At 34.2% G+C, this 72,089-nt stretch overlaps 3 protein-coding genes and 3 pseudogenes across 3 annotated transcripts; 2 read left to right on the top strand and 4 right to left on the bottom strand.

Moving 5' to 3' along the window:
- Positions 1-25,989: 25,989 nt before the first annotated feature.
- On the bottom strand, positions 25,990-27,678 carry LOC120182030 (cytochrome P450 94A1-like). Its single transcript, XM_039187056.1, has one exon. It carries the CDS (start codon positions 27,676-27,678, stop codon positions 26,161-26,163), a length of 1,518 nt encoding a protein of 505 aa, XP_039042987.1. The 3' UTR covers positions 25,990-26,160.
- Positions 27,679-42,419: 14,741 nt separating this feature from the next.
- Positions 42,420-44,419, top strand: LOC120181976 (annotated as a pseudogene).
- A 480-nt stretch (positions 44,420-44,899) lies between these two features.
- LOC120182017 (histone H1.2-like) lies at positions 44,900-46,134 on the bottom strand. Its single transcript, XM_039187040.1, has 2 exons — positions 45,852-46,134; positions 44,900-45,742 (listed from the first exon to the last, which is right to left on the bottom strand). The coding sequence occupies exons 1-2, from the start codon at positions 46,029-46,031 to the stop codon at positions 45,074-45,076; spliced, it is 849 nt and encodes a 282-aa protein (XP_039042971.1). The 5' UTR covers positions 46,032-46,134; the 3' UTR covers positions 44,900-45,073.
- A 1,548-nt stretch (positions 46,135-47,682) lies between these two features.
- On the top strand, positions 47,683-49,020 carry LOC120182086 (annotated as a pseudogene).
- A 2,094-nt stretch (positions 49,021-51,114) lies between these two features.
- Positions 51,115-53,184, bottom strand: LOC120182080 (probable WRKY transcription factor 21). The gene is made up of 3 exons (XM_039187103.1): positions 52,204-53,184; positions 51,968-52,093; positions 51,115-51,594 (listed from the first exon to the last, which is right to left on the bottom strand). The coding sequence occupies exons 1-3, from the start codon at positions 52,974-52,976 to the stop codon at positions 51,453-51,455; spliced, it is 1,041 nt and encodes a 346-aa protein (XP_039043034.1). The 5' UTR covers positions 52,977-53,184; the 3' UTR covers positions 51,115-51,452.
- Positions 53,185-58,279: 5,095 nt separating this feature from the next.
- LOC120182072 lies at positions 58,280-63,109 on the bottom strand (annotated as a pseudogene).
- Between the last annotated feature and the right edge of the window lie 8,980 nt (positions 63,110-72,089).

The following is a 72,089-nucleotide window of genomic DNA, read 5'->3' as shown; positions in this document are numbered from 1 at the left end:
AATAGAATTTATTATCAATAAAAATTAAAATACATACATTTAAATTATATTAGACTTTAAAATTTTTAAGTGAAAATCGATCGGAAGTCTCCTCCGCCCACGAAAATGGTCCCCCAAGTCCTTAGTCCAATCCACATGCCAGATTGACACTAGGGTTTGATTCAGGAAGCAGAGCGGTCAAACAATATATTTCTAATTTTATAACGTCACGAGGCCACCCACAATCCCACATTGGGTCAGTCAAGTTGTCAAAAACACATATAAATTCGCGCAGCCGGCAGTCTAATTATCTTCAGATTCAGAACTACACCAATCTTACATTAAAAATGGGGAACCTGCACCATTTTCTTGTCACTGCAGCTGTGATTTTTCTTGTAAGCAACCACCCATACGTGGCTTGGGGCCGGATTCTAAACAAGGATGGTCTTGTGCTGCAGTCTGTGCAGAAGGGAATACCTACTCCTCCATCTGAACACAGTGGCTGCACCCACATTCCTGGCCGCACCGGACCGCCTTGCATCGGCCAGAGGGCTTTTGCCAGCCATGTTATGTCTCCTCCAGTGCTACAACCGGACCGAATGGTTCCATTTCATGCGTCAGCCTAATTTCAAACGAACCAATCCTTTTTCTTGAAGCTAGCTGTTGATAATATGATTATGAAATTAAATAACGGGAATATCCTCAAATCCTGATTGATGTTTTTTATTATTTTTAATGGTATTATTGTTACTCTTTGTCGTTGTTGTATGTTGACATAAATAAAACATTTGCTAATTAATAAAAGGTGAATAGTTAAGTTTTTTATAATCATCGGTAACCGATTTATTAATCGATTAATCCAGATTATATATTTGTAGAGGCGAGTGTGAATCTCCTAACTCAATTTGTTTCATTTGCAAATATCAAAAGTCGAACTTTAATCTTACTTAAGGGATCTAATATCTCATCCTACTAGACCAAGAAATAAATAGTTAATAATAAAAAAAACATAGTTTGTACTTATTTTTTAGATTAATATTTTGTCATCCATGGTTTCAACCAATAATATTCTTCCATCTTATTTTTTTTCCAAAGTAAGTCTTCACCTCTTTCTTACCTGTAAATAAGGAGTTAACAGTTATTTGAAAGTTATTTTAGAATTAATGGATGCAATTCACTGGGATCATGAATTATGTGGTGAGTTGGGTCCATGAATAATTTCTTCGTATGATAGGGAGAGGTGAGAGTAGATAAGTTTCTCTATATATCTGAAATTCTTCGAGACGTAGACAGTAAAAAAGATAATCAATTGTATATGCTACAACAAATTTATCAATTTATGATATAATTTCTATATGACGTTACGTAAACGTTACAAAATATACTATAAAAGTGACATTTTTTTTGTTTTCGTCACATTTAGTAATTAATGGTATATCTTGTATGACTATTTTAAAAATATTCATCGATTTTCGTCACTATATGTTTGACGCTAAAATTTTCCTCCAAAAAAATTGGTGGGAAACCTTTTAATGACGTTTAGATAAAATTGTGACGTTGTAAAGTCGTCTCCAATGAAACGAAAGTATTAGTGACAATTTATTATAATGACGATTCGATTTGAATTAGTGAAATTTCAAATTTGTCACCAACAAAGTTTATTTGTGACAATTTGATTCGTCATAGTTTATATGAAATAAAAGAAATATGACGTTTTATTCTTGTCACAAAATAAGCTTAACATTACAAAAGCAATTATTTGATCCTCATTGTTATATCTCTTGTTTTTTGACGATATGGAAATACATCTTATGGTTGTGTCAATTAATGTTTAGTGCCAATAATTAACATAAAAAATAGCACAAATTCTTTTAGAAACATATTGGATTTGTCAACTAATTCAAAATTTTATTGGTGAAAAAATTTAAAATGATCTTAGATTTTAGATTTATAATTTCAATAGTTCCTATTAATTCTTTCAAAGTTGTGTGCTCTATAAATATTATATATATATATATATAAGAATTTTTTTATTTATATATATTTGAAGGGTTAAAAAACCCTAACCATGTAAAATAAAATTATTTCAAAACTTAATTTTTTTTCACCCAATTAAGCCTTTGCATTAAGAAATTAAATCAATTAAGCCATCAAACTATAAAATTACATTAATTAAGATCTTTGATCAATCTTTAAGTCTTAACCTTTTTTAGGTATTTGTCATGTGGCAGCGTCAAAGGGAATTACATGTCAAATTTTAGGGAATATTTTCTAGATTTTTTAATAATTTAATTTAATTTTTTTTAAAATAAAAAATTATGGAAATATTTTAAATAATATTTTTAAAATGTAAAAAATATAAAATTATTTATTTTTATATAAATTTCAAAAAATTTTAAAAAAATAAAATACTAAATATTATTGAAATTATAATAATTTCAAAAACTAAAATTATAAAAAATATTTAATAATTATATTAAATATTAATTTATTTTTTTAAAACCTTGAAATTTATTCAAAAATAAAAATACTTTTAAAATAATAAAAAAGATTTTCTTTTTAAATATAAATTATTACATAATTACTTTAAAAATATATAAAATCTTACAATATTATTCTAAAATATTAAAAAAATATAAAAATTAAAATATATAGAAAATATAAATTTTTAAAAATTATTCAAAAACATAAGAAAAAACTCTAAAATTTCTCATACAAATGATAAAGTGACATTATACATAAATGTCACTATATGTTTAACAATATGTGACGATAAAAATATACAACATTACGCTAGACATTTAGTGACACGCATAGGGTGACGATTGTCGTGACATCGAATTTCATGTCACGGAATACAAATAGTGACATAAATATAAGTTTTAATGATAATATTTTTAATGTAAAAAATAAACAAATTTATTGTAGTGATATAATGGTGAACATTCAGGAGAAAGAAGAAAAAATAACTTCTAATTCATTTTTTTTACAAAAAAGAAAGTATTACAATCTGAACTTAAAATCTCTCTATCCAAGCTATATATGTAACCTAATTTCACACACATTTAGCATTTGTCCCTAAACTTAATTAGGGGAAAAGAGTACAACACAACTAGGTAAAGCTACAACACAACTGAAGCTCTAGGTTTCTTTCTCTTTGTTGGGTAGAGAAGCTCGTATTGAAATTAATGGGGTGGACAGTTGCCTGGTGTGGGGATGAACCCTCTCTGGTTGCAGCCAATGACTGGCGCCGATGAATGATCTTGAGGAATCATCCGAGACGCTGCAAACTGACTAGCAAAAACAAAGAGCAAAGCAATAATGAACACTTTGATACAGCTGTGGGTTATTATGTTTTTGGAAAGGTACGCCATTTTTGTTGATACAGGTTCAGGGATGAGGATGTTTAAGAATCGTTTTGCTTTCTCAAGGTTTGAATGAAAATGGGGTACGTTTAAATAGAACAACCATCCGTGCATGACTGACGGCCATGGTTATTCGCGCGAAATCACCATGCAACTTGCTGAAATAAAGGTAGCACTGTTTTATTTGTCGACTTGTTTATTTTGCTTGGACGTCAAGTTTCCATTTTTATATTTTTGTTCAGATCGGAATATTCCCCAAACTAAAACCGAGCGTAAACCGTGGCTCTAGGGCCTCATACGAGTCGACCATCGTATGCATTATAACTTTTTCTTTTATTCTTTACACATGCATTAGACATTGATGTATAAAAAAGCTTAATATATTAAAAATAAGTGTATAAATTATTTTTCTACTAATCCAGGTATTGAACATTATAAACATCACCATTTTAATTTTTAAGTGTATCGACTGTAAAAATGTTAAAAACATCGTTACGTGACATGTGTTACGTTCTGGTAATCTATAAATTTTAATGGCAATATTTTAAATGTTAAAAATAAATAAATTTGTTGTAGTGATATAATGGTGAACATTAAGGAGAGAGAATAAAAAATAACTTCTAATTCATTTTTTTTACAAAAGGAAAGTATTACAATCTGAACTTAAAATCTCTCTATCCAAGCTATATTTGTAACCTAATTTCACACACATTTTTGTTGATACAGGTTCAGGGATGAGGATGTTTAAGAATCGTTTTGCTTTCTCGGGGTTTGAATGAAAATGGGGTACGTTTAAATAGAGCAACCATCCGTGCATGACTGACGGCCATGGTTATTCGCGCGAAATCACCATGCAACTTGCTGAAATAAAGGAAGCACAGTTTTATTTGCCGACTTGTTTAGCTTGTAAGTAAAGTATGGGGTTGTTTCAGGAAAGGCGGACTAATATACGGTTCATATACGACGTTACCGGATACATTAAAAGATATTTGATAAATTCGGTTTAGCACTACCGGAAATATCGAGTAATAATAATGTAATAGGTGGAAATCATAAAGAAATATTAAAAAAATTTTGCAACCGAAAAACTTAGCTTGTCGGTTTGTGTCGATGCTTTATAAAAATATATTAATCCATAACAATATAACAGGTAAAAAAATAACAAAATCGGTCTATAAATGGCAAAACAAGTAAAGCGCTACCGGATATATTGAAAGTGTCGATACTTTATAAAAATGTATCGATCCATAACAATATAACAGGTAAAAAATGATAAATGACAAAACAGATAAAGGGCTACCTGATATATTGAAAGTGTCGATACTTTATAAAAATGTATCGATCTATAACAATATAACAGGTAAACAAATGACAAAACCGGTCTATAAATGACAAAACAGGTAAAGCGCTACCGGATATATTGAAAGTGTCGATACTTTATAACAATGTATCGATCCATAACAATATAACAGGTAAACAAATGACAAAACAGGTAAAGCGCTACCAGATATGTTGATTGTCTCGATACTTTATTATAAGTATCGACATTTTTGGAATTTAAAAGAGAAGAAGTTATAGCGCTAATAAAGTGTCGATACTTTATAAAAATGTATCGATCCATAACAATATAACAAGTAAAAATATGACAAAACCGGTCTCGAAATGACAAAATCGGTAAAGAGCTACCGGATATGTTGAAAGTGTCGATACTTTATTATAAGTATCGACACTTTTGGAATTTAAAAGAAAAGAAGTTATAGCGCCAATAAAGTGTCGATACTTTATAAAAATGTATCGATCCATAACAATATAACAGGTAAAAATATGACAAAATCGGTCTCGAAATGACAAAACCAGTAGTAAAAAAGTGTGCTTGTGTGGTCATTTTTATTTCAGAATTTTCATTTTTTTAATACAAAAAGTTGGATATTTTAAGCAAAACCTAGTAAGAAAAGAACAAAAACTTTGCAGTAACAAATGAATAACATTGAGAAACCCACCATGTTATCAGTTTTTCAAAGAACAAAAAACTGGTGCACACATAAGTATCGATGCATTTATGAAAAGTATCGATCCAAAAAACATCGAAATCAATAATTATTATGTAACATGTAAATTTACAATGTAACCGGTAAAAATATACTAGTTTATTAGCAAATAGGTTTACATTATATATCGACACTCTTTAAATATGTGTCGATATTTTTTTCCCAAAATGAAAGCACAACGAGGTGCACACATAAAATGTCGATACATTTAAAATTGTATCAATCCCAAAAACATCAAAACCGATAATTATAATGTAATAGGTAATTTTGCAATGTTACCGTTTTAAATATACCTGTTTAGTTAGAAAATAGGTCAATATAAGCGCTACTTATTACATTATATAATCGTTACTTATTACATTATATAAGCGCTACCTATTACATTATATAAGCGCTACCTAATATATTATTGTACTTGATAATATTTCTGGTTAAATGATATAACATAACCGGTTACACCATTTTTTAGACGTCGCACAGCATAAGTTCCCGTAAAGTATCCATTTTTATATTTTTTGTTGAGATCGGAATATTCCCCAAACTAAAACCGAGAGTAAACCGTGGCTCTGAGGCCTCATACGAGTCGGCCATCGTATGCCTTATAACTTTATTCTTTACACATGCATTAGACATTGATGTATAAAAAAGGCTTAATATATTAAAATAAATATCTAAATTATTTTTCAACATTATAAACATCACCATTTTAATTTTTAAGTGTCTCGATCGTAACAATGTTAAAAAAATCGTTACGTGACATGTGTCACGTTCTGGTAATTTATAAAATTTTATTTAAAATAAAATCTTTAAAAATATATTCTTTAAAAACACCCAAAATTGTCAGAAACAAAAAACACTAAAATTTGAAAACTTTTATTATAATTCCTATACACAAGCTAGTCACCATCGTTGTTGCCGTTGTCGACCAAACCTCCACTCGACCGAACCTCCACCAACGACACAACCACCATCACTCGCTAACCTTTGAAATCATTTAGTCACCGTTACCAAATACTAGTATTAGCGAAATGTAAATCGAATGAAGAAATCCATTGTTGATTAATCTTAAGTAAAATTATGAGTTTTATACCTTAACCCTTATTTATAGAAGGAAGAACTTCTATTTTCTAGGAAGGACTAAACCTCTGTAAGTAGAGGGAGATGGAGAGGGAGAGGAGTTTAAAAAAATATTTTTTCAAATATAGATTTTATTTTATAATTTTTAAATAATTTTTTTAAAATCATTAGAATACTACACATGTTATCTACCAGAATTTTTTAACAATCACTATGGTTGAGACACTTGAAATAATAACATTTATAATATTAAACAACTGAATTGATCGAAAAATAATTTAGACATCTAAATAAAAAAATGAATAATTTTGACACTTATTCTTACATTAATCTTTTAAAGAATAGTGATGTATAATACATTTTACGCAATAGTTAAAGTCACGTAGGAGTTGACGCTGAAAGCAGAGTCGAGTTTTTTCAGAGTGGACTTTCTTTCTCTGAATTTTCCGTTTTCTGTGATTGTTGTTTTTGTATTTTTTTAATATATATATTAAGCGACGACTTCGGGCATCATATTCCAGTTTAAGATTTTGACATTTTATTTATTTATTGTCAACTTAGACCTACCTTGCTTCCAAAGTAAGCATCCAATTCTTGTAACTTTCTCCCTGTCGATTCTCGCATTTTCACAAGCACCAAAGATGAACGTACATCAAAGGCATGCAGCTACGGGGAAAATCATTTTTATCATTTATATATATAATAATAATAATAATACATATTATAAAGCGTTGCTTTCATTACAATCAAGTTTATCTTATTGGCCGAACTAATTTATATCGGTGAATAAAGGAATCGTTGTTGTTCCTATAAGTCATGAGTTCGAGTATCAGCGGCTGCAGCAGGGATATTGAACATTCATTATCAAATGGTTGAGAGTATTTAGAACGTACACTGCTCTGTAATCACAAACAAGTTTTATCATAGTGATGTTTAAGTTATAAATTCATTAAATATAATTAACTATTGTCAGTTGATGGTTGCATGTACTTTCATGTATGGAATGGTGCTAGATTCCGTTTAGTTTTATTTTTTAAAAGTTAAAAGCATTTCTGAAGTCATAAATAATGTTTATAACTTGAAATAAAAATATATTTAAAAAATCAAACTAAACGGAAAAGATTAAAATTTCCATTTAAAAAATATTTTTGGAACCCAAGAAATTAAGGGGAAATTAGGCTGGCCTGCCATGCCTTCGCAAATTGTTACAACCAATGGTTTTGCTGATGAACTATGGATCCATGTGCAAGACCTATCGTATTGTGCCCATATCATATCAGCAAGCTTCTCGGGCCAAGCCTAATTACAGGAATGGATCAACATCGTCATATATGTGCTATCAGTTCTTTATATATTAATAAAAAATAAATAATTTTTTTGTTTGATTATAAATATAGAATATATCGTAATTTTTAAAATTGAAATAAAATGTATTTAAACAGTTGAGTGACCTTATTTAGAGAAATTTCAAAAATATTGGTCAAAATAAAAAGGGACAACAGTTAGGTGATCATTGGTATAGTTTACCCTTTATTTTTAATAATTTATCTTTAATTTTTTAACTAATTTATAATTATACGTTGAATTTTTTAAAATTTAAATTTTATAAATCAAATTAACGATACTTGTCCTTAGTAATATTCATCGTTACTCGCCGAAACCGTAGAATTTTTCTATTTTAAATAAATAAAGTCCAAATCTTAAGCTTCATGAAATATATCCTACACGTTGATCTGGTCGCATACGGACAATCACCTTTTACATGTAAAATATTATTTTAATATATTCATTTTTAATTTCCTGCCGACAAAATGTGAATATGCCAAGTGAGAGATTATAAAATAGGAATATTATAACTCGTTTTTATAAACATTACTATAGTTTTGTTAAGCTTTTATCATTGTCACTCGTAATTTTTTTATTCACTCATTCATACATACATCTAAAACTAATGGAACACACGTACATAAAAGAATTAAACCGTCTCGTCTGCTACAAATTCATTGTCTTGTTTAACTTTAATTCTTCAATCCTGATAAGAATTGCATAGGCTTGCTGCCAAACTCAACTTTAGGTGATGTCAGCTCAATTGCATCTTGCCTTTCCAACTATGCTACGACATTCCTTTTAAGCACATACTTATTGCAGCTTCAAGAAATTTTCAGCTTTTCCTTAGCAAGTGTTTTGCCAACACATAGAATTACAATCATGTTTGACTTCTAACGTTAATTAATCTAAGGGTGTGTTTGGTTGGGGAATGTGAGATTTCTATGAGAATGGGAATGACCCATTCTCCCGTTTGGTTGGCCGGGAATGTCATTCCCGGTAATCTTTCATTACCAATAGTGAATTTTTTGGGGTGTATTATCGGGAATGTCATTACCTCCCTTTCCTTAGGTATTGTTGGATTACCGACGTTTCGGACTAAAATGACCTTAAATTGTTTTTCAAAAATATTCTTATTTTGTCATTGAATAATAAAAATTCTACGAAGGTTAAATTACAAATTTATCTTTAAACTATTTTAGATTTACAAAAAAAAATCTATAATTAAAATTTTATATGAAGTTCAGGGGTTAAAATAAAATTTTACCCTTTCATTAAATCTTTTTATATTTTTAATTTTGTAAAAAAAAATTATATAAATTTTATGAATTCAATTTTTTAAAGAAAATATATAAATATTTTTCAACTTGTTAAAAAATAAATATATAATAAGGACAATTTGGTCAAATATGCATTCTAATAATCTTTTATTTTTTTAATCAAACACGGTAATCTTACATTCCTGCTAAATCAATCAAACACAAAATACAACATTCTCAGTAATCTTATTCCCTGGTAATTTTTTATTCCCACTGGTAATCTTACATTCCGTGAACCAAACGACCCTAATGGTTAAGGATACTAACGTGTTACCATCTTTTATTGGTTCGAATCTTGATACGTCTCAAGAATGTAAACGAGTCTCTATTTAATAAAAAATGATGACATGCCAAAATAATAATTTTATCACATTTTAAACGTGACCTGTCTAGAGTGATTACAGGCATATATTAAATTTATTAAATAATTATTAACTGGAGAGACAACATCAAATCTAATCTTAAAAATGTGATATATTAATGAAAAATCATCAACTATTTTCATATAAAAAAGAGTGAAATTAATTAAACAAAAATAAAAAAATAACTCAAAGAGAAAATTAAAGAAAGAAATAAAAAATAAAAATTTGACGATTGACTGTTAATCTAAAATTAATGTCATTGCTAATGGTAAAGAGAATATAATGTAAGCGAATGAAAATATTATATATTGAAAATATATTAATAAATCATTTTAAATATATATATATATATATATATATATTTAAGAACATATTTGAAAATTAAAAAAAGATAATATTTAAAATTCGAATAAACTTTAAAGATGTATTTTTTTTATATAATAAAAAGTTTATATCATAAGTGACTCTCCCAACTTAGGATCAGAATATATCTAAAACTCAATTGAAATTGTATAAGAATTTACAGATTATTTACAAAAAGTGATAATATGACTCGAACTTGATCTTATAAATTTAAATTTTTAAATCCAAACCACTTTACCACACTCATCAACAACTTTATGGATGGAATAACCTCCTTGTAGCTTAACCTATAACTTGCATATTAGGTAAGTGTCGTAACCGGTTTTCGTCCGGGTACGAAATTTTTATTTTGGCGGGAAAAGTGATGTGAATAAATGGTTTTTTTAAAATAATTTGAGAGTCGCCATCGACCTTTTGGGTCAGGTAGGTCGAATACCTAAAAATCATCCTTTAAAAGAGTTTTTAAGAAAACATCAGTTAAAAGATAAACTAATATGCGTTTAACCAAAAATTCGTTCTTTTTAATAATAAAAATGGATTCGTGGTCGGTTACGTTTAGGGAAGGATTAGCACCCCTACAACGCCCAAAATTGGTACTTTATTAATTATAAATTGTCTCTATTAAAAATTCAAATATATTTAATTTATAATTCTATTATTTCAAAGTTATAATTATATAAAAAATATATTTATATATAAAATATAAATAAAATATTTATTTATTTAGAAATATCAGAAAAGGACTTCTAGGTGCCTTAAGACAGCTCTTTTCTTCGATATTAATAAATAAACAATTAATAATTTTAAAACAATATGATATTTATTTATTTAAAAATATCAGAAAATGGATATCCAGTTATTTTAATACTGCCATTTCTTAATAATAAATAAATATATATTAAAACATAATTATTAAAAGTAATTTATGAAATATAGGATTTTAAATAAAAATAAATATATAATTTATTATTATATATATATATATATATATATATATTTATAAATAATAATAATAATGAAATAATAATTAAAACAATAAAAAAATAATAATAATAAAATAAATAATGATTAAAATAAAAGGAAATAAAAATATAGTATTAAAATTTAAAATATTAAAAATCATAGTAAAAAAATAAAAACTAATGAAATTAATGATTAAAATGTAAGATTATAAAACTAAAGTTCTAATTCGAAATATTATAAAACTTGAGTGCTAACAGTGTGATTTAACCATAATTCATAATACGGGATTAAAATAAAAATTACTAAACTATGAGGGACTAAATTTGATATTTACCTTAAATATATATGCTGATAAGGACTAAATTAAAATAAAATTAAATTAAAAGACTAAATTAAAATAATCAGAAATTAATTTCAGTGACTAAATTGTAATGATCACAAACTATAATGACTGCGAACAGGGTTTACCCCTAATAGAAATTACACGCACACCCCTCCCCTTAAACGACGTCGTATGGGGAAGGGGTTATAAACCCTAAACGGCTGGCCCTACGGGCCAGCATCTTCATTCGCTTCTTTCATCTTCTCTCTCTATCTGAGAGAGAAGAAAAACTCTCTCGCCTCTCTCTTCCTTCTTCCCGCCGGAGGCTGGCCGACCAGCGACCGGCAGCCTTACTCTACCATCGACCACCACTACCGGCCACCGTGAACGGTGGCCGGAGTTAGGAAAATTAGCCCAAACCGTATATCTCTACATCCTAAGGTCGAATACGGCCTCTATTTGTCCTAAAAATCCTTAGAAATTCCTAGATCTAGGATTTTACCTTCGAAATCCGAAGGTTTCCGGTGATGTTTCGAGTGCCTCCGATGACAAAGTAAGTTCTCTCTTCTCTTCTCTTCTATTTTCCTTTTTTTTATATTGGTTCGTCGTTGATTGAGATCGTTGGTAGTTTTTCTTCTCGTGGTGTCTCGTTTATATTTGATGTGCTCTCTTTTCGTTTCTGTCTGTGTTTTCCCTTCTGTTGTCGTGGCTGTCTTCTTCTTCTCTTTGCAGGTGTGGTGGCTTTTATAGCCACCACCGAGGCTCTCGTCGGACTGGTCCTAGAGATGATTTCTAGTGAGTCACCGAATCTGTGGTGACTCACCGAAGAACGGGATGCGTGGACGGCTGGAATGACTCCTCTGGGAGCTTCGATGGGTGTCGTGGCAGTAAGGTAGCGACGTGGGGCGGCTGACCGTCGGCAGTGGCTGATTGAAGCACTTGGCAGCAGGGGGATAAGGCAATGGTAGAGGCGGCGCCGCGTGGCAGCTGGGAGCTTCTGGAAGCAGCGGCGGCTGGGGCTAGGGTTAGAAAACCCTAGCTGATATGTTATAAACCCTAAAGGGTTTGTGTCATCTATTTTGGGCCATTTCTGATCTGGCCTGGTTGTAATCGGGCCTCATTTTTGGGTTTGTAATATTTATTAAATAATAATAATATATATATTAATATTAATAATAAATAATAATAATTATTATAATAATAATAATTTTAATAATAATAATAAATTTAAATGAAAAAATTGATATCTACAGCTGCCCCTCTTTGCTCATCCTTGTGTTAACAAGAATAGAGCAAAGACGAAAAAGACAATAATTTTTTCATTTGGCTTCTTTTGAGCAGGATGAAAATGTTGAAAACATCATGCACTGAAGGGCTTACAGATGACCCGAAGGTTTTTTAAAACATCAAAAAGCTCCCGAAGGCTTTTTGGAAACATCATGCACTGTAGGACTTACAGATGACCCGAAGGTTTGAAAACATCAAAAAGCTCCCAAAGGCTTTTTGGAAACATCATGCACTGAAGGACTTACAGATGACCCTAAGGCTTTGAAAACATCAAAAAGCTCCCGAAGGCTTTTTGGAAACATCATGCACTGAAGGACTTATAGATGACCCTAAGGCTTTGAAAACATTAAAAAGCTCCCGAAGGCTTTTTGGAAACATCATGCACTGAAGGACTTACAGATGATCCTAAGGTTTTGAAAACATCAAAAAGCTCCCGAAGGCTTTTTGGAAACATCATGCACTGAAGGACTTACAGATGACCCTAAGGCTTTGAAAACATCAAAAAGCTCCCGAAGGCTTTTTGGAAACATCATGCACTGAAGGACTTACAGATGACCCTAAGGCTTTGAAAACATCAAAAAGCTCTCGAAGGCTTTTTGGAACAATCATGCACTGAGGGACTTACAGATGTGGGAAATAGTTTACTAAGTAAAAAAACTAAGGAAATCGTTTTCTTACTTTTCAACAATTTCATTTTTAGAAAAGATTGAATGAGAAACTATGGAAATCGTTTTCTCATTTTTTTCAAAATAACATGTTGATTGGGTAACATGCCCCAATCTCAAGATAATGCTCATTTTTGTGGATTGCGTCCATTTCTTCTTCAGATGTTTGTATGATTCTTGTATTTGTGGTTTTGAATACCTTCTTCATGTAAGGTATTTTTTACCCTGAATCTTCTTTTTCTTCCGAAGATCTATAAAACTTCATGTTTGAATGCACTCAGATGTATCAATGTAATGCATTGTCTATTGTGTAAATGATATTTTTATGAATGAATGAATGTTGATGCAATCTTCATTTGACTTCAAAGTGGTGAACTTGGTCTTCCTTCAATTCATCATTTATTGCCAGGGTTACCTCTGGATATCAGTGTAGAAACTTATGCTGTCAAGCTTGCATTTCTACAGAATCATCTGATCAACTTGAATCTTGGCGTCTTCTTTGTTTCATGAAAATCTCAGAAGAAATGTTTCATTTGTGGAACTCTTGTCGTAGTCAAAATTATGACCCTGATGCCCCATTTTGTCTTGGATAAAACCAAATTTCTTTGCTTGGACTTGTGTAAAAATCCAATAAAGCTTTCATCTTTGAAAAGAGAATCTATCATCTTTAAAAAAAAGAATCTATCATATTTGAAGAGTGTAGATGTAGATATGCCTGACTCAGCAGGGATTAATTAGGAGAGTAGAGTCTGTTCTAATTTAACTCTTGAAACATCACAAGGAAGATTTATTCCAATTCCTTTCATGTCTCCACATATAATCAGATCTCGAATAAGGTAACTTGGACCAATATCATGTCGAGATGCTTAACAACAACCTGTAGTTCAACCTTAGTTGACCCCATTAGTTTCTTGTTTAAAATTTCAGCTCTCCTTGGAAAGAAATCTTCATTATATCTCACTTCTAATCTTGGGGTTGAAGAAGACAAACTTCATCTTGGATCAATAAATGGAAACCATATGATTGCAACATTGGTTCAGCACCATAATCACTGGTTCGTAAAACATTTGACAATACATTCATCTTTTCCTGTGGTTTCTGCTCGGATTATTGGTCAAGGAAGCATTTGACAACACATTCATCCTTTTCTGTGGCTTCTGCCAAGATTTCTCAATCATTGAAGCTCTTTGCCTAGTGTTCAAAGCTTTTGTATGATGTCACAAGACCATTTGAGAATAAAACTCAATGGGGATATAAGTGATATGTTGGTATGACCAAAAAGTTGGTCAAATTCACAAAATGTGCTGGTGTTGAATTGAATAGGAAATACCAACTGATCTTGATATCATCTCTGGCAAAGGCAAATGTAATACTGATTATGTTTTCTTCTATAACTGAGTGTTATAGAAAGTAGAAACACTTCAGCTATAGGATCCATATACAGAACTATATCTGTAGAATTCTTGCTGCTGGTGATGAAACGCACATGATAAAACCCCAAAATAAATAAAAATTCAGTTCAGCCTGGCTTGGAAATGATAACCCTAGTAACAGCGGGAATGGGTAATATGTGTAAGTCGAGCTTCTCTCTTCAATGTCATCAAGTAAACAAAAAATGATGTGAAAAACAACTTCGTAATCTCAACAGTATGGTTGAAACTAACTGCTAGGATTCTCAAAGAAATATTTTCAATCATCACTGATACAGAGAATGTAAAATTCAAAGCTGAGATCTTGAGGAACTGAACCCTGGATTGAGTAGTCCCCTAGGGATCATTTTTATTCATGCAACTGTGATGTAGCTTAACAAAGATCGCGCTATCATGTGACACGTGGTTTTAAGAAGATTGGTATTTGAAACCATACTTGCTGAATAAATATTTGTTCAATAACAGGACCCTAATGCAACTGCCTGATGAACGAAGCAATTATGTGTAGTCAGCTCAACTATCACTGTTTCATCATTTTCATTCTTCATATCTTTATGTCTCATTAGAAATATTTGTTCAAGTCAATGATCTCGACACAGGATGATATGAGCCTTCAGCATGCCCCAACATTGGCTAATACAAGTGTCCAAAATGCACCAACAGTCCTGATTCTGATTGAAAGGGGCTTCCAGCATGCCCCAGCATTTTACTGATATAAATATTCAGAATACTTCAATATTCCTGATTCTGATTGAAAGGGGTTTTTAGCATGCCACAACATTCGCTTCTTGTTAATTTTAGCCTTTAAAATGCCCCACATGGATCTGTCTAAAAGAACCTTTAAAATGCCTCAACATTTGCTGATACAGATGTTAAAAGTGTGCTCAACATTACTTCTTGTTGAGATGAGCCTCCAAGAATGCCCAAATATTCATATTGTTGTGAGCCTTCAAAATGCCCCAATATTCTATTTCTGTTTGAAATGGGCTTTCAAGATGCCTCAATATTCTGCTTCTGATTCACTCTCAATGTCTGTTTAACTGAAATGTCATGATCCCCACGAGGTTCAATTTTAACAATGAACTATTATAGGTACTTGTGGCTTTATTCATGCCCCAAATCTGTTTATGTTGAATACTCTCATTCTGGTGTCACTAAACAGTAATATTATCAAGTAACTGGAGAAATTCTCTTCATATTGTCACAAACTTAAGAAGTACTCAATCATTATGACAGAAACGTCTAAAATATGTGTCTTCTGAATGAGGTGACCATTTTCTGTATCTGGAGGGATTTAGTCGGACAGATCAGTAAAAATAGCTTGGTAATCCGTTCCAGGCTGACACAGTGGCTTATCATCTTTCAGTGAAAGCCATCTCTGAAATATACTTTTCTGTGGGAGAGAAACCAATTTACGCGAACAGTAATCTGATGCAATAGCAAGACTACATATACCGTGGTACAGGCTCATAAAAAATCCACACTCATGCAACATGTTGATTCTGATAACAACTCATCTGATTATGAAGCGATCTTTCAGGATGATTTCACAGATATTGATAGTTTTTCTGATATCGAGGAAATCCTGAATTCTTATTCTGATGAGGATAATAAACTGTTATACTTGACAAAAACAGGATATTCAGAGGTTGAGGCTTCAATAGCCATAAAGAAATGTGGTTCAGATTCATCAATTGCAGAATTGACATATTTTATATGTGCTGATCAACTGGTTAAGGCTACTGACACACTTCTTCCGGTAGAAGATAGGAAGCCATTATACAATGATCCCAATTACAAGCAAATGCGAAACTTGGGCTATGATTTGTGGAAAAGGAAGAAGCAGAGGAAGCTTGAAAAGAAGCTTCTTAATGAAGATGATCATGCAGTTCATCTTTCAATTTCAATGATTGGTTATGAGATTCCTACCGAACCAGATCCGATAACTCAAAGAACACTTCCAGAAGATGCTATTGGGTCTTCTTATTTCTACTATGAACAAATTCATCTTTCAAATCTAATGATTGGTTTTGGGGTTCATACCAAACCAGATCAGATAACTCAAAGAACACTTCCAGAAGATGCTATTGGGTCTTCTTATTTCTACTATGAACACATGGCACTTGCTCCAGTTAATGTTTGGACTGGAATATCATAGTACTTATTTGATGTAGAGCCAGAATTTGTAGATTCGAAGCATTTTCATGTTGTTACACTGAAAATAGGCTATATTCATAATCTGCCAATTGAGAATAGATTTCCTCTTATCTTGTTTTCTCCACGCACTATATATGATATTTTTCCATTGACAAAGAAATGATGGCCTTCCTGAGATCCAAGAACAAAGTTGAACTATTTATAAAACATGTACAGGAAGTGCCAAATTGACAGAAAGGATCTGTAAGGCTCTTGAAGCTTATGACGATGAGCCACCTTTGAGTGTCCAGAAGTATGTTCTTGATGAGTACTGAAAATGGAATCTGGTATGGTTTGGAAGGAATAAAGTTACTCCACTTGAACCTGATGAGGTGGAAATGCTTCTAGGTTTACCTAAAAACCATACATGAGGAGCTGTTAGAGACATGTTCTCTGGTGATATCAATGTCCTGTCTTTTTTTTGGGATCAGTGATGCAGAGGTCGCCTTCTACTGTCTTAGCATATCTTTGAAAACAGATGTACAAGAACTGAATGATGTTCGGTTGGAGCAATTGATGAGTAGATTTGTCGAATTCGACCTTGTTGTCAGTGGCATCCAGCGTAACAACCTTACTGGAAGAAATAAACATCATCAGGATGAACTAGAAGATTTTTGTTGGTGCATTTTCTTGTAATGACTGCTACAACGACTGTCTCTTTTGCTACTCCAAGATATATCATACTCTTACTGAACCATGGAAAAGTTTAATTGACGATAAAACTGATTATCTTCAACTTTTGGAATTCTGTAACCAATGTTACCCTATATAAAAGGCCTATAAGGATAGATTCTGTTCCAATGTCTTGTTATGTGCCATAAATCCTCAAATTCAAATTCAACAATCTTCTGAATAACATAATGGATATAATCTTGTCAAGAAAATGATTGGCATAGAAGAAATAGCAATGATGTATCAAGACTTGAGCTAGCATCACGGTATAACCAGAGTGCAGGTAGTGACTTGTTCATGGCTCTATGATGTAATCTTCTAGAGAACATGAATTGATGGTTGGGGAAAATAATATGTCTGGTGATGCTTATCGCCCTCAGCATGAGATAAACGATAATCTTTCTTGATGAGCTGATAATAATGTCATAGGGGAGTGTCACAAGTTCAATTCTCCAGACTTTCTGGCTTCTTGGACCACTTGCCTTTAAAAATGTGAAGTGCTTCATTATTCTGGCCTCGTTCATTCTTTTTCTACAACAGAGGTAGAATAAGCAACAATTGCTTCAAGGACCTTCCTCATTTGAGACTGTCATGTTTGAAAATGTTTTTCTCCTTTCTTTATTGAAGAATGAAAGAATTTTGTAAAGTATTATCCCTTTCAGGTTCACAATATAATCGAATCATAAACCTTGAGTTTAATGAATATCAAATAAATCAACTACACTTTTAAATCATTCAAAAATCATAGTCCTATGGCAAGTGTCAAAATTATTAACTGATTTGAGGTGTAGGTTAGTTCTGGTAAAGTAGGTTTTTTCAAGTTGGTTCAGTATGTCTCTTCGGGCTTCCACTAACTTGAAGAAATGATTGTTATGCTCATCTTGATTCTAGAATCTCAGGAACGTCTTTGGGATGTGCGGTGCTTCTTTTAAGAGCTTAAAATTGTCTCTTATGTCGTTGTTGCACTATTCAATATTCGAGCCGCCTTTTCAGGTTTTCAACACGAATCCTCCTTTGGTTTCAAAATGTTATTTAAAAATTTACATCTTGAACCCCCTTTTATCATTTTTTTATATCATGCATTAAAGATTTTAAAAACCAATTTTCGCAAATAAAAAATAATCTTGAGAGGCGGAATGAAATCTGAAGATATTCTCTCTTAATTTAGAAATCCATGTATGATTAAAATGGACTTTTCAGGTACGTAACGTAGGCCATGGCTTATGGTTACGAAAGAAAGTGACAAAAAGGCCCAAATAAGTGTTTAAGGGTAATCAAACCAAGGATCAATTCATTCTGATGCCATCAATCTTGCCTTGCTTAACTTGGATCTACTTTGTTGGAGATTTTTCCATCATCTGGATCCCTCTAGACTGCCAAATTTTGGATTCATTTCCATTTTCTCATATCTCCAGCATTTCTTGCTCTTCTTGTTTGTACTTGATCAACCTTGTAACTTGAGGCTCAATAAGTCATCCATCTTGATTCAATTTTTTTCTTTTTCTTTTTTCTTTTTTCTTTTTTTCTTTCTATTTCTTTCATTTTTTTCATTTTTTTCTTTTTTCCCTTTTTTCCTCTTTTTTCTTTTTTCCTTTCTGCTGGATTTTTCTTTTTTTCTTTCTTTGCTGGATGAGTATAATACTTCAATTGCTTTGAGCACCTCCTTTTCATTTTGCATTTTGGAGGTTTTCCATTATTCTTGATTGGATTGATCTTCAAGTACTCTGTATTTGAAATACTTTGTAGTTCAAAACTTTCATGACTTCATGGAAACTTGTCTTCGTAATAAAAATGTATTGACAATCTTTATTCTTGTGAGCAAATATCCTTCACCTTACCCCCTAAAATGGAGGGTGATCCTTGGTTAGGGTTGAATCAGAAGACAAATCATTCATGCTCAAGTGGGGACAACAAAGGATATATATATATATATATATTAAAGGATAAATGAAACAATGCCGTTCATCATCTCATACACAGAAACCTTTGTAAAAATATGTATCTCCAGGGGGATGAATATTCTAGATTAATTTTACTTACATGAAAAATGTAATTAATGCATGATATATTTATTTCAATCAATCACTTTCCCCTTCTTCTTTGAGTATGCCCTAATCACTCGAAATTATCATCAATGAGTTGGTCCATGATGCCTCATCTCGTCTCTTCTTGCAGTAAAATTCACGGATAATTGAGAGTTTGGTTCTTTTGAGGTCTTTTGGTTTATGATGGTTTTGTGTTTGGAAGGATAAATGTGTGACTCTTAAAGTCATGTATATGGTGGAAGGTAATATCATCAATAAACTCTATCCAAAAAGGTAAACATCTGGAGTAGGTGTCATAAAAACAGGTGGAGACATTACTTCAGAGTCTCAGATAAATTTAGTGTAAGGATTTGGTTTTGGTAAGGGTCGAGTAATTGGCATTGGATGGAAGGTATAACTTTATCACTTGCCAAAGATCTATAACTTTTGAAAAATTAAAAGAATATTTAATCTACTTGATACTCAATAATCTCAAGGTTAAAACTTGATTCCTTGCTCATAACCATAAAAGCAACACACATTTATTTATTGCACAAAAGGTGTAGAAAGGAACAAAAAATAAGTTCAAACAAGATGCTGAAAATAGAAAGTACTACAGTGGTAGATAACACTTCCACTTGTTTATACATCATGCCTCATTATTATAATGTTGGGTATGTAATAGGATCAGGGTTCTTTTCTTCATTTGCCCCCATTTCTTGATCATTTCTTGTGTCAAAACCCTTTTGTCAACGAGCATCTCAATTTCTTTTAACAGTGGCCTACAATTGCCTGTAGAATGCCCCTTTACCCCCAAGTGGAAATTACAAACACTATCTTGATCATAGCTATGAGCAGAAGGGTTTGATGTCACTTTAGTTGGTCTTGGTGTGATGTATTGACCTTTAACCAAATGAGGATACAAGTCTGAAATGGAAGTTTGGAACACTTCCAAAGTTTTTCTTGATCGCATGACTTTCTTTGGTCGATCCAAACAACTATTTGCTCCTTTTCTTTTGCAGTTACGGGGATTCTGGATGCGACATATATTTACATCATCAGCTTTTGTTTTCTGATCAGTCGGGCTCTTGGATGTGACTTTTGAGTTTTCTTCATTGATTACATTCTCAATTAAATCTCCACTTGTCACAAGATTCTCGAATTCGTTTGTCGGATTTGCCTGCATTAACTCGAAGAAAGGCGCTGGAAGGGAATCACGAAACATACGTGATATTTCTTCTTCTAACATGGGAGGTTGAACTTGTGCTGCCACTCCTCTCCATCTTAGGGCATATTCTTGAAATCTTTCATTGGTTTTCTTCTTTACTCTTCGAAGATCCATACGTGTTGGAACTAAGCCTTTAACATATCGATATTGTCCCAAAAATGCATCAGCTAGATCTACCCATCTCTTGATCTGTTCTTGGGTCAACTGATTGTACCAGACTACTGTTGGGCCAACAAGACTATCATGGAAAGAGTGAATTAATAGATCATCCGAACTCAAATATCCTTCCATTTTTCTGCAAAACATTCTCAAATGGATTAAGGGACAACTGGTGTCATCATATTTCTCAAAATCAGGCATTTTGAATTCATGGGGAATAATCAAATCTGGAACCAAGCTGAGCTTTCTTGCTTCTAATTCTTTGTGGTGGGCACTAACATCTTTCATGTTTCTGATTGTTTTCTCTGTCCTCTTGACTCTCTCCTCATATTGTGAATAATTAATGAGGCTATTCTTTGGGTTTGAGTGGGATCCTCCAGGGTATGTTATTTTTCTCGATTCTTCAATCTGATAGCACGATTTCTTTTTAGCAGTTATCTTTTCTTTATCAGATTCCATTCCCTGAATAATTTGATCTGATTCATATGGTACTGAATCTGACGCTTCTTTCCTTGTATCCCGAGATAACCCTGTCAATTGTTCTGGCCACTGGTCTTATAGTCCCTTATAAGATTGCTCCATTGTTTTCATGATGATAGTAAAGTAATATGAATGAATGACCTTGGTTTTACTGTTACAAAACCTTTCATTAATTATTAACATGTTTTTATAATTAAAGTACATAACAGTACTTAAATAAAAATGTGAAAAATGCATAAATGGAAAAATAAGAATGCAAAATGTGCAATTCAAAGATATAAAAAGTAAAAATACAAAATGAAAATGCACAGATACAAAATGTAAATGCATGTATGAAAAGGTGTTACTTAAGAATGATCATCTTAGAACAAATTTCATTGAACACAAAAGCTTCAGTACATCAAACAAAACTTTTACATGTAGGGGACAACTTTCAGTCCTAACTTCAACAAAACTTTACATATAGGGAATAACTTTCCCATTTTCTTCTCTAAAACCAAGTTAGTTTATCAGCTTATGGGCCATATTGCTTATCTGGACTGCAGCTTCTTCCATGACATTCTGGTGTTCTTTCATCTCCTATGTCAATTCTCGGAGTTGATCATTTTCCTTTGTGAGAAAACATTTGTGTTCAAAAAGTTTTTGGACAAGATCTTCATGTATGTTACAACTCTTTTTCAGTTTGGTGACCCCTGCTATCCACTCTTCTGGGGTGTTTCCTATACCAGCATTTTGAAAGGCTTGACTGACCTTCTGGAAGTCTTCATGTATGGTTTCCATTTTGGTGCTCAATTTATCGTTTTTAATCTTCAAATGACGTATTTGAGCTTCAAACCTCAGCAAATCTTTTTCTCTCTGGGCGCCCCTACTGATATTCTTACCTTTGAAGACTTTTGGTATTAATCTATCAGGACCCTCGGTTACCAAACTAGGTCGATCATTTACCATAAATTGCAAGGTTCCATGATCCAAAAGACTTTGGACTCGACGTTTGAAGGCAAGACAATTCTCGATGGTATGTCCTTGAGCTCCGGCATGATATTCACAATGAACATTGATGTCATACCAATTTGGATACGGAGGTTGGAATGGTTTTATGTAATATGGAGCCACTTCTCGTGCTTCAAGTAACTTTTCATACAACTCTTTATATGATATAGGTATAGCATCAATATGAGAACCGCCTTTTATCTTGGATTGAACCTGAGTTTTAGATGTCGGGAGCAGACCAAACTTTGATGATTTCTGATTACATGATTTCTTCTCTTCTCTGGGAGCTTGTACAGTCGTCACCATTTCTTTGGTATCTCCAGACGATTTGTGAATACGAATGATGACTTTCTGTAATTTCTCAAATTGGTTAAGAATCGAAGTCCCTTGTGTATCTGAAACTGCAGGGTTAGGTTCATTGAGCTCTCTCTCTTTCTGTGCTGGAATCTCTTTTCCTTTGGCCAAAACAGATATTCTATCCATCATCTTGGTCATCTGCTCTCTTATTTCTCGTATCTCCTTTTGCTCTTCAATGGTCATACGATCTTTGGGTGCATAGCTTGCATCTATCCTCAGAGTTTCCTCAGGATGTCTTTCTTTGGCCGCATCATATTTTGTTTGATCATAAAACTTTTTGTCCATTTACAATTTCTTTCCAATATGATGAACAGTCTTTCAAGCAAACACCTTTTGGTTATGATATGATCATGCAATGCAAACAAAAGAAATGAGAAAAAATAAAATAGTTAGTACCAACTAATGAAAAAAATCTATCTATCAATGTATAAATCTTAACCTCATGCTTTCTAGTTCCATGCTTTGTTTGGAAAATTTAACCTAACCGCATGATTTTTAGTTCGCAGGCATTTATTCAGGAAAATAATAAATTAAAAAATTAAAAGCTAAAGCTTATTTCTCCTCAGTGTACACCTAAGGACAGAGGTTCAGTACTGTCTTAGATCAGGAGAAGTTCTAAGGTTTATTACAAGTAGGGTTTTAGTTCTAGGAGTAAAGGTACTCGAATTGTCCTTGTTAGTGTCCCCTTGGGTTGTCAACCCTCAATCCTAGTCCATTACAGATTTAAGTGGATCGAGTTCAATTCGAGGGGATACATTTCTCTATACCTGACACGGAGAATAAATTCTCACGAAGACATAGAGCATATGAACCCCGAAAGTTACTTGCTAGGTCTGACACGGAGAATAAATTCTCACGAAGACGTCGCTTTCACTCCCACTTAAAAGGGACAAACTCAATTATAGAGCTTTATGTTATGCAATGCAAGTGTTATGTGTGAGGAGAAATGTTCAAACCTCTAACAGATAAATAAAATAATTAATTCTTGAATAAAATAAATAAATAAAATAAAAAATAATAAGTAATAAAAAATTTGAAAGAAAAGAATTAAAAATTAAATATATGAATTTTAAATTTCCAACTGATAGAGACAATTTACAATTGATTTTAAAGTTTGACAGTCCCCAGCGGAGTCGCCAAGCTGTCGTAACCGGTTTTCGTCCGGGCACGAAATTTTTATTTTGGCGGGAAAAGTGATGTGAATAAATGGTTTTTTTAAAATAATTTGGGAGTCACCATCGGCCTTTTGGGTTAGGTAGGTCGAATACCTAAAAATCATCCTTTAAAAGAGTTTTTAAGAAAACATCAGTTAAAAGATAAACTGATCTGCGTTTAACCAAAAATTCGTTCTTTTTAATAATAAAAATGGATTCGTGGTCGGTTACGTTTAGGGAAGGATTAGCACCCCTACAACGCCCAAAATTGGTAATTTATTAATTATAAATTGTCTCTATTAAAAATTCAAATATATTTAATTTATAATTCTATTATTTCAAAGTTATAATTATATAAAAAATATATTTATATATAAAATATAAATAAAATATTTATTTATTTAGAAATATCAGAAAATGACTTCTAGGTGCCTTAAGACAGCTCTTTTCTTCGATATTAATAAATAAACAATTAATAATTTTAAAACAATAGGATATTTATTTATTTAAAAATATCAGAAAATGGATATCCAGTTATTTTAATACTGCCATTTCTTAATAATAAATAAATATATATTAAAACATAATTATTAAAAGTAATTTATGAAATATAGGATTTTAAATAAAAATAAATATATTATTATATATATATATATATATTTATAAATAATAATAATGAAATAATAATTAAAACAATAAAAAAAATAATAATAATAAAATAAATAATGATTAAAATAAAAGGAAATAAAAATATAGTATTAAAATTTAAAATATTAAAAATCATAGTAAAAAAAATAAAAACTAATGAAATTAATGATTAAAATGTAAGATTATAAAACTAAAGTTCTAATTCGAAATATTATAAAACTTGAGTGCTAACAGTGTGATTTAACCATAATTCATAATACGGGATTAAAATAAAAATTACTAAACTATGAGGGACTAAATTTGATATTTACCTTAAATATATATGCTGATAAGGACTAAATTAAAATAAAATTAAATTAAAAGACTAGATTAAAATAATCAGAAATTAATTTCAGTGACTAAATTGTAATGATCACAAACTATAATGACTGCGAACAGGGTTTACCCCTAATAGAAATTACACGCACACCCCTCCCCCTAAACGACGTCGTATGGGGGAGGGGTTATAAACCCTAAACGACTGGCCCTACGGGCCAGCATCTTCATTCGCTTCTTTCCTCTTCCCTCTCTATCTGAGAGAGAAAAAAAACTCTCTCGCCTCTCTCTTCCTTCTTCCCGCCGGAGGCTGGCCGACCAGCGACCGGCAGCCTTACTCTACCATCGACCACCACTACCGGCCACCGTTCACGGTGGCCGGAGTTAGGAAAATTAGCCCAAACCGTAGATCTCTACATCTTAAGGTCGAATACGGCCTCTATTTGTCCTAAAAATCCTTAGAAATTCCTAGATCTAGGATTTTACCTTCGAAATCCGAAGGTTTCGGGTGATGTTTCGAGTGCCTCCGATGACAAAGTAAGCTCTCTCTTCTCTTTTCTTCTATTTTCCTTTTTTTATATATTGGTTCGTCGTTGACTGAGATCGTTGGTAGTTTTTCTTCTCGTGGTGTCTCGTTTATATTTGTTGTGCTCTCTTTTCGTTTCTGTCTGTGTTTTCCCTTCTGTTGTCGTGGCTGTCTTCTTCTTCTCTTTGCAGGTGTGGTGGCTTTTATAGCCACCACCGAGGCTCTCGTCGGACTGGTCCTAGAGATGATTTCTAGTGAGTCACCGAATCTGTGGTGACTCACCGAAGAACGGGATGCGTGGACGGCTGGAATGACTCCTCTGGGAGCTTCGATGGGTGTCGTGGCAGTAAGGTAGCGACATGGGGCGGCTGACCGTCGGCAGTGGCTGATTGGAGCACTTGGCAGCAGGGGGATGAGGCAATGGTAGAGGCGGCGCCGCGTGGCAACTTGGAGCTTCTGGAAGCAGCGGCGGCTGGGGCTAGGGTTAGAAAACCCTAGCTGATATGTTACAAACCCTAAAGGGTTTGGGTCATCTATTTTGGGCCATTTCTGATCTGGCCTGGTTGTAATCGGGCCTCATTTTTGGGTTTGTAATATTTATTAAATAATAATAATATATATATATTAATATTAATAATAAATAATAATAATAATTTTAATAATAATAATTTTAATAATAATAATAAATTTAAATGAAAAAATTGATATCTACAGTAAGAATCTGGAGCCCAACACAATATAGAATATGATTATGATCCATAATTGTAATTATTTAAGTACTAGTTCTGATTGTTACATTCTTGCCTTGGTTTAATTTATAAGTGGCAGTTGAACAGGAGGAACATAAAAACAAAATGATAAAAATAAATAAATTCACTGGCAAGTGAATAACGACACAATATTATCTAATCTAGATTTACTCTGACCTCAGCCCTGACAGGGAATCCGCCTTTCATTTTCGACGTCAGGAAAGCAATAAACGAAGGCTGAAACCCATCCTCCACCGCCGGCACCACCTTGAACCGCCTTAGAACGCCAGCCACCACCCTTTTCATCTGCAGAAACGCCATCTCTTTCCCCAGACAAATCCTGGGTCCCGCCTGGAACACCGGATAAGTATAAGGATCTCTCCCCACAAAGCTCCATTTTCCTTCCTCGTCTCTCTGCAACCATCGCTCCGGCTTGAATTCCGCCCAATCCGATCCCCATATAATCTCCATCCTCCCCATCGCATAAGGATGATACGTCACAGTTGATTCTTTCTTCACCACAGTTCCGTCCGGAAAAACATCGTCGTCCACCGCCCTCTTGCCGTCCACCGGAACCGGAGGATACAGTCTCATGGTCTCGCAGAGACAAGCATGTGTGTAAACCATGTCCTTAACTTCCTCAAACACCGGCATATCGGATTTCCCTTTGATTTCTTTGAGAATCTCTTTTTCAACCTCAGGGTTCTGGGATAATAACCAGAAAAACCATGTCAGAGCCGCCGACGTCGTGTCGCGGCCGGCGAGTATGAAGCTGATGACAATATCCGTAGCGAAATTCTCGTCCGTGTGACCCGAACTCAAAAACCTCGATAAAAGATCAACAGATTCCAAAGACGATTTATCGGCCAGTTCCTGTTTCTTTTCCCTTACAAGCTTCATCGCAAAGTCACGGACTCGGTCGACCGCAGTCCTCAGTCTTTTCTCCGATCCCACATCGAAAAACCGCTTGATTTTCCAAGATAAACAAGAAAGAGCACGGAACCTTCTGCTACTTATATTAGTAGCATCTTCAAACGCTTCGGCAAACTCCGCCGACGGTAACAACGGCGAAAGACATGCTGGGTCAAACCCGAAGGCGATTTTACAAACGTTGTCAAAAGCGAATCTCTGAAGAATCTCTTGCAAGTCAAGCACGGTCTTATCAACAGTAGCATCAAAAAACATCGGAATCAGACGGTCGTTAAGCTCGGTATCAACAACGGTTTGGATAAATTTACGAAGAGACTTGGTGTTGAACTCGTGGCTTGCAACTTGTCTCTGAAACTTCCAGGACTCACCGTCGACGTTGAAGATTCCGTTGCCGAGAAAGTCGAAGAGAACGCTGTAAGAGAAAGGGCCTTTCTGGTAGTTGGGGAAGTGAGTCTTCAGCATGTGCTGGACATTAGCGGGGTTCGCCGTGAAGATGTGACGTCTACCGAATAAAAGGTCGAAGGTGAAAGTTCCGGAGGGAGATCTCTGGAGGATTTGCGTAGTCCATTGCACCCGATCTTCTCGATGGGATTTGATGGCCAAGGAAGAACCGATTATTGGATAAGATTTTGGGAAAATTGAAGGTGGAGTTGATTTTCTGGATTTCGATGATTTAGTGATGATCTTGAAGATAAAAAAAGGGAAAATGACGATAAACAATAATGCAAGTAGCTGAATCAACATCTTTGGTGGGTTTGTCTGATATGATTCCCAGAATGATATGCTTTATTTATAGGCCAAAACTTTTGTCTTCCTTCGACAGGAAAAACTTTCTAGAATGCTTTCTTTTTTCACAAATATATAATTAAAATGTTAGATTAATGTTTCACAAATTATAGAATTGCATGTTGTCTGAATGCAAAAAAATAACAAGAACTTGAAGGATCTGAAAAGAGTTTATGAACGTGGGAGAAAGAAATCAATTTTGTAATCGTACTTTGTTTTGTTCATGCGAACGTGCATGATCTGGAAGGCCTTCATGTTTTGAATAAAATTTCGTCATGAATTATGGATTTTTATATATATTTTATCATATAGACCTAAATTAGAGTGCATAACAACTACAGAGTCTTCAAGATGTTGACTATAAGTTCCCGTGGGGTGGGGAAACAACCTTGCGGCTAAACACAAGTGGGAACAAATAAAGAACGAAATCAAGGCGGTCAACAGGTGTTATAAAGAACGGGATTCGATCCCAACACATTATGACTCACCCAATTCTATTAGATCGCGTTTTAAAAAATTGAGTTCGGATTGGGTCATGGTTATACTCGAGTTGGATTTAATTTGAATTTAATATATTAAGGTCAGAATTTTGAAGTTTTTTATTATTGGGATAATCGGTGACGAATGGGTAATTTCTTTTAAATCCAATGGAACTCGTTACACTTGTGTGACGAGTTCCAACGATTATTTTCAATTCAAAAAAGCTAGTCGTTTATAGCAGTTTGATAGAGTAGTATAAATAAAAGTTTTTGTTGGATTGATTTTTCATTTGAAATCAAACATTCTATTGATAATAAAAAAAAATTTGTTGAAAATTTTGTGTTTAAATTGCCTCAAGAGAAGAAATGTTACGTCTTGACGATGTTTATATTTCGTCGACCGAGTTGACTACGGTAAATTTAATTTGTTTTTATTTTATTTAACTTTTGAAAAAATTATAGTATTAATAATAATTATTTATATAATTTTATTAATTAATTTATTTTTAAATTGTAGCAAGAAGAACGAGGCATTCGTCATCGAAAAATGATGAATGAAGAACCACATCAGCGGATTGTGATATATCTTCAATAATTCGGATTGTATCCAGCGACGTTTCTTCGTGATTTTAAGGTGTTGTCGGCACTGATATCGACGTTGATTTAGCGTTGGAGGCCCGAAACACATGTGTTTTATTTTCCTTCTGGTGAAGAGACGATAACATTGGAATATGCCACGTATCAACTTAGTGTTTCGATTAATGGTATGCCATTGGTGTTTCACAACAATTATGCGCGAGATGCAATTATTTATAAGTTATTGGGAAATGAGGCTCCAGTCGATGTCAATGATGGGATGCGAATGCGGATACGGATGACGTGGATGGAAAGAGAATTTAGAGTAGATGGACAATCAACGGAGCAAGAGGTGAAATATGCAGCCCGAACATATCTTATGACGTTGATTGGAGGGACTTGCTACCGGATAAATCGAATAATTTGGTGCACACCCAATATCTTCTGGTATTGGAGGATTTTCTTGTATGCCGCCAATATAGTTGGGGTTATGCAATTTTAGCTTTTTTTGTATCGTGAACTGTATAAGGCGACCATAGTGGTTATAGGAAAAACCAGATGTAGCGGGTTGTTTAGTTTTGCTCCAATTATGGGTGTGGTATCGTCTCCCGTTTTTTACGTCTATTACATCCGCTCTTATAGAGTTTCCTCTCGTCACAAGTTAAATTCCTATATTTTAAAATATTTATTGAAATATTTTTAAAATGATAATAAATAATGTAGTTGTTTTTTTTTGTTTAGATGGCGACACAGAATAACCGATACAAAATTGTCTGGTGCAACCAAAGTAGATATCCGAATGAGGATCGATATCGCCAGTAAATATGCAGTAAATATTAATAATTTTTGCATTAACATTGAAATTTGTAATATTAATTCTTTAATTATACTAACATAATAATTTTGACAGTTTAATTGGTTGTCGTATTGTGCGTCGGAGATCCAAAGGTGTCTACCGCCATTTTTCTTTGAAGAAGCGGAGACATGGTGTGCCATAACACCATTGCTCCATTTTGCAATTGTTGAGATCTATACCGCCAATAAAGTTTTGCAACAATTTGAGTTTCACCAACCGATGGAAATGTTCATATATAACATGAACGAGTTCCATAAAATAGATGCGCGCGAAAAGTATATGGAAGATTGGCCGAGGAAGCATGCTATATTCATACAACAATGTCATGAGAGGCATTTACATTTGCTTAATCGTTCTGATGTTCAACCCAAAGATTTTGATTTCACATTTTCTCTCTACTTCCAAAATTATGAAACAAATAGGAAACCATATTTGACAACGCCGGATGATCGGTCAAAATGGGAGGAAATTAAGGCAAAATATGCAAAAAAATCATCATCTTCATCAACATCTTCATCTTATGCTTCCGTCGATTATTATCCATCTCAAGAAAGTTATGGTGGATATGCTCCATATCAAGCATTGATGGAGAGTTGAGCGGTGTGGGTAGGAAGTTCCTAGGATCAAGTGCTACCTTCACAACAATTTTTGGTAGAAAAAACGGGAGCAACTGGTCTATGGGATGATCATCTTCAATACGGTCAATCTCGTGGTGATTTCGGTGTGGTTGATGACGCCAATGATGGCATCAAATACATTGAATACTACATCGTTTTCACCCGAATGTGGAAATCAAAGTGGTGGAGTAATGTTTAGTACATCAGAATCGCAAGAAGACAAAAATGACAAAGGTGGACGACCACGACGAAATCGACGAGCATGACGTCATTACTATTCTACAACTCATCGACATCGGCAAGAATTGCACAAATATATGTAATATATTTGTTTATTTAAGTAATATTTTTGTACTCGACATTTAATTGTATAAAGAAATTATATCAATAATATATATGTGTTCACCCTTAAAATGGTTAGAAAATTGTCATTAATTAACTTTTAATCAAAAATAACTTTGAAAAATATATAAACAAATATGTAAATAAATATGAAAATTCTATATCATTTTAAAACTAAAGTTAACCATTATTAATTTTGTTTTATTTTGGTAGAATAGTGTAGATTCTCTTACTCTCTAAAAGTTTTAAGTTTATTTGAGTTGATGTGAAATGTCAATGCAAAGCAAAGGACGTGAATAATATAGATTCTCAAATTTTTTTCACTTCGCATACATCAAAACATTTCATTAAACCCCTATTTATACTAAAATCATCTCTCAAAATAATCGTTGGAACTCGTTACACCAGCGTGACGAGTTTCATTGGATTTAAAAAAATTACCCGTTCGCCAATGGTCACACCAACGATTGAAAACTTCAAATTTTCGATCCTTTGAAACTCGTCAAGTCGGGGTGAAGAATTCCTTATCCATTAAAATAATATATTTTTTACGATATTTTTTAAAATTCCAAAAAAATATTTTTAATTGAAGACTACCTGAAAATATATTAAATATATTCGACCTAAGAAACCACTTTTCACTACCCATTAAAAAATATATTTCACGAAATTCGTCATGACTAATCTCAATTACAATGTAACTTTTTCGTAAATCCCAAAATAAAAGTAAAATTAACCTATTGGACTAAATAATCGGCCGGTATCAATATTTCACTAATTCTGCCGCGAAAAGCAATATAAAAAAAGGATGGGATGAAGCTCTCTGCCCTGTTTTCCCCTTTTAACCCTAAACCCCCCACCATCTCTCTCTCTCTCTCTCTCTCTCTCTCTAACTCCTCAATTTACATGTAAACCCCAATCTCTCTGTTACTTTCTTCTTCTTCTCTTCTGGTTTACTCTTGATTGATTTATTGAAACGTTTGAGTTTTTGTTGTGTTTGATAAAAGACCAAACCGAAAGCAAGTTGCTTTCTTTTTGTTCTTTTATTTGTTTGCCCAGAAAAAACTACGTTTCGGTTTCTCTTATGTCATTTTCTTTCTACTTTATCAATGAGTTTTTTTTTTAAAGAAAAAAAAACTCTTGTCGCTTGGGACATCTTGCAATGAATTTTGAGGGACAAAATTAGCTGTAGAGTGAATTTGTTGTAATTTTCAATAGAATAGGTACTTGATTTTTCGATTAAAGAGCAATTTAAGGTTTTTTTTAATGTTGTTATTTGTATCGATTCTATAGCCTCTGGCTTCCCATAAATTTATGGCTTTATATCATGTTTAGATTGAAACACTAATGAAAGTTCCTTTTTTCTGTAAGGTAATTGTTTGCTTACTAATATTATTACATCAACAGGTTCTGTTTGAGACCAAACCAGTGTCAGAATAGAGCTTCCTCTCTGGTTGTTGGTTGCTGATTTGCTAAGAAGTGTAAAGGGTGGGGTATCAGTTGCTTAACTTATGGCAAACCGCGACTTGTCGATCGCGAAAAATCAAGATTTTTCGTTGCGGCAGAATCAGTATTTGGGAAATAGGGCATAATGCCAACTTTGTTCATGGCCGTAATCATGATTTACTACGTACAGAGCCGATCCGTGATGTTGATTTGGAAATTAGACCAACTCATGATCATGATCATAAACTAGCAACTTCTCGGACACACACAGATGATGTAACTCTATCCCATGATAATGTTCATAACTTTTTTGAGAATGGGTTCGATATGGATCAGATAGACTACCCCGGTGCGGAGGAAGATCATGCTGGTGTTGAGAAACATGATGATCAATTAGCTGATGTTGTTGAGCATCATGAATTTGGTTTTGCATGATGGTACTGAGTTGACCCTTGTGAAGAACCAGCATCTTTAGGATATGCAGCTAAATCAGGAAATGAGTATGGAACCATTATCAAGCTTTAAAAGAATAAATACAATTTGTTTTCAAGTAATAAATCATTGGGATGTTTGGTGTAATGGCTGGGGCGTTGTTATCCATTCATTTGGACCTAGGTTTAATTTAACCCAAGAGCAAATTTCATCCCTTTATTTTGTATCCAATCGGGTGGTGACACTTGTCACCTCATGGTTGGATAAAAAATTATTTAATTAAATAAATTTAAATTAATAAATAAATATCCTCCAATCATGTATTGACACTTGTCACTAACGAAACGTGTCATGTTCTTATGCTGACACATGTCATATCTTGATTGAATGATTAACTTATTAAATTAAATTTAAATTATGACTAAATTGAGAGGATATACAAATATTAAGGACTAAATGTAAAAATATACAAATTTTTTTAACTTTCAAGCCAGCATTTTCGTCAAATATTAACGGCTAGTGATGTGATTGAACAAAATAAATAGTTAAGTGGTGTGATTGACAAAATTGAAAGATCGGTGACAAAAGTAAAAGGTTTAAATAGTTAAGTGGTCAACTGAGTAGTTTACCCTATATTAAAGCTTCGATGGATCGTATTAAGCGAAAGAGAAAATCGCCTCAATGACCAAAAATGCCTTATAATATACGATTTTAACCAACTTTTTTGGATTTGCCAAGATGACCAACAAAATCGCAATGCGAAATAAAAATCGCAATGCGAAATAAAAATCGCAATGCGATAGTACAAATTCGCATTGCGATTTTCCAGAATCACAACGCGAATATGAAAATCGCAACGCGAATATATAAATCGCAACGCGATTCTTACTATCGCAACGAGTATCCGTAAAAATCGCAACGCGTATCCGTAAATCGCAACGCGATTTTTAAAGCGACATTAGAATCGCTACGCGTATTTTATTTTCAAATTCCAAACACGAATATTAAGAGAAAATCCCGTAATCGCAACTCATAACCTAAAATCACAACTCAGTCACATCTCCATCTCTCACTCTCTACGGCAAAATCCGTCCCCATCTCCGAAGATTTCCGTCCCCATCTCCGAAGATTTCCGTCCCCATTTCCGGCAAAATCCCTCACAACCATTCACGGTCATAAATCCCTCACAATCATTCAGAAATGGAAAATCAACCTCCGAGGGTTAGTTTTTTTAATTATTTTTATTTTGAAATTTTTGCATTATTTTAGGTTTTTCATATTGAAACTGATGATAAGTTTACTGGTAATTTCAATAATAGATTAACCATCTCGCGTTGCGATTTTCATTTCGCGTTGCGATTCTCTCGTTGCGATTTTCATTTCAACCAAAAGACAAAACAGTATTGCAAATTTTAGTTTCAAGAATATACTACTATTTATGTTTATTGTTTTTGGTATATCTTCACAGTGTAGTTTTTGGTATATCTAACTTGGTATGTTTATTGTTTTTGTAGAAATTTTTTTCGGCTTAATTGACATTAAAGAATAAAGTTAGCCTAGCCACTACAATTGCTTCGAAGCTTTCACCTGCACAAAGAAAATTGTTTGAGGAAACCTGCTTCGGGTCATGGCTGAGAGTACAGCATCCGGGTGGAGATGCTAATTTGACCCATTTGTGGCTTCAGACCATGACTAGCGATCTACCCGACAGTATACAACGTGGTGAGGAAGAGATATGGTTTCATTTTCTACCGGCGTATACTTGTTTTGGGCGGAAGGAGTTCTGCTTAATCACTGGTCTACGATTCGGACACGATGATGTAGGCCGGTACACTCGTCATATCGCCCGCCCATCATGGTTAGCCCGGGTTTTTCCTGATGAGTCAATGGAGAAGCCGAACCTACACGTCGACGACCTGAAGAAATTGTTTAATAAGAAAGATGGTTTCACTCGGATGGATGACGTCGATGTTGTCCGAGTATGCCTTCTAGTACTTTTGTATGCCGGCTTTTTAGGCAGATAGGCCAGACAACCTATTCCTCAGGAGCTAATATTATTGGTAGAGGACCTGAATGCATGGAATCTGTTTCCGTGGGGTTCGTATATATGGAAAGCTACCTGGACTAAGTTGTCGTCTGCCTTTAATGACCGCAAAAGTTTGCGTGGCGATGGGTCGAAATACACTTTGTCAGGCTTTGTTTGGGCCTTTAAGGTAAGAATTTCTATATAATGTTTCCAAAATTATAATTAATTATTTTAACAATTACTAATGTTTGTTATTATATTGTTTGTAGATTTGGATATTCGAGGCTTTCCCCAGCATGCGGACATATGCAATAAAAACGTCAAATGATATTCCCAGGGCTATTTCCTGGAAGAGGAAAAGTCTGTTGGATTGGGAAGACTTAATACCATATGCGACAATAAATAATGTAAGTTAACACAAATAATTTCATATATAAACAAGTTATTAATAGTAGACGTTTAATTTTGTTTGAGTTTTTATATTGTTAGGAGACCAACACTCCATTACAAAGACTGACACCTACGGAGGATAAGCTTGCCACTGATTGGTGGCAAGCTAGTCAGCGTTTTTTTGATGGCACGGATGATGAGCAACATCCACTTCCTCCACTTCGAGAGCCATCACCTCACCCAGAGCCATCACCTATCCTGTCACATCATCGAGCCTCTTCTCCACCATCACCTCATGATAGGCGACCGGCAAAGATGCCACGACTTCTATCTCCCTGTTCTCCACCTCCACCTCCACGGGATGAGTCAAGGGAGTTACGTGATGAGGTCAATGCCTTGCGTGAGGAGATCGGTACTCTACGCGATAACGATGGTGGAGGTGGAGGTGGAGGTGTCTACTTTACGTGGTGAGGTTGCCGCTCTACGTGAGATGGTAGTATCGTTGCAGAATGAGGTTCATACTCTACGCAACGAGGTAAGTTTAAGATTTTCCATATTTAACTTGATGATAAATTTACTCGTAATTTCACTTAGATTAACCATTTCACTTAGATTGCTTAGTAAATTTATTCGGTTGCTGCCAATACTGCTAAACTGTTTATTCTTTAACACTGTGAAGTTAGTATTTGTCTTTTGCTTTGTCTTTTGGTTGAAGTAAATTTATTCGGTTGCTGTCAATTCTGCTAAACTGTGTATTCTTTAACACTGTGAAATAGTATTTGTCTTTGTTTTGTCTTTTGGTTGAACTAAACTGTGTATTCTTTAATACTCTGAAGTTAGTATCTGTCTTTGTTTTGTCTTTTGGTTGAAGTAATGCAATCCATTCAAGTTTCAATTTGCAGAAGAAGAAATAGTTTACTTTCGCAACACGAAACTTAAAATCGCAACGCGAAATGAAAATCGCAACGAGAGAATCGCAACGAGAAATGAAAATCGCAACGATAGAATCGCAACGACAAAATCGTAACGCGAAACCAAAATCGCAACGCGAAACTATAATCGCGTTGCGATTTTGGTTTCGCGTTGCGATTTTCATTTCTCGTTGCGATTCTCTCGTTGCGATTTTCATTTCGCGTTGCGATAGTCATTTTTCACGTTGCGATTTTAAGTTTCGTGTTGCGAAAGTAAACTATTTCTTCTTCTGCAAATTGAAACTTGAATGGATTGCATTACTTCAACCAATAGACAAAGACAAATACTATGATAGAAACATATTTGTCTTTGTTATCTGATGCATTTTGTGAACTATGATAGAATAATGACTTGGGTGAATACAATGCAAGTTTGAAACATATTTGTCTTTGTTTTCACTGTTTAAATATCATGTATGTTTATTTACTGATTTTTGTATTTAATTATTTAGCGGCCTGATAAGGTGGATGCTTTACGTCGGGTTTTGCTTGCACGAAGGAGTTCACGCATCAGACGGCGTGCACGTGCTATTAAGTCTCCGTACACCCTAATAGTGCGAAGACACCGCAAGAAGAAGCCCGACTCGCCTGTCATCCCTAAAGAGTCCACTCCTATCGTTGAAGAGGCCCCTATCATTCCTCGAGAGTCCCCTCCCACCGTTCAAGAGGCCACTGTCATCATTGAAGAGGTCCCTCCCACCATTCAAGAGCCCGATTCACATGGCGTCATATGTAAGCTTCTTGAGAAACCCTCTGATGTACCGGACATGATGGATGAGAGTTGGCTCTCGTATAAGTTATTGGCCAGTACCATTCCGGTATCTGAAGTGGAGAGGAGACAACTACTGGACACAATTCTGGATAACACCCTTTAGGCTAAGACCGCAGTTGATTTTTTATCTACATGAGCGGAGCCAGGGGTGTTTCACTGACATATGCAAGCTCACCGATGATATCTATTTGTTGCTTGATCGGTCTTGGTGGGGCATATTATTAGGGGTCGAAGACAATGGCTATTTCGATGGGGGTAAGTCTTATATTTTTCTTATATTTCAATTTGATTAATTTTTTTTTAAATTTATGTAAGTCACTAATATATGTCTTTTTTTGTAAAACAGCATATCGATGCGTGGGTGACATGTCTTCTAATAATTAGGAAACTTAAGAAAAATAAAAGAAATACACGATATACAATTATGCCGACGTCTTTTAACGCCGTTCACTTGAAGAATCAACGAGATGAATCATTTGCGTTGGGCAATGGACAAGCTAAATTTTATCCTGCATGGTGGGAGGTCGATAAGGTTAGTATTTATTTTAGATTGAGTTTAAAGGTATTCATAAATAAGTGCGCAAATGAATGAATTATTACTTATGATTGCAGGTGTTTATCCCTGTTTTGGAACGTAAACATTGGATTCTCGTCGAGCTTCAGCTCCCATCCCTTAAGACAATAGTATATGACAGCATGATAAATTACATATTATTGGCTGATTTAAGAGATATTATTAAGGGATGGAGCTCTCATTTGGCTAAATTCTTGGATGCGATAAATTATTAGACTCGTTCTGGAATCAAGAAGCCAAAGAAGCTCAATATTACAGTTATCAGAGACGAGACCGCGCCACAACAAACGGAAGGAGCCAGAGGGGATTGTGGTCCTCTCGTATGCTTCGCGTTGGAGCGTTTGACGACAGGAAGTATAAAGTATCTACCTCCCACCGATAGAGATAGAGCTGCGGTAGACTTGTGGTTTCGGCATTATATGGCTAAATCGATATATACGAGACGCTGCCTACCTGCATCCGCGTTATAAAAATGTCCATAAACAATTGGTAAGTTTATAGGCTTTTGGTTTGAAAATGTTTGGTTAAGTACCTAGAATTCAATAATTTGTTATTTGTAGGTTTTATATGTGTAGAAAGTGTTGTTTGAGCAAATGTTTGGTTTCTGCAGGTTAATCTCAGAAGTGAGCTGCGTGAAAATGATGTATGGCTACAAAAGTTGATTCAATAGTAGATGAGGAAATAGAATTATTGCTTATTTTTTGATTGTTTAATTCATTGTAAAAGATGATTTGTAAAAGTCGATTCAATAGTAGATGAGGAAATAAGAATTATTGCTTATTTTTTGATTGTTTAATTGATTTGTAAAAGATGATTTGTACAAGTTGATTTGTTTAATTGATGTGAACATAATTCTTATTTGTGCTTGTTTAATTGATTGAAATGTAATGGTTGATTTTGTTTATTTCAATCTGCATTATGTTGAAGGCAAAAATGACTATCGCAATGCGAAATGAAAATCGCAACGAGTGCGATTCTTTCGTTGCGATTTTCATTTCGCATTGCGATTTTCTCGTTGCGATTTTCATTTTGCATTGCGATTCTCTCGTTGCGATTTTCATTTCGCATTGCGATTCTCTCGTTGCGATTTTCATTTCGCATTGCGATAGTCATTTCCGCGTTGCGATATTCATATTCGCGTTGCGATTTTCAAGTTGCGATTTTCATTTCGCATTGCGATTCTCTCGTTGTGATTGTAATTTCCGCATTGCGATAGTCAAATGAATGCCTAATAAGTGATAACAACTGAATAACAAGTAAGAGTTGGTTAAGTCAAAATGGTTGGCCTGAGTCATTAATTCAACTGAAAATGTTAAAAGTTCACACATAAAATCCACATAATACAACGTTTGCATTTAAAAATCACCTAAGTTAACAGTCCCAAAAGGTGAAGCCAGTTGTGATTGGGATTTTAAAGATGATTGCCTTTTCCTTGACACCATATGAGCTTTGGATTTTGATGAGGATCCATATTTTGGTAGAGGAAAATATGATTGTGATGGCACTGGTGATCCACATGTCAACCTTGTATGAGCACTTTCCTTGCACCGACTACATGTCGATCTCTTCTTCTCTTCACCCTTAGACAGTATACGATCGTGACTTTTTGGTCGGCCAGGTAGCCTTCTGTCCATGGCTGGTGGCAAAATTGTTTGTAAGTCATCTGGTATGTCCCACTCAGAAGGATGTGGAATAGGGTAGACAATCTCGGCATAAGTCTGTCGATAAACTTCTGTAGTGTAGCAATCCATAGCGTATGCGCTTGAATCATCTTGGTTTAGATGAAGAGCAACTTTTATAACATGGCCACACGGATAACCAGATGTTTGCCATTTCATACAACTACACGTCTTTGCATTTAGATCGACCAACCCATTTAAGTTATTATCCAGTACTTGAAACAAAGTGTTTGAACATGGTTCAACTCTCCATGACATTGACTTCACAACACGTTTCGTTATCTTTTTTCAGTCCATGGTGTAACACGATGTTCCAATGTTCCTGTAAATTTAAATAAACAATACTTAGTAAAATATATGATAAGTTATGATTTTAAAGAAATAATTACCTGCATGGTTTCTTTTCTTGTAGTATCACTGTTGAATAGAGGCTCGAAAAAACTCCATTAACATAGTAATAGGTAATTTCCGGGAATGACGACTTAGAGCGTTGATTGATTCTGCACTATTAGACGTCATGAAACCATATCTTGCTCCAAGTTGATGTACTCTTGACCATCTTTCAAACCCGATATCTTCTAGTGTTTGAGCACACTGAGGCAAAACACGTCTTAAACAGTTTATATGCTTATTAAAATCCACTTCCCGATAAGCTTTTACAGCCTTCTAGTATGTCCATTTGTGCTTTTTTATACCAGCAGACCTTGATTTTAGATTTCTATACAAATGAACACCACAAAGTCCATGAAAAGCATCTGGGAAACACCTTCTAACAGCGTTGTCAATTGAGTTTGCCCTATCGGATATGATTGTCAGATTGCTAATAGGACCTATGCAATCCCTAAGATGCCCCATAAACCATGTCCATGAATCAGAGGTTTCAGATTTGCCAACCCTGTAAGCTATTGGAAATATCCCATTGTTAGCATCCATTGTTACTACTAATAAGTTTACTCCAAGGTATCGACCTTTCAAATGTGCTCCATCAACTATAATAACTGGGCGCATGCAAGTAATAAACGAACGAATCTACAAAATAATATACACAAGAAATATAATCATTTAAATGTGAAATGCATGTAACTAACAAAAATGAGTCAACAAAATTATATTGATTTACTAACCGTAGCACTAATGGCGATAAACAGCAACTCAAAGCGTCCATCTCTATCTGTTTTGATATGAGTTACCGACCCAGGATTTTCAGCTTTAAATTGTGACAATAAGCCGGCAGTTGGGCAAACGATGCTTCTGGCGACCCCCTCAACAATTCCAAGGCATAACATTTGGCTCTCCAAGCTTGAGAATATGATATACTAATCTTGAACCGAGCATTCATGTCAGTCATAATTTCATGTCCCCGATATACCCTGCCATTCAAAAACATTAACTCAGCCAGAAAACCACCCAACACCTTTTTGTTTGCCTGTCTATGGTTAGGAAAAACTTGGGTTCTTGAACATGTATGTTTATCAATAAAAGTCCTAACTTGAAACACTTCGCAATCTTTTATCCTCTTTGCAATCATACGCCACGTACAGTTTTTGTCAATCATACACCTTGTTTCGAAACGATCTTTGCTTGATTTGTTAACTTTTAGTTTATAGCCATCTTCCACACATTTCGTATACAAAGCTATCTTCAAGTCTTCTTTTGTATCAAAACAATCATCTTTCTTGATACGAATAACTTTTGTGTAACAATCAACTACGTTATTTACCAACTCTTCTTCCGGTATCTGAAGTAATTCTGGCATATTCCAGTTATACTCCCGTGGCATTTTCTTCTTTTTCTTTTCTTCGGGGAATTCTTCTCCTTCTGTTTCTTCTTCAGGGTTATATGAATTACAGAATGGATGTTCAACATGTTCATTCACATTCGTAACTTCCTGCTCATTATCATCAACAACATCTTCTTCGGCAACGCCTGTTTCATCATCAAAATTCGGATATTGACCAATATCAAAATCATTACACGCCGGGTTTGATTCTTCTTCTGAAACATCATCAAAATCCGAGTATTGACCAAGATCAAAGTCCGGGTATTGATCAAGATCAAATTTCGAATACTGACTAGTACTCACAATTTTTTCTGTTGGCTCATCATCGTCTAACTGGTCAATACGAAAACCGAAATTTGGTGCTGAAAGTTTATTGGGATTTGGATTAGGGAAAGGTTGTAGGTTTTGAGATTGTGTTTGATATTGTGTTTGGTATTGGAAATGTGGTGAAACAAAAATTTCTTGGTCATGAAATTGTGGTGGAACCATTAAATTTTGAGATTGATAACAACGTTGTACATTGTGAGCACCATAAACTGAGGCTGAAGAACTTAGTTGATTACTACCCGCTACTGACCCAACTTCACTACTTCTAGGTTCAACAACATACAATGTAACATCATCTTGCGAAACTCTAATGTAAGCAATGAATCGTTCAACATCTTCATTGTCGGATAACAAATAAACTTTACCTTTTCTCTGATAAGATAACCTAAATCCACTTAGGGGCTCTAAATTCAATTTCTTTGAAACACGTAACATTAGAGTTTCATAAGTTAACTTTTGTAAAGACAGTTTTAGTTGAAGATTCATAGGTAAAGGCATATATTGTAAAACACCATGAACATTCTCCCATGACCCTCCAAAACACAAATCTATCCAAACATGATCAACATTAGATGATTTCATGGTTGTAAATTAATTTACTAAACAGACGAGCTGCGAAACTAAAACATATTGCCGGATGGGGAAGGATATCGTTGGATATAGGAACGGATGTCGTCGGAGAGAGTGATAGATGGAGATGGAATGAGTTACGATTTAGGGATTTAGTTTATGATTTGCTGTTGTTGCGTAGTTATATACCCAAAATTTAAGTGTTGCGATTTATAGATTCTCGTTGCGATTTACGGATTATCGTTGCGATTTACGGATTATCGTTGCGATTTACAGATTCTCGTTGCGATTAACGTATTCTGGTTGCGATAATCAGAATCGCGTTGCGATTTTACGTATTCTCGTTGCGATTTACGGATACGCGTTGCGATTTTACGTATTCTCGTTGCGATTTACGGATACGCGTTGCGATTTTTACGAATACTCGTTGCGATATATATGTTCGCGTTGCGATTTTCATATTCGCGTTGCGATTCTGGAAAATCGCAATGCGAATTTGTACTATCGCATTGCGATTTTCCAGAATCGCAACGCGATTCTGGAAACTGATTTGCGATTCTGGGGATCGCGTTGCGATTTTTATTTTGCATTGCGATTTTGTTGGTCATTTTGGCAAATCCAAAAAAGTTGGTTAAAATCGTATATTATAAGGCATTTTTTGTCACTGAGGCGATTTCCTCTAAGCGAAATTATCTAATGTAATATAAATAGAAAAAGGAGGTTGAGATTTGAGAATACGGGAAATGAATGCCTTTAGGGCGGAGCAAGAAATCAACAGATTATTACATGTGTCAGTGCTTGATCTTCACCATCTCAACGAACACATATAAAGGATTAAAATTTGCAGCTGCAACCTAGAGTAATGGCAATTTTGTTTCTCGCATCGGGGTTCTCTTCAAACCCCGAAGAAAATTCTGGTTTTTGTCATTCTCAAAACATGCATAAAGGTAAATTCTCATTCAAACGATTAATGCATCTATGAATATATATATATATGTGTGTGTATGTGTGTGTGTACATGTGAATGTTCATTCCATAGCCTTTTGCGTTTGTGTTCTTCAGATCATGAACATGATAGCAGCCCACCCACTTTCACACAGATCATGATTGCCACTTCCATCAGCATCATCATTGCAGTTTCATCTTCGGAAGCTAAGGGATCAAAAGATCATCCCGAAGCTACGGTCGTGGGACAAAGGCGGTCGTCACATAGATAAAGTGAACGCTTCGCTCACTACGTAGGTAAATAATATCTTTGTCTATTTATATGAACCTCTATGGATCATTCTGTGTCCCTCACGTTTTTCTTTCATACATCTCTAGCCCCCGACCCTTGATTTTGTTTCATATTTCAGCCAGGCAGATGGGATTCAATGATAGAAGATAATGCCCTTTGCTCTGCAAGTTGGCAGCGGAACACATCAGGAAATTAGAAGGTTGTGAGGAGGGTATATATACATTCTTCTCCAGCGAACTTGATGTCGATTCGCTTTTTGTTAAGCTCGTGGAGGAATTCGAGAGATGCATTCTTAGTTATTTTGCATTCCATTGGGGGCATGCAGATCTTATGATTGCCTAGGTAATGATCAAAATGAATACATATGTGTTTGTCTAAATTGTAAATGTGAGAACAAGTAAGAAAAATGAATTGCTTTCTGATTCATTGTTTCAGGTATTAAGTTCTGATGCTGAACCCAAGAGAAAGTTCAAGCAGATTTTTCATGGCAGCAACTAGGTTGGACATTAAATTATTACATTACCTATTTTCATGGCAGGGGAGAATAAATCATGCCTTTTCTAATATAGGGAACAGAGATTTGAGAGGGTGACAAAGAATCTGAAAGTGGCCAGAGTTTTCACTACATTGGTGAAAGAAATGAAAGCGATGGGGCTTACGTCGACCGACGACTCTCAATGTACAGAAGTGATGGCTCCGGTGGCTCATAGCGATAGAAGTCCGGAGCTGCTTCTCATGGGAGGTGGGATGGGAGCTGGGAAGAGCACTGTGCTTAAAGACATCCTCAAAGAGTAAGCCCTTTTCCATGTATTTCTGTTAAGTAGATGTTCATATTTTCGTTTGAAATGAAGTGGGAAATATGACCGGAAACTAAAACATATGAGCAGACCGTTCTGGGCAGGAGCAGCAGGGAATGCAGTCATGATCGAAGCCGATGCATTCAAAGAGTCAGATGTTATCTATAGAGCCCTCAGCAAACGAGGTCATTCGGACATGGTCCATACAGCTGAATTGGTACGATCCAATATCGGCACTAGCATTTTTTTTATCGAATCATTGTAATGATTTATTGGCACTATCCGAACAGGTGCACCAATCATCTACAGATGCAGCATCGTCCCTTCTACTGACATCGCTCAATGAAGGGCGGGATGTAATTATGGATGGAACATTGTCCTGGATACCATTTGTTTTGCAGACAATAACCATGGCCCGATGTGTGCATCGTCGCAGATATCGCATGGGTGCCGGTTACAAGAAAAACCCTGATGGGACCATAATCGAGAACTATTGGGAACAACTCGAAGAAGAACAAGTTCTGGAAGGAGGCAAAAGGAGGAAACCATACAGAATAGAGCTGGTTGGAGTTGTTTGTGAAGCTTATTTAGCAGTTATAACAGGCATAAGGTACGATACACAGCAGTAGAAAACTTTTTTCCCCTTTCACCATGAGATATACTGATTCCGAAATCGTATCCGATACATACAGGAGAGCTATAATGTGTAAACGAGCCGTAAGGGTGAATTCACAATTGAAATCCCACGAGAGATTTGCAAATGCATTTCCAACATGTTGCCAACCGGTTCAATTTGGAAAGACATTGTACTATCACCCTCAAGATTAAACATTCAGCTGGAGCTGAAGTATACCATCCAGAGAGTGGAAATGATGACTGATGCAAACTCATGAATGCGTGTAAACTCGCAGGAATTGCTGGCTGAGAATCATGTCTAAAATCTCATGCCTTCTGCTATATAAGATTTGTACGACCAAGAAATTTTTGCCTTGCATGAAAGATGTTACTTTATTGTTACTAGCTTAGCCAAGTTTAGATTATGAAACTTCCCATTGACTGTTTAAAATAATCAGTGCTAGAATCAGCAGGTGTGGCTTCTTGGAACTCTGGAAGGGAATTTAAAAGTTTATAATAGAAGAAAAGAGCAATTAGAGCTGTAATTTGGAGAGAAAACTTTCCCAAGTTTAATGCAGACTAATTGAAACTTGATTTAATGGTAGAAACTTAAAATGGAGCCAAATACGAATTCTATATTTTTTAACTATTTCTGGTTCGATTCATGGATATAAGATAACTGGAAATACGGAATGCGAGAATCAAGAGAATTCTCATAATACAGTCGACTGAAAATTACATCTAAATCTGTTCCAACAATCCCCAGCGAAATCAGAAACTTGGACTAAAAAAATGAGGGTTTTAAAAAAAAGATTGCGATCCACTTAACTGCACTAATTTACAACGCCACCCCTACCGACTCTGATCTCATTTCTTTCCCCTAGCCGACGGGGCTCTCCTCGAGCTGGCTTTCTTCGCCGGTGATTTAACGCTCTTTGGCTTTACACTCTTCGCCGGAGATTTTTTAGGTGCGGCGGCCTTCTTTGGAGCAGCAGCCTTCTTCCCTGGAGACGTCCTTGTTGAAGTTCTAGAAGCTTTGGCTGGCTTCTCCGCAGGCTTGGGCTTAGACTTGCTCGCAGCTTTCGACTTGGCAGCTGCAGTAGCCTTCGGCTTCGCTGCCGCAGCAACCTTTGTCTTTGTGGTAGTAGATTTAGCCTTAACGGGAGCCTTCGGTTTAGCCGCCACTTTGGCCTTCGGCTTCGAAACAATTTTAGTCTTTGCCGGAGCTTTAGAAGCCGGTTTAGCACTCTTCGCGGACTTCGCAGCAGGTTTCGACTTAGCCTTAGTGGCTGCCGGTTTCTTCTTCGCCGGAGCAGAAGCAGTTGTCTCCGTCTTCGAAGACCTCGGCGACGGAAGCTTAAATGAACTCTTAACCTTAACCAATTTCCCTGCAGCAACGAGCTTCTTCAAATGGATGAGCAAAAGCTTCCTGAAATTTCCAGGAAGATTCTTCTGTTTCTCTTCAATGAATTTAGTAATAGCGTACTGACTTGAACCGGTCCTCTCTTTCAAACTAACGATCGCATCTTTAATCATCTGCGTCAAATCAATCAGATATCAACACACGAACAGATCTAAAACAACAAGCAATACAAGATCAAACAAACAATAAACAAAGCTTTTGAAATTCGAATCACACAAATACCTCTTCATAAGAAGGATGAGCAGGAGGAGCTCGAGGCTTCTTAGGGGCTGGTGCTTTCTTGGCTTTAGGTTCTTTGGCTTTCTTCGCCTTGACCGGTTTCGATTTGCTCTCAGCTGGCTTGTCTTCCGCCGGTTCTTCAGTTACCTCAACCACGACGGTTGCTTCTTCTTCAGTGGCCATCGAAGCAGAAAGGACGCGCAATTAGGGTTTCGAATAGTGGGAAATTTCTTTGGATCTAATCTCAATGGACCTGAAATTCCGTGTTATGAGGAAGTTAACGGAAATGAAGGGGTTTAAATAGTCAGGTGTAAGAGAGACGGTATCCGTACGGTGAAATATGATTGGTCGCGATAACTAGCACGCGGATCACCATCTTTCATAGAATTTAAATAAAGGCCGTTGGATTAAGGCCTTTATCCACGGTTGAAGACATGAAGAACTGAAGGAAAGGGGAAGAAATTGATGTTTTGAGTAGCTGATCTGTTTTTGGTCTCAATTGATTTTAGCATAACTTGAGCTATAGTTTATGGAATTTGATGAGGTTTTTACCATTGTGTAGGTTATTCTATAAGCTTTCTAAGGAATATTTGTTTGAATATTTTTGATTAATCATTTTGGGAGAAATTTGATTTTGAATCTAAATTGATCAAAATCAGAGTTTACAATGATGTTATTGTAGTTTCGGACGATCTCAGGAGAATGTTCGATGCGAATCCAAATTTTTTTTATCACATTTGAAAATAGATTAACTAAGGAGTCTGATGGTTGAAAAAATTTAAAAATCGGACTAGAGTTTGATGGAAAAATATTGCTTGGAATGATGCCGAACTTGAACATGTCCTATTGATGTTCATGTGTGTTATAACTTACTTAACATGTAACCTAGTCCATGGAATGAATTTGAAGGGTGTAATAAAAAAAAATCTTGTGTAATACTCTATGAATACATTATACATATTAATCACGAACATAAAATGAATCGAATCGAATCAAAATCATCAATCATTAATCAATGTATAAACATGCTAAATCATCATATTCCATGATTATCAAGCTAAAACAGCATGTTAGGGATAAATTGTTTGACTTAGTATATCATTCATTCTTTGGTTGTACCATGGCGTCTAATCAAATCAAAATGGTCTAAAATGTTTCATTGAGCATGACATCTATCTCAACTAATTTGTATACGACTCTTAATCCTTATATGCTCTGTATGACATGGGATGCAAATATGCAAGAATATGCAAATATGACAAATGGGCAGGCATGTCCATATTCTCCTTTCTTTATAATCATACTCACTTAATATTTTTTATTTATCACCTACTCATCACTCACTACTGTAAAATTTTCAAATCTACTCCTACATCGGTATATTCTCAAATTCAACACCACACCTACTATCTAACTAGATACCCACCACTATCCCATCTCTGTCTTTACCCACCCATACCTACAATTTGAGATAGGATAAATCATGGTTTTCAATTCTAAAAATGTTTATACCCTAACATTTAGTTAAATTACAAGTCACGTATGTCCTATAAAATCTTAAGATTTACATAATAATTTATGAAATTATAATTAAATTCATAATGGTCCAAAATTTACATAGTAGGTAGTTAATGGACTGGCGGATACGAGACGGATAATGTCTCAAACCCATCACCTACTCATACTCACGCCCACTAAACTTATATCAATCTCCACCCCAATTGGAGCGGGTACCGTGCGAAATTCATAAAATTGTACCCGTATGCCATCCTGTTAATGTCATTCGGTGTTTCATCATTTTCTGGATCATTTCCCAAACACTTTCATAGCATTAATGGCACTTTTTCCATGTTGTGTTCTCATTCTTGTTTAGGCAGACGTGGATGCTGATGTTGTTGCATCAGGGTACCAAAGAAGAGAACGTTCAAGAAGTTCAGTTTCAGAGGTGTCGATCTCGATGCTCTCTTGGATATGTCCACTGATGAACTCGTCAAGCTCTTTCCTGCTCATGTTCGCCGAAGGTTACCTCTCGTTATTTTCTCTATTTGATTTTCTTCTTCTTCAATGGATGTTAATTTTGAAATTTAGATATTTCATTTCTGCTATTTTAGGTTTCAGAGGTTTGAAGAGGAAGCCAATAGTTCTAATCAAGAAATTACGCAAGGCTTTGAGTATTCTTCTATTTTCCTTCTTTTTTTCAACTATATGATGAATTAACTGATACTTTAGAGTTTATGTGTGTTTGCTTAATGCGTGGATCTGCATATGTTTAGTGTTGAGAGTAAAAACTTAAAATGCCTAAGATTTTGGATTAATCTCTCATAATGTTTTTCATAGTATTGTGGTTGGTTGTGTATTTGCTTTCATATGTTAGAGTAGACATAGATAAATTGCATTAATGAACATCTACGGTTTCAAAATGCTTTCTAGATTCAATACCTAGTCGTCTATTGTTCGTAGTGGTTTTCGATATCCACTTTGTTTATAGTGCACATCGGGTGATCTGATTTTCTGTAACTCCCTTTCGTAACGGATTACCATATAGTTCTACATTGCAGTTGTTGTTCCCTCTTGCTTGGTTCTCACATAATATAGTTTCCTGTTTCACAAGCAACCTTGTGGGAAGCTTATGATGCCGGGGCTCATGGCTGTAGTAGCTTGCTATCATTTTCTGTTATATCACGGTACATAAAACTATCATTTCATGACTATCTTTCTTTCCCCTTTGCCCTTATTTTAGCTAATGTAGTGTCATTTTAGCATGTCTCTGTTGCATGAGATTTGTGGATGCTGTTGCAAATTTTGCCAGTGAAGTAGGTAACTGATTTCTTGACTTGTAATAATAAGTTTCACTTGAACTGCTTTTATTTTATTCCTCGCAAATGATGATCAAAGCAATTATTGGTAGCGACGAATATCGAGAATGTTATTCTGCTGTCTTGAAATAGAAACGGGAGGCTCCACCTGGTGAGAAACCCGAGACGATTAGGACGCACCTCCGCAACATGATTATAGTTCCTGAAATGATCGGTAGTATCATTGGTGTTTATAATGGAAAGACCTTCAATCAAGTGGAAATTAAGCTGAATTCTCGATCTCATACAAGCCAGTGAAGCACGGAAGGCCTGATACTGGTGCCACCCATTCATCCAGGTTTATTCCACTCAAGTGAATGTCTTCACTTGATCATAATCATAAAAACTTCAAATCTTGTCACCAAGGTCACAGTTATAGTCGGGAAATGAAAATTTTGCATACCTAATTTTTTAATAATATAATATTCTAGTTGTACTATACGCTAATGGGATTGTCTCCGGAAAGGCGGACTAATATACGGCTAATATACGGCGTTACCGGATATATTAAAATATATTTGACAAATTCGGTTTAGCGCTACTGGAAATATCGAATAATAATAATGTAATAGGTGGAAATCATGAAAAAATATTAAAAAATTTGGTAACCGGCAAACTTAGCTTGTCGGTTTGTGTCGATACTTTATAAAAATATATTGATCCATAACAATATAACAAGTAAAAAAAATGACAAAACTGGTCTATAAATGACAAAACAGGTAAAGCGCTATCGGATATATTGAAAGTGTCAATACTTTATAAAAATGTATTTATCCATAATAATATAACAGGTAAAAAAAATGACAAAACCGGTCTATAAATGACAAAACAGGTAAAGCGCTACTGGATATATTGAAAGTGTCGATACTTTATAAAAATGTATCGATCCATAATAATATAACAGGTAAAAAAATGACAAAACCGGTCTATAAATGACAAAACAGGTAAAGCGCTACCGGATATGTTGATAGTGTCGATACTTTATAAAAATATATCGATCTATAACAATAAAACAGGTAATAAAAATGACAAAACCAGTCTATAAATGACAAAACAGGTAAAGCGCTACCATATATGTTGATAGTGTCGATACTTTATTATAAGTATCGACACTTTTGGAATTTAAAAGAGAAGAAATTATAGCGCTAATAAAGTGTCGATACTTTATAAAAATGTATCGATCCATAACAATATGACAGGTAAAAATATGACAAAACCGGTCTTGAAATGATAAAACCGGTAAAGAGCTACCGGATATGTTGATAGTGTCGATATTTTATTATAAGTATCGACACTTTTGAAATTTAAAAGAAAAGAAGTTATAGCACCAATAAAGTGTCGATACTTTATAAAAATGTATCGATCCATAACAATATAACAGGTAAAAATATGACAAAATCGATCTCGAAATGACAAAACCGATAGTAAAAAAATGTGCTCGTGTGGTCATTTTTATTTCAGAATTTTTATTTTTTAATACAAAAAGTTGGATATTTTAAACAAAACCCAGTAAGAAAATAACAAAAACTTTGCAGTAACAAAAGAATAACATTAGGAAACCCACCATGTTATCAGTTTCTCAAAGAACAAAAACCCAGAAACAGACATCTCTCAACGCAAACTATTACATTATAATATAATAGGTGAATTTACAATGTTACCGGTTTAAATATACATATTTAGTTAGAAAATATGTCAATATAAATGCTACCTATTACATTATGTAAGCGCTACCTAATATATTATTGTACTTGATAATATTTCCGATTAAATGATATAACATAACAGGTCTAAATTTTAACCGGTTACTTATTTAACAGGTCATTTTAACCGTTTTTTAAGCGTAGCACAGCAGAATTACCCTTCGCTAATACGCAAGAAAATTTCACCATTATCCCACAGCTTTACTTATAACTATTCAAGCAAGCTTAAGACTTCAAGGTCGGGGAAAATGGCAGCCTTTTTGGCAATGGAAGAGGGGAATGGAATTGAAATGTGTTGTCAAGCCATGTTAGTTTACGAAGTTCACATGCCTTGTTGTTGCGAGGCTCATACATTCTAAATAATTGGGGGGTGATAACTCAGCTTGCCAGTTTCGTGTGCTCTGGCTGGTTATGTCATATTCACAAGTTTCCAGCTGTATGTACAAAAATGCATAACCTGTTGAATCCTTGAAGGTTCACAGAAACTAACAAATATAACCTAAAATGTGAAAACAAGCATAAAAAAACGATGGCCCAAACTTGGTAGTTGGGAGAAAATTTCGACAGTTTTAGTTTGGTTCCAAAAATCATCACTCCTATGCATGCAGAGCCGGCAGCAGCAGCCCAACTCCCAACTCATGACATGTTGCACATAAAAGAAAATGCAACCCCACAACCTTTTTTTCTGAAAAAATACACCATAGATAACACCAATGGCATCTCATTTAATTCAAAAGGTTCAACCCTTTTTTCATTGCCATGGAAGATGAAATAGTTCTTTACACTTTAAACCCACTTTTGGTTCAGCATTAAGCTTGATGCCTGCTTCTAAATTGTTAAAAAGGCTTCCCAGTCCAACTCTCCAATCCCCACCCCAAATAAAAGGGAGGGAAAAAACTGTTCAGATATGCAAAAAAAATGTACATGACTGAGTCGAGCCGACCTTAGTTGATTGAAGGTTGAAGACATGTCTTTACCAGAGTTTCCACCATAGTTGATTGAACATTGAAGACATGAAGAATTCTTTAGCAGAGTTTCCACCGAGATTAGGTCATCGTTTGCGATGGTAACTTTGGGTGGTTATGCTCACCTTCATAGGTAACAATAAGCGTCGACGGCTCCTCCAAGCACCTCTCCACATGCTTCCTTGCTGGGCAACCTCTCATACTGCTGCATTTATAATATCCCCTGGCACCAAATAAAAAGAAAAAGCGTCTGAGTCGGTATTTTGCAATGGATTCCACTAACCTCACACAACAAATTAGCAAGCTTCCCATAAACACTTTAAAATTGCAATGGAAACTAGCAATACCATTAATCAACAACTTAAAACATAAAAAATTAAAGAATTTCAAGTCCCCTATGGAAGTGACAATCAGATATCACAGATGCTACGATCATAGAGTTCGTTAGTTCCATAACTTTTCTGTTTCAGTCTAAAAGTGCATGTATCTGTATGCACTAAAATTTGTAATGTCAAAAGCAAAACCAAGGTGGCAACACCAAAATTTGTATTGACAATGTATCAAATATCAGTATGTTATATAATGATAATGATTACCTAGGGTGAGGAGAACCCTTAATCGGCTTCTGTCCGTATTTCCTCCACGAATAATCATCAGTAGGAATATCAGCAAGCTTGTTACTGATAGCAGGCACCTTGATTGATCTCTTTATTCTATGCTTCCTGTCAAAACGATGCAACGAATCAATTGTGAGAAACTAATGTCAAAAGCATAATTCTGTAATGATCCAAAATTGCAAAAAAAAAAAAAAAGTAAATGGAGAGAATCGAACCTCTTTTTCGAGCAATGGCATTTACCACTACTGCCACATTTGATTCTCCCATCATCTCCCTTGCCCGAGCACTTCTTCTTGTGTTGAGAACCCTGATCCGAGGCTCGAGGTGCCCCGATCAAATGGAAGGCGTTCCCTTTGTGGAAATTAGCTACACTTCCATCAATACTAAGGGAAGAGATGAAAGACCTAGTCGAGGACATGGTAGGCGTGCAGCTAGAGCTATCAAAGTTCAAGTTAATCCCGCTGTTACTCTTCCTTAACAACATCTCAGCTTGAAGCTTCATTTGATGTTGCCGTTGGAGCTGTAACCTTTGTTGCAACTGTTGCTGTTGTTGTTGTTGGAGGAAATTATAGTGGCCGGGTGGTGCCTGTTGGGCGAGATGAAAAGGGGTTTCCCCATTTGAACTCAGTTCCAAAGATGGGTTTCCAGAATACAGAGAACTCTTGGCATGTGAACTCACTTCCTGAACTGAGTTTTCATGAAAACCGAGTTGCAAATCCTTGGATGGACAATCTGGTGGCTTGTGGCGTTGATTGTCCAAAAGGATGCTATGAGGAAAAGGGGTTTGTAATTTCCTCTGCTTCCTCACTCTTGCATGTCCCAAACCAGAATTTAAAAGAGAAACTACTCTTTTGAACCTAAAAACAGCTTCCCCAGTTTCAGCCATTAAATTCCTGTAATGAACTTGATCTTGAGGCTGAGACAAAATACTCAAAACTCTATGGCAGTTCTCTACTGCTGCCTTGTTAGCTTCTTCAACCTCGTCCATATTACCACCAAAAAATAATTCCCCAAGCTCAAATTAGATCTTTTTAAACACTAAAAAGAAGACCCACCACCCAAAACTCAATCTTCAAGTCACCCAAAGACTCAAACAAGGATTGCGTTCTACTTTCCTGAACAGAGAAGTACCAAGAAACGAGTATAAGATTCAACAGGGGCAGTAAAAGAAAGCTAATAAAAAATGAGAGAAACCAAAACAAGGATCAAAGCAGAAACCAAATATCTCTCACCCCACCCCCAAAAAAAACAGACCTTGTTGGACTTGGTGTTCTCAAGCCCTAAATTCTTCAGCACCCACGTTTTATTTTTAAAATTATTCTGAGACTGAAAGGTGTGAAAGAGAAGACTTTGTCACCGAGAGAATTTCACAAACGGCCATAAGCCCATAACGCAAACAAAAAGCTACCATCTTTTTTACTATATTATATTACTAAAGAAATGAATTCGAGACAGCGAAAGAAATTCAATGGAAGGGAGATTTATAAATAAGGGGGGTAGGGGAAGAGATGAAGCAATGAAACTGCCGTCTCCATCACAGATTTGACGGTGGGACCCAAGCAAAAGACCTTGGTTTCATTATCTATTTTTTCTTATTATTTATTCTCCTGCCATTTATGGGTCTTTAATTACTGCTTAAGCCTGCCATTTCAGTTTCAGAATTTTTTTTATCGTCACTTGTTCCGGAACCAGACAAGCTTTGAGGGTTCCTTACAGTTTGTCTTGTACTGCCGTAAATTGCAGAGTTATTGAGAAACTGGCCAAGGGTTGGGCACACTGGAGATTCACCCTTCAATTCTCCTCTTTTGCTCCTTTTACTTTTTACATTATGTTTTAATTATTTTACATACCATAATCACATTGAGTACCGATTTAATTTAGAGTCAGTCGGCACGAAATAAACAATTTTAATAATTAAGAGATTATTATTATCTCTTAAGATTTTATATTTGAGCACGTAAACAGGAATACGTTAAGTGATTGAAAGAATTTGAATATGTATTACCTTATATTCAATCAAAATTATTATAAAGTCGAGTAATGTTAAAATAATTTTTTAAATTAAAAATACATTTTTAGTGATAGTTTTTCAATTTATAATAGGGTAAAGTATAGATTTAGTAACTGAATTTTACTATTTTTATTTAACTTGTTGTATTTTAAATTTTTTCAATTTACTCTCTGAACATGATACATTGGGTTTTTTGGTCACTCAATCGTTTTCTCACTAACGACGTTATGACGTGGCTTTTTTACCCAAAAAGTCAATGCATAAAGTTCAGTGATTAAATTAAAAAAATTAAAAGTATAGTAAATGAAATAGGAGAGAGGGAGGGTAAAGTACCTAATTATAATTCTAATAAACATGTATAAACTAAACTGACTCGTTGGTTACTATCTTTGAGATGTTGGGATTGGGAACCAACGATTGCAGAGTATTAGTATTCGATGTTAGAAGGTTAAGAGTCTTTAGAGCATATACTATCACTTATAATTACCCGATATTAATAAAAAAAAAGTTATCTTCTAAATATTAGGGAATTTATTATAGTTATTTGATTATTTTTCATTGAAATATTTGTGAATGAAAATGCAACCATAATATTTATTAAGGCTGAGCATATACTTGTCAATGAAAATGCATGAATGCAACCATCGACGTCTAATAATTAAAAAATGTACACCGTTGTATTAAACACACTCTCCAAACTTAATTAATTTAAATGTGCTTTTAATAAGATTAGCGTTTGATTGAATCGAGTTTAAAACTTTTGAGTTAGTTCTATTTTATAACTCCAATTTTATTTTATTTTTTTTCAAGGCGAGTCAAGTTATTCGTGTTTTTGTTTAAATTTAATTATAGATATTTATAATATTATTGTGGTTAAATAATTTTCTATAAATATATATAATACATATATTTTTTCACATTTTTTCATATGTGATATAATATATTGTACAAAATTGAGATGCTCTATCAATATTCTAATTACTAAAAAAGTCAAGGGTAAACTACACCAATAGTCACTAATGTTTAAGTAAGGTTCAGTTTTTCCCACTGAAGTTTCAAAAGTAACAAATTGGTCACTAATGTTATCGATTTGTAACAAAATGATCACTAACGTTATCGATTTGTAAAAAAAAATGGTCACTCCACCGTTATATCTATTAAATTGATGATGTGGCAATGTTAATAAAAAGGTTAATATTTAGTTTTACCCTTAAACTACTGTTAAAACATCAAATAAGTCCTTAAACAATGATTTTATATATAATTTATCCCAAAAGTCTTATAATTTATAGTTTTTTTTAAACATCCCACCACCACAACTATATTCGAACCACCTTCCTTACAAAATTAAATTTCCAAGTTGATTCAAGTTTATAAAATTCGAGCTGAGTCGAATCGAATTTTTGAGTTTTTGTTTAAATCTAATTGTGAATGTTTTATAATATTATGATATTATTCGTTCCAATTTCAATGGTTTTTTTTATAATCATATACAATACATATACATTTCTTCATATTTTTCATATATGATATACATGTATTATATAAAGTTGAGGAACTCGACTCAAACTTGAAAAACAATCAACTAATTACTAAAAATTCCAAGTTATTGAAGGTGTATTTACAACTCGATTTGAACTTGAAATTTTCTTGAGTCGAGTTTATGAAATTAGAACTCGAGTTGATTCAAGTTGAGTTTTTTGGAATCGAGTCGATTCGAAAAGATCGATTTTTCGAGTCAAGTTTTGCTCACCCCTACAAACTAACAAGTGAGAGTTTGTTTAAGTGTGCTTTTTGCTTTGTAAGGAAAGTGGTTAGAATATAATTGAGATGGTGGGATGTTAGAAAAAATTGGAAATTAGAAAGCTTTTGGGACAAATTAGATATAAAATCAATGTTTAAGGACCTATTTGATGTTTTAACAATAGTTTAGGGGTAAAACTAAAGAATGATCTTTTTTATTAACGATACCACATCATCAATTTAACCGAGATAATGATGAAGTGACCATTTTGCTACAAATCGATAACGTCAGTGACCATTTTGTCACAAACCGATAACGTTAGTGACTAATTTGTTACTGTTGAAACTTCAGTAGAGAAAACGAAAACTTATTCAAACATTAATGACCATTGGTGTAGTTTACCCGAAAATCAAACTGTTCGAACTACTATTCAAGTTATTCGAGCTATATTTTACGATCAAATTCAATTTATTTTTTTAAACCGAGTAGAGCCAATTCAAATCGAAACTATCTATTTTTAAGTCGAATTTTGTTTATCCCCTACTCGTAGTTTTCATTTGAGGATCTGTTCTTAAACAACACAAAACAGAAGCCTTGAACATAGGCAGAGCCCACATGCGGAAGGGATCACAAAGTAGAGTAGTACATCACTATATTGAAATCTTAATACTCAATTCTTATACTTTAAATTGAAATCTTAATTTGATAAATCATTAAAATAAATATTAATGTATAAATTTTACACGTCATATATATCAAATTATTTTTCATACAAATAATAAAATTCATAGGATTTGTTCAAATCCTTTTAAATATTATATTCATTGTAGACATGCATTGAACTTTTAGTGAAAATGTCAAATTTCAAATTTTAGTATTTTATTGAATAAATTAATAATCCCACTTAATGGCAAATTTGACCCAATAAGGTATATGAGTTTTTTTATTTAGTCCATTAGGACAAGTTAAGTCAAAATTTATTTTGAGATCTATGGTCTTTTTTATAGTGACAAAGGTGACGAGTTCCAATAAAAAATATTTTTTATTCTAACTTTTTATTTCGACATGATAAATTTTAATAAAAAAATATATTTTATTCGAACTCGTCACGTCGGTGATGAGTTTGAATAAAAAAATATTTTTTTATTGAAACTCGTCACCTAAACGTGACGAATTCTAATAACACTATAAAAAATAACGTAAATCGCAAAATATATTATGACTTGCCCGCTAAATAAAAAACTCATTATCAGCCCCACTTAATACCATAATAAATTAACAATAATAGACGGATTGACACGTGAGGGTTCCTTGTGAAATTTAAAAGAAAAATAAATATTTAAAATAGGGTAAATTATACAAATGGTCTCCCAATTATAAGATATTAAACTTTTAACTCCTTCAACTATTAAAAATTACAAAATAATCATTTAATTCATATGTTCTAAACTAGTTGTTTTCTATTAAAAGATGACGATTATCTGAACTGGATGTTAACTTGGTGACTGAAATATGATAAAATTATATTTTAATGATGCATGCTAGTATTATCGCTACTTTTAAGAGCTGACTCAGTGACATGAAATTTCAATCATTGACATGACGATATAATATAAATAAAGAGTTAAACCACAAAATACAATTCAAATGATTAGAAGATCAAATTTTATCATATCTCGGTCAACATGTTAAAGTCAAGATCAAACAATCGTCAGTTTTTTTCATGCAAAATGATGAATATAGAACATATGAATAGTCACATGACCATTTTGTAACATTTAATAGTTGGGTGACTCAAAAAATAGTGCTCTATAATTTAGGGATCATTTGTATTTTTTGATAATTTGGGATCGATGACCGCATCGTGCTTACGGTTGTTGCCCTAGTTTTGACCGACGTTGGCTCAACGTGTTGGTTTCCGTTTTGGTTGGGGCTTTTATCGTGACACTACACGCTGCGTTTAGGGAACGGAAGATTTGTACACCGATGAACCTGACGATTCAGAGGGCGGGCTGTTTTCGGTTGGAGGCAGCCCCACCGGAGCTGGGTACACCCGCGTTTAAATCCAAATTGTTAACGCTGATAAATTGATCACTTTCAGAATTTTCTTCTTCTTCATTGGTTCTTTTAATTTTGTACGTAATGCTTTGAAAAAGAATAGGGATTCAAGCCTTCATCTAAAACTGAAGATAAATACCAAAAATTAAGTCATAAACGTATACTTCTGTTAAGCTCTGTGTGATGATAATTTTCTTCCCCTCTCTCTGGGTTTGGATCTATCGTTTATTGCTTGAAACAGGGGTCACTGCAAGAACAATATTGATCCTTGTGAATGGACAATGTAAGAGCCAGTTGAGTTGCCAATGAAAGACTAGTCACAAAGATCTCGATAACGAATCGATGTTCGATAGCCACAAAGATCTCGATTATATTATATGAACCAAGTCTCGTTTAATACATAGCTTATGTAGAAGAACATACATGCCGGATCAAAATGTCCTAACTCTTATCAACAATGAAACTCCAATATATAAAGAGATTTATTGATTGTGGTGGGGAAAAGAATGAGATACAGAGAGCGTTATTACTCATCTTGAACTTTTCGTGAATATGCCAACACCATGACGAATTCCTTTGCGGATGAACCGAGGGTTGCCGGTACCCGCTGTGATGTTGCTGTTGTTTGTAGCCACAGATCGACTAAATTATACAACTGCAATGTGGGAACTACAGGTTGTCCCATGCATTTGATCTCAACCTGCCAAGAAATATAACCCAAAAATGTAATAAAAACCATGCACCTTGTTTACCAAAGAATGCAATAGAATGGCTTGAGCTACCTCATCTGATTGCCGAAATTTTCCTATATTTTCTTCAGTGGTTTTCAGAAAATTTCCGCAGAATGAATGCGATGTAGCTAAATAAGTTGAAATTATTAAAGAGGATTGAAACTAAGATAGAGGATTCCATGCATAATACGGGTTGGTTATACATGCATACGGCTTATCCCATATGGATGAAGTGGAGAACAAAGCATCTCTATAACATTTTAGAAATGAGCTCCATGGAAAGATAAACATTGAAAACCAAAATGGAAGCCATAATCTTTATGATAACATTTCTTCTTCATGTATTGTTACAGAACAATATTCAAGAAGAGATTAACTCACCTCAGCTTCATCAGTGAGGTTCAGTTTCTTCTTCAGATATTTTTTAATAAAAGAAACAGGCATATTTCCGTCCCTGTCACAGAATAAAAGAAGTATGATAATTACCTCCGGTAATGAAAGAAATTTTTAATCATTCTACCATTTGAGAAGTCAGTGATAAGTTCAACTTCATGCTTTTGTAGCAGCAACACATGATGAGCAGAACATTTTCACCAAATTTGTCATGGAACACTAACAAATAACTATCGTTGATTTAGAACCTTTTGATTTAGTTTAACAAAAATCACTAACCAGATAAAAAAAATGTAAACTTGCCATGAAATTTGATGTATGGAGAGGAAAAAGCATAACAACAGGCAGGAGAAAGCACTTAACAATTTGACAGTGGTGGTTTAGCTAGTGATGACAGATCGAACCACTTGAAAGAAACAAAGTTTAAGTTAAAATGTTTGGTCGTTCCTAAGTTTCTCTATGTATTGGGAGGGTCCTTGAAGGTCATATCCCCATATCCATGTGTCAGACATAAGTGATGGGCACAGGTACTTCAAGAAAAATGAAGAGTCCAAGCAACATAGAACCAAAAAACATATTATTTCTTTTATTTCCTTTTCAGCATTCATCACGCAATACAAACAGGCCATTCAGGAGATAACTATTACCTGTCCGTAATCATTTAAGCTAAGCTTTAAGCAACCGTGCTCAGAAGGCATTCCAATATGATTAAGATTAAAGTAGGATAACGAATGCCATAATGTCATCAATGTTCCACAATGCAAAATTAACACCTTCCAAGGGAACATAACATGGGAAAAAAGATACATTCATGATAAGTTGATAGGAGCTGAATTAACAGTAGGAAGTGACTAGAGACATCTTCATATAAAACAATATAAAACTGAAGTACTTCCTGATCAAAGTAATATTTTACTACACCTTTACGTGCATTTTTGCTGTTTACTTTAAGCTTACCAGATCTTTATATAACATTACCAAAGACTGCCAGGATATTAGTACCATTGCCTTCGCCCATATCCTTCTACTCTCAGTCCATTAACATTCGCTATGTAACTTGAGTTATCTATGACTTCACTGACTCCACCAGGATAATATTTATTTACTTCCTCTGTGAAATTGGTAAAGACTATGTGTCTGTTCCCTTTTCCATATTCCTAGTGAAATACTAGAGGAGATTGTGGTACAGAAAACAATATAGCTGACATGTCAGAATCATGGTGTTAACAAGCAACAGATAAAATTTATGATCTTCAACTAAAAGGAAGAAGAATATACAGTGAGCAATTGTAAGACAAGGAAAATAAACTGGACAAAGGAACTTACTTTATCCTCAGGTAATTTGCAGAAATTTGCGGGAGGCGTGCATCTCCTTCCCTGAAAGCATCGACATCTGAATCAGTTTATAACCCAAGACAATAATCTTAAGAAAACTGTCTTCAATAAACTCTGAAGGCTCAAATAAACTCTTACTGGTCCTCAGAGGCCACTAATGAGAACCAAACAGGACCAATTCTTCTTTCATGCTTTGGACCAGCAGCATCTAGCACTGCCTGAGGAGAAATGCCAGAATCCATATCCAGAAGCCCTTTTTCGATTGATCCTGCGCAGCTTCTTAGGTGTAACAGATTCTGAAGTTGCTGGACCAGCATTTGACTTTTCATCCTCAACTTTTGTTTTGCATTTGTCTTCTCTATGTTTGCTTTTGCACATTTGAGCTTCAATGTTGGGGACACGAGTAGGTTCTAATTTAGAATCAGAGCCTTGAGAATTGGACTTGAAGGACTTGGTCCGATTGGCAACCTCCACCAAACAAGTCAAAGGTTTCCAGAGGTCCAGTTTCCCATCCCATGCTTCACCTCCATTCTCTGCTTCTTTATTCATGTGTTGGATATGTTCAGCAGAAGAAGTACACTGTGTAGTTCAATTTTATAACACGACAGGTATTATCAGTTTAAGGTAAAACAGCAGTAATTTCAAGTAGAATGGTGTTTGAGAACAAATATTAGGCCCCATGAGAATAAAAGTTCTAGCCTAAAAGAATGTCTTCAATTTACCTGTCTTTTATTCTGAGTGAATTTATTTAGCGTTTCAGGTGAGCTCGCACTCTCCTGGTTATCCTCCATAGAGTCTTCATCTTTTTTAACAGGCTTCTCAATCGAAAAGGTGGAATGTCGTAAAGCACCAGCCTTTCTAGTAAAAGCTTTTGTTCTCCTTCCAGTCATGGCCGTATGTGACAACACTTTGGGGGCATTAACCACCAATGAAGAGAGTGATCTCTCCTTTCTTCTAGCTGGCATTGTAACTGGGGGCACAACTTCAGGTGTCTTAACTTTTCTTCTTTTAAGAGGGAAGATTTTAGCCCTCACATCTTGCAAATTATGGTCTGGTCTGATTATTACAAGCACACAAATTTCAATACACAATAAACTTTCCATCATGTTAATTGACCAATATAGTTCATAGTGTGCGGATGCTCAACCCAGACTCGAAAGGATTGATTATACAGGAAAGCCAAAGGCTGCAACTATAAGGTCATTTTTCCGGTTCAACAGTTTTCACCTTGAATTTTGGCATTGAGAGACGCACAATAGAATTCTAACATTTGCATAACAGAGCTAAACTATGACTAGATATTTCCAGTTCAATATTTAGTAGCCCTAATTTGTAAAAAAAAAAAAAAAACTAATGATCCTAAGGCATTCAGAAGAAATCAGTAAACTATGCTAGAACCACTTGAAACAAGTAAATAATATTTTTGGAGTATTTGACAAAATTAAAACTATGGGTTCCTTAAATTAAAAAAAAGTGTCATTGAGGACTTACAGATTGGTAGAGGTGAATAACAGGTCAATGAAGGGTACCTTAATTTCTCCAGAGGAACACAACCCAAATCGATGTTGCATATTGGACAGCATTCTAGTTCTTCCTCTTCTATCTTATCATATATGCACTTTCTGCAAACTAAACAAATTCAAAAGACAAATCTATCATAGATTTCTATTAATTTTCTCAACAGACTTCATTGGCGCTTAAATAAAGACCACACGCATCAATCCTAGAAAATGTTTCAATGAAGAAAGCAAAATAAATATGGCAATTGAAACTCTTATTTAACTTGGAAAAAGGCTGGTTCCATTCCATTTCAAAAACTGGGAAACCATCTTAAAATTTGAATCTTATTAAGGATTTACAAAACAGAAAAGGAAATCTCCAATGTTGGAAAGGACCCTTGAATTGGAAATGAAGAAAATGATATTGGAAAGCCTCAGCTTAATGTGGAAAACAACTGAGTGCAAAAAATACCGATTTACAGTCAAATAAACAGAAGCCATGAATGAATTCTATTGGAAATCAACTTTCTCGAACAACAAACTGTATTGTTAAAAGCAGACACTAGACATCAACAAAGAAACATGATGTTACTAGTTTATTAAACTAATCAGCAACGAGTATTCTCGTATTAATTTTGCTATTGTACCATAATGCCTTAGCATCAAGAAATACGAAACAGAAGGAAACAGAAGGAAAACAGCAATACCGTAAGTTTATCAAGGCATGGTATATTAGTACTAGAATTAGACGAACAGGTCAACACTGAGGATAAGAAGCAAAACCGAGAAAAACAAGAGCAAACCAGATCAGAAGAAAAAACAGAAAGCAAAGGAATGAAGAAAAAAATAGAAAAATCGAAGAATCAAGAACAAATGAGCTTAAAAAAGAACAAAATTTGAAATCTGAAAGAAGAGAAGGAGATAGACTCACATGTATGAAGACATTCAGATATGGTGGTGGCATCTCTAAGAAGCTTATTGCAAAGAGGGCAAGTCATGCATGCCGCAATCGCTTCTCTCTTCACTTTGACGACCTGATTCGCCATCTCTCTTTCTCTTTTTTCCTCCTTGGATTCCCACCCTTCTCTTCGTTTTCCAATTTCAACTCAATAACCCCGTACACGTATCCTTCTCACTGCATGTCAATCAAACACAAGCAAAGCAAATTCCACGTACACATCTTCACAAAAAACCTGCATTAGAACCGATAACAGAAGAACTAACTAGAAAGAAGGGTTGTAAACAGAGAGAGCTCGATAATGAACGAGAAGTGAAAGCAAAAGAGATTTGGGTGCACGAGCAAGATGGGATTAATTTTGTTTTGTTCTGAAACGAAACAAAAAAAAAGAGGGGATTGATATTAAAGAAGAGAAGAAAGGGAGAAACTATAATTAAGATCAAAGAAGAAGATGGAGGAATAGGGTTGTTGAGAAAATGAAGGCAACGATGATCTGAATCTAACAAAAAACAAATAGAAAGAAAAAGGGCAAAAATTGTTCCTCGAAAGAAGCATGAACCGAGAGTTTCCTTTTGTTTTTATTATTATGTATTTTTCCTTTTTATTTTTGTATTTTTTTTTTAAATTAAGACAAGTTCAACGGACGCTCCCATTACAAGATTCGGGATTTTAGGGTCGGTGGTGACTGTCCCTAGGGAAAACGGGTAACCCTAGGGCTGCGGTTTATTATACGACGTCGTTTTTGGGCTGTAACTATTTAGTTTATAAATAATAATTGTCAGTAAATAACAAAATATTTATTATGCAAAAAAATATAACAATAACAATAGGTATGATAGATAAAGAAAAAATTATGCATTATGAAGCATATATAACTTTAATTTTGATAGACAAAAGTTTTGATATAAAGTTTTATTAGAGTATCTAGAATACACGATTATATTCTAGAATATACAAAGTGTGCATGTGCTCCTAATATGGGCATTGTGTGTGTGAGTTGTTATGGCTGTTAAGGAATGTTGGAGTCTGTTATGAATTTGTTATAGAGGTAGAGTAAGCTTGAAGGCACATATTATATATATAAGTTGGTTGTAATGCAATTTAAGAGTATCCGAATGAAAATTACAAAACGTTATCTTTAAGTTTTCTCCTCCTTCATTTGTTACCCTTGTCCACCGGCTTACATCACTCTCAGCCTCCATGGCAGCATTCTCACAAGTTTTAATCCTAATGGGCATTCATGCTTAAGATATTTATCTCGTTAGAATCTTATTAAGATAATTTAATAGGAAAAAATATCGATTAAAAAAGTATAAATAGTATTTACTATTCCTTGTGACAACAACACAAACTATTTGGATCTTTACAATTCAAACCACAAATCTTAAAACGATCTTTTAAATTTATCACTGGAATGGTTTCATTGAATATCAATATTAACATTTTTCTAAAGATCACGATGGAGAACAAATTTGAGAAATTTTTCGTTTTATCTCTTTGATGTATCATCCTTTTAATTTAGTTATACATTATCTTCATACATTATAGTTTTTATATTATTATGTCGAAACAAATCACATGTCCTTTTGGATATGTTAAGTCAATAATCTTAACCAAACATATTATCAGTGTATCCCGTGCATGGCTATTATTTTAAAATGATTTGAAAATATCGACTATTTTAAAATTTAAACGTGATGATCTTATAACACATAGGTAATACCTCTAGACTAATTAAGATGTTTATATAATTTACCAAAATCATGTACTTTTGATATTTTAAGTTTTTCATAAATAAATTTCATTCATCCAAATTATTGGAGGCATATAATTTTTTTAATTAATAAAATAATTACATTCATCATAAAGTAATTTTTTTTATAATTCGAATCATATTTTATATGTCCCGATTATTTATTGTACTCTACTTACAATACACCTTTAGGGGGTGTTTGGTTCAAGGAATGTGAGATTCCCATGAATCCTACATTCTCATGTTTGGTTGGCCGAAAATCTCATTCCCGGTAATGTTTTATTACCAATAGTATTTTTTGGGTTATATTACCGGGAATGTCATTACCTTCATTTCCTTAGGTATTGTTGGATTACCGGTGTTTTGGACTAAAATGCCCTTAATTTTTTTTTCTTTCAAAAATATACTTCTTCTGTCATTGAATAATAAAAATTCTACGAAGGTTAAATTATAAATTTATCCTTAAACTATTTTAGATTTACAAAAAAAATCTATAATTAAAATTTTATATGAAGTTCAGGAGTTAAAAAAAATTGTACCCTTTCATTAAACCTTTTTATATTTTCAATGTGTAAAAAAATTATATAAATTTTATAAATTTAATTTTTTTAAAGAAAATATATAAATATTTTTCAACTTGTTAAAAAATATATAATAAGGACAATTTGGTCAAATATACATTCAATAATCTTTATTCTTTAACCAAACATGGTAATCTTACATCCCCGTTAAGCCAACCAAACACAAAATACAACATTCCCAGTAATTATTCCCTGGTAATCTTTATTCCACTGGTAATCTTACATTCCGTGAACCAAACGCACCCTTAGTTGTTCGAGTTATTAGTCTAAAATTTTGAATAACGTCTTTTTATATTGTAGTAAATCGTTTTAATATTTATACTGTTTAATATATTTAAATTCAACGTTTTTATTTTATTTTTAAAAAGGTATTATATTCAAAATTATTGTTGATAACTTTTCTTTTTATTTTGGTAAATTTTTTTCCTGACTTTAATAATAAAAAAAACATTTTAGCAATGGTGCCAAATGAGCAAGGCTTAGCTTTTATTTTTGTAAGTTAAAGACAAAAGAATATGTTTCTCCTGGTTTTATTATAAATAAGGGGAAAAAAGTGAAACCGAACTTACATGAGATGGTGGTTATACTCGATGGTAAACTATTTATTTAGTACTTAAACTATTAGTTTTGGTCTATTTTAATATTTAAACTTTTAAATTTTTTTTAAATCATATCTAACGTTTGGTTTTCATTTTAGTTTAATACCCACCATTAAAAATTTAACGCGTTTAATACACAAACTATCAATTTTGGCCCGTTTTAGTACATAAACTTTCAATCTTTTCAAAACTTAACGTTAAATTTTGAAAGTTGTACCAAAATGAAACAAAAGCTGAAGTTTTTTAACGGCGGTGTACTAAAATGAAACAAAAACTAAACTTTAGGTATTATTTTAAAAAATTAAAAGTTTAGGTATAAAACGAACCAAAACTGATAGTTTAGATACTAAATACGTAATTCACCTTATATTCTAATGGCTTAAATGCCCATTGTCCCTTGAACTATACCATTTGTACCGAGTTGCTTCATAAAGTATTTTTCGATACATTTTACCTCCTGAAGTTTAAATCGCTACCTCATTTGCCCCGAATCGTTAACTCTGTTAAATATAGCATGGTAAATTACATATTTAGTCACTCAATTATTTTCACAGTTCTGTTTCTGTCACTCAGTTATTTTTTCTTTAAAATAATCACTAAACTTAAGTCTTTGTTTTATTTTAGTCATCTAATTTGATTCAATTTATCCTTTTAAATTTGTAAAATATAATATTTCATTTATATTACATATTTTTTTACTCGACATGTACATTTAATATATAATGATAAATAATATTATAATGTAAATAATAAACAACATATTAAGTTGTTTGTGCTTGAAATTTTAATAAAATAAATAAATATTAAATTAAAATATCATAAATATTTTAAGAATAAAAATATGAATGAGTCATTATTAATTTGTAAATATATATTTTTAATAAACTTTAATTCTCGTATTTTAAATAAGTATAAAATATATTCTCGACGTTTGTGTGTTTAGCAGGTGTGGAAATGAACCGGATTCAGAACAGGAAAGATCAGAGTATTGAGAAATTTTCCGTTAACTGCTGAAGCTGCCTTATATTCTTTTTGGAAATAATATGTGATATAAATATATTTTATATTTATTTAAAACTAGTCCGATTCAAAATATGAGATTTAAATTTTATTAAAAACATATATATTTATAAATGAATAATGATCTGTTCATATTTTTATTTCTTAAAATATTTATGATATTTTAATTTAACATTTGTTTTATTAAAATTTCAAGCAAAAACAACTTAATATGTTGTTTATTATTTACGTTATAATATTATTTATCATTATAAATTAGATGTATATGTCGAGTGAAAAAATATTTGATATAAATGAATTAATATATTTTACAAATTTAAAAAGATAAATTGAATCGAATTAGGTGACTACAATATAACAAAAAATTAAATTTAGTGATTATTTTGAAAAAAAAATAACTTAGTGACAGAAACAGAACCATGAAAATAGTTGAGTAACTAAATATATAATTTACCTATTCTATTTTTAATATGATTAACCGATTAAAATAAATGAGATAACGATTTAAATTTAGGGATAAAGAAATTACTTTATAAAGTAACTCATTACAAAAGGTATATTTTAAGGGCGGCGGGTCATTTAAGCCTGTTGTAATCTGTGAACTTAACATGCAAGACATGGGCAAAAAGGTTGAGGAAAGATGCACGGCATAAATGGTACGAGGCAAAGCTACTTGGGAAATGATGCGCTAAAAACGAGGTTAAAGCAGATGACGGTTAGAGGGCTTTGTTTGTTTGCAGTGCCAGAAACCTCCACCCTACTTTGGTCGGTAGGTATAATTATAAATATTCCGATTAAAAACCCTAAATTTACTCGACAAAAATCCATGAAATCACTATTTTTCAAGTATCTTACGGGATTATACTCGGATACGAGCATGATACAACAGTCATTAAGTGGCCTGCCTGGCTACCTACCAAATAGAAAATGGCATAAACCAAAGGACACCCCCAAAAATAACCCAATTAGTATCAAACAATGTGTGAAGTAGCGGATCTAAAAATTTAGAAATGAGATTCTAAAATTTTTAATACTATTTTTTAATATAAAGTAAACAAAATTTCTTTTTCCCTTTTTTCATTTACTATTTTTAATATTTAATCTAAAATAAAATGTATGCATTTGATCCCTTATGAGGTCATATGCATCCGCCCCAATTATAACGTGGCTTATGGACCGTATTATCCGTAAAGCATGATCAATTGATAATATTGCAGCATGCAGTGGTTCACCTGACATTGGCATAACCTGAAGCTTTTCTGGCTGCACTAAGATATGGTAAGGCTCGAGCTTTATCCCGAGAGCCGCCAATATGGATACAAATAGTTGGTGAGGATGGATATGATGTTTTTTTTTTTGGCAAAATATCCCAACAAAGAGGAGGGGAAATTATTTTGTTATAAATAGAATCCTCATCCTCCTTAGTTAAGCATCCAAAAAATATAAGCTTTTTTCTATATTAAAGGCTATTTGTATTATTTCTTTCTCTTTGTAATATTTCATCTACTAGTGAAATATTATTTTAGTGGTGTTCGAGGAAGTAAGCATAATTTTGGCCTAACCTCGTTAAATTTTGGTGTTCTCTTTATGTCTATTTAATAGCTATTGTCGGGTATAGTTGTTGTTAATTATTGTCCTATTACAATTACTTGTCTTGGTAGTTCTGTCTAAGGAAAATGGGTTTTAAGAGGGACCATTGTGACCCCTCCTCTTTCCTGGGAATCTACCTTGGTGTGATTTTTAGTACAATCGTTTTCACACTAGTCACCTAGATAATAGTTTTCAAGGTGAATTTGTTATTATTGGTGAAAATTAACCCGAATTCCACAACAATTAGTATCAACGCTCTTGGTTTATTTAATATGTTTTGTGGTTGCGGCTTAGGCTGATCTTCCACATCAGAAAAAATTTATTGGGGTCTAAGGAAAGTGGGTTTTAAGAGGGACCATTGTGACCCCTCCTCTTTCCTGGGAATCTACCTTGGTGTGATTTTTAGTACAATCATTTTCACACTAGTCACCTAGATAATAGTTTTCAAGGTGAATTTGTTATTATTGGTGGAAATTAACCTGAATTCCACAACAATTGGTATCAACGCTCTTGGTTTATTTTAGTATGCTCTGTGGTTGCAGCTTAGGCTGATCTTCCACATCAGAAAAAATTTCTTGGGATAATTGGCATTTCGCATTGATAGTTATTAAATAGAATTTGCAGCAGAAATGGCAGACGCAACAAAAACATCCACATCGTCGTCAACAGCTGTGACAAATGTTAGATTTGCAGTGGAGATTTTGATAGCACCGGTCATTTCGACATGTGGCAAAGTGAGGTTCTAGATGCCCTATTTCAGCAGGGTCTAGACATTGCTATTGAATGAAAGAAACCAGATGATGTTGAGGAGAAAGAATGGAATAGGATCAATAGATTGGCATGTGGTACTATTCGATCGTGTCTTTTTAGAGAGCAGAAGTATGCATTTTCTAAGGAAACTTGCATTTTCTAAGGAAACTTCTGCAAGTAAATTGTGGAATGCACTGGAGGAGAAATTTTTGAAGAAAAGCAGTCAGAACAAGCTCTACATGAAAATAGATTGTTCCGCTTCAACTATGTACCAGGTACCACTATGAATGATCACATTACTAGCTTTAATCAGCCGGTGACTGATCTGATGAATATGGACGTGACTTTTGAAGATGAAGATCTGGCTCTGATGTTGATGGGATCACTTCCTGATGAGTTTGAGTATCTTGAAACTACTCTACTTCATGGGAAAGTTGATGTCTCTCAGTGAAGTAACTGATGCCTATATAGTTATGAATTGAGAAAGAAAGACAAACAAGAAAACACAAGTGTCGAAGCAGAAGCTTTTTTGTTAGAGGCCGTTTGAAGAGTCAGAATAAAGGAAGGAGAGGGAGATCGAAGTCAAAGTCCAGATTGAGCAAAGATGAATGTGCTTTTTGGTCGAGAAAAAGGCACTGGAAGAAAGAATGTCCCAGGCTAAAGAACAAAGGCAAACCTGAAAGGGGAAAAGCTGTCTCAGAATCAAATGTGGATCGAGTATGATGATGCAGATTCAGATTTCGCATTCGCTGCTACGCCATCAACCAGCTGTTCCAGTTCATGGTTGTTAGATTCACTTGTAGCCACCCTATGACCCCCAATAGAGAATGGTTCTTTGATTTTAAAGAACTAAAAGGTGGAATTGTCTATACAACAAACAATTCCCCTCTTGACACACTTGGGTGGTTCAATTCGCTTGAGGAATCAGGATGGATCAATCAGAACCTTAACAGGTGTCCATTATGTACCAGATTTAATGAGAAATCTCATCTCTGTGGGAACCTTAGAGTCGAAAAGGTTTAGAGTGAGGGCAAAAGATAGGATTATGAGGATTATCTCTGGTGCACTGGTGATAATGAAGGGAATCCGGAAAAGAAAAAATGTGTATTACTTTCTGGGTAGTACAATTGTTGGGACAACAACAGTGGCAGCTTCTACTGATGAATAGAGTCAGAGCAACCAGGTTATGACATATGCGCTTGGGGCATGTTGGTGAAAAAATCCTTGAAATTGCTAATAGATCAAGGATTATTGAAGGATGCTCGGGCTTGCAAATTAGCTTTTGTGAGCATTGCATCAAAGGAAAGAATACGAGGGTAATTTGGAACACAATCCATAATACTAAAGGTATTTTGGATTATGTTCATTCAGATGTATGGGGGCCTTCCAAGACAACTTCATTGGGAGGAACACACTATTATGTCACATTTGTTGATGATTTTTCCCGGAGAGTTTGTGTGTATACAATGAAGACAAAGGATGAGGTGCTAGAATTTTTCCTTAAATGGAAAAAGATGGTGGAGACTCAAGCAGGCAGAAAAATCAAACGTCTCCGTACAGACAATGGTGAAGAGTACAAAAATGATCTATTTCTGAAAGTCTGTGAAGAAGAAGGTATTGTCAGGCACTTCATTGTCAGAAGTACACCATAACAGAATGGGGTAGCAGAGCGTATGAATCGAACATTAGTGGAGAAGGTTCGGTGTATGTTGTCTAATATGGGTTAGGCAAAGAATTTTGGCTGAGGCTTTGGTCTATGCTTGTCATATTGTCAACCGCTTACCATCGACTGCCATTGGTGGTAAAACACCATTAGAGAAATGGTTTGGAGTACTACTGCTCAGATTATGATGCCTTACATGTGTTTGGTTCCACTACATACTATCGTGTTAAGGAGTTAAAGCTGGATCCAAGAGCAAAGAAGGTGACTTCAGAAACAAAGAAAATAATCTTTAGCATGGATGTTACCTTTGATGAATCTACCATGTTGAGAAAGGTGACTTCAGAAAAATTGGAACAGACAGATGGAATCCCAAACAGGTGGAGTTTGAAGGAAGCATAATTGACCCAGCCAGTAATGAAACTGATGTTGACTTCCTATGGTAGAAGAAGAGTCAGATGAAGAAGAGGTTCAGACCCAAGAACCTCCACACAACATGAATCAATTGCACTCAGAAAGGGAAAGAGGACCATTAGACAACCTACTCGTTATGCTGATATGGTCTCTTTTGCATCACCAATTGTAATTGATGACGATCCTGCCACTTTTAATGAGCAGTCCAAAGTTCAGAACATAAAAAGTGGAGGATCGCCATGAATGAAGAATGCGATCCCTTCAAAAGAATCAGATGAAAACTAGCTAGTCTTCGAGGGAAAGAAGGCAATTGAGTGCAAGTGGGTATATGCAAAGAAAGATGGATTTCTTGACAAGAATAACATCCGCTACAAAGCAAGATTGGTGGCTAAAGGCTACGCTCAAACGGAGGGAGTTGATTATAATGAAGTATTTTCTCCAGTTGTAAACATTCCTCCATCAGAATTTTGTTCGCTTTGGTAGCAGTTGGATTTTGGAACTAGTTCAGATGGATGTAAAAACTGCATTTTTACATGGAGACTTGGATGAGAAAATCTACATGACACAACCAGATGGATTCAAAGTTGCTGAAAAAGAAGAGATGGTGTGCAAATTAGAAAAATCACTATACGGATTGAAGCAATCTCCAAGGCAGTGGTACAAGATTTGACAAGTTTATGATAGGGAAGAAGTACACAGAAGTAAATATGCATTGTGTGTATTTACGCAAGCTACAAGATGGATCCTATATATATCTTCTTCTTTATGTTGATGATATGTTGATAGCTTCGAGGAGTCAGGCAGAAATTGTGAAACTAAAGACTCATTGAATAGGAAGTTTGAGATGAAGGATGGTGAAGCAAAGAAGATTCTAGGCTTGGAGATATCAAGGGATAAGAAATTGGGGAGGCTTTGTTTGTCTCAGAAAGAATATCTGAGGAAGGTACTAAAACGTTTTGGCTGAATGAGAAGTCAAACCAGTTAGTACACCTCTTGCTCCTCATT

The sequence above is a fragment of the Hibiscus syriacus genome, unplaced genomic scaffold (genome assembly GCF_006381635.1).
Source record: "Hibiscus syriacus cultivar Baekdansim isolate YM2019G1 unplaced genomic scaffold, ASM638163v2 tig00112614_pilon, whole genome shotgun sequence".
Classification (NCBI taxonomy): domain Eukaryota; kingdom Viridiplantae; phylum Streptophyta; class Magnoliopsida; order Malvales; family Malvaceae; genus Hibiscus; species Hibiscus syriacus.
Note: the sequence above shows the minus strand (reverse complement) of the source record. Positions and strands in the feature narration are given on the sequence as shown.

What these genes read in the sequence shown, in the direction of transcription:
- LOC120182030 (XM_039187056.1), bottom strand. Translation starts at nt 27,678, where the DNA reads ATGTTGATTCAGCTACTTGCATTATTGTTTATCGTCATTTTCCCTTTT.
- LOC120182017 (XM_039187040.1), bottom strand. Translation starts at nt 46,031, where the DNA reads ATGGCCACTGAAGAAGAAGCAACCGTCGTGGTTGAGGTAACTGAAGAA. An exon ending in CTCATCCTTCTTATGAAGAG is followed by an intron (nt 45,743 to 45,851) that starts GTATTTGTGTGA and finishes GATTTGACGCAG; the next exon opens with ATGATTAAAGATGCGATCGT.
- LOC120182080 (XM_039187103.1), bottom strand. Translation starts at nt 52,976, where the DNA reads ATGGACGAGGTTGAAGAAGCTAACAAGGCAGCAGTAGAGAACTGCCAT. An exon ending in TGCCATTGCTCGAAAAAGAG is followed by an intron (nt 52,094 to 52,203) that starts GTTCGATTCTCT and finishes TCGTTTTGACAG; the next exon opens with GAAGCATAGAATAAAGAGAT. An exon ending in AAGGGTTCTCCTCACCCTAG is followed by an intron (nt 51,595 to 51,967) that starts GTAATCATTATC and finishes ATTTGGTGCCAG; the next exon opens with GGGATATTATAAATGCAGCA.